This window comes from Electrona antarctica, assembly GCF_951216825.1.
Source record: "Electrona antarctica genome assembly, contig: scaffold_85, whole genome shotgun sequence".
Classification (NCBI taxonomy): Eukaryota; Metazoa; Chordata; class Actinopteri; order Myctophiformes; family Myctophidae; genus Electrona; species Electrona antarctica.
The window spans coordinates 398,075-470,163 of record NW_027637432.1 but is presented as its reverse complement, the minus strand read 5'-3'; the positions used below and the strand labels follow the sequence as shown (position 1 = coordinate 470,163).

The following is a 72,089-nucleotide window of genomic DNA, read 5'->3' as shown; positions in this document are numbered from 1 at the left end:
GACTTACCTCATGGCTCCTTCTATGCATGAGGAGTCCAAGCTGCTTCTTTCCACCTGACAGGGGAGAGTTTCCCTGGCCGGACGTAGCACATGGAAGCAACACGTTATTCCGACCAGTTCCTATCCCCTCCATCAGGCGCCCCGGCTGGCCAGGGGGAGCTAGTTTAGAGACCAGGATTACTGCATGTTTTTGTGAGGGTACCTATACCCTAGGGGGCATGGGGAGAACTTGTGAGGGTACCTACTAGAGACCAGCGGGTGGCGGATTTAGCCGCGGTTGCCGCGGGTGAACCGCAGTTTAGGGTGGATTAGGGTCAATTCAATATATTATAAATTAATATCGGATAAACCGTGGGTGAAATAATGCTGGAAATAAATGAATGGCATCTATCTATAGGCTTTATAACTTTTAAAACGGAAATAAATTAATGATATCTATCTATAGTCTTATAATATAGTTTTTAAAAGGCACAAAATCTCAGCATGCGTGCGTTAGTAGTATTTAAATATTTTCCATCAGGCACAAATTAGACGCCTATATTGGCTAAGAAGGACCACAACAACGAGTGGGCTGCTAGCTGCTAGGCTAACAGGCAGCTGAGAGTATGAAAGAAACTTACAACTAACTGAAACAGAAGGGAAGAATATAAGTTTGGCGTGGGACTCGGTGCCAAGGGACTGCATGCGAGGGCTGGATATATGACTCATGAAAAGACGTTCGTTGCGATGTGCGAACGTGACTGACTGAACGGACGGCAGCCTTGTTGCCATGGAAATGGGAATATACAACCGTAACTTTGGTGAACTGTCGGCAGTGGTGAGTGACACAATTTATAAATAGCCGATCTACAAGCTCACAACGCGTCGCAGCGAGCCAGCGACGCGTTGTGAGCTTGTAGATTGGCTATCCCTGCAGCGGATTTCGGGTGGTTGCGGATAGAGTTAGGAAGGACAAAAAGCTGTATGTGTCCATGTGGTTACACCTCCCTGTCTGCAAAGCGGGTTGCATGCTGTTCGATGAGAAGGTCCTTGTCTGGCTTTTCAACTGGTGCAATATTGCGAGGCAGGCCTGGAGTTTGGACTTTGGATGCTGCAGCCTCTTCATATGTCATGCTGTGTTCCACACGCCGCTTGATGGCTTGCCTGACGAGTTCTTCCCTGAACTTGTAGGTTTTCTTCACTAAGATCCTCTTCACCACCCACTTCTTCGCATGTTTGGAGAAAACTGTGTTGCTCCTTTGTGCTCCTGAACATTATAACATAACACAACATAACACAGATGACTTCATACAGTAGGCCTATAGATGTTTATGAAATAACAAAGTGCAGCTTGTCATTCCAGTACAATCACAGCATACATATAGAAAACACTTCCTTGTACTACATTCAGTCCATATCTGTTGACTACTTTAACCCATTTAGACCCGAGGACGATTCTACAAATGTCTTCTAAATCCTGATGTTTCTATGTCACTGGTTCTCAAACGTTTTCATGTCAAGGGCCCCAAAAAATATATTTAATTGGCCGCCGACCCCCATATGAAAATATGTTGTTCCAGGGACCCCGCAGAAGCACATATTTGAGTTAAAAATGTTCGCTCTGAAAGAATATATATTCAAAGATTTGCGCCACATTTTCACGATTTAAAAAAAAAATAGCTAAAGTGTAACATAATGTTAAAACACCAAAAGGGGTTCCCGCCAAATAATGGGTTAAAATGTACTGTCATTAAAACCAGGATGAGACAAATTCAGTGTTACTTACGTTCCTAAGACTATCAAATTTATAGCTGCATTTACTGGTAGGCTACAGTATGTTATATTTTCTGTTTGATGGAGATGTGATGAGAGCACACATCCGAATGCTGTATAATGCAGTGATGCAAATAGCCTGCATCCTTTAGACTCACTAAATTGAGAAAGGACGCAACGTTCTGGGGTTCCTGGGATGCAATACTGTACGACTCGTAAAATGTTCCTGGGACCCATCTAAAAGACCACCCAGGACCCATTACATTGAAAGGTTATAGAGCGTCACAGTCCCGCCCCCTACCAGGGCCCAGGAAATGATTCCCCGTTCATTTTCCTCAGACATTTCAAAAAGTATTTATTTAAAGACCTTTTTAAGCCTCGTACAAAGCAAACTCGAGTTATGACAAATCATGACAACAAACACAATTCATTCACTTCTGGGTCTCACGTCGTCATGAAAGGGGACGGGACTGCGACGCTCTATTTACATCACTGAATGCATGCTGCTCTGAAGCATTGACTATGTAGCCTGGTTAATAAACCAGACCGAATCAGCCGTTGGCAAAAAAAAGTTGCCTACCAGCGGATTACGGTCTGGCGAGGCTCAGTAGCACGCCTCTTTCCTACAGCAGAGAACAGGTCGGACCAATCGGGACACGGTATGCAATATAGGCGGGCTTTGGTACAGTGACGTTCAATGCTTGAGACCTTTGACTGACAGTAGCTCTGACCAATTGCGTCGAAGAGAAAATGTTCCCCGGGAAATGAAATCCAAGTGGAGCCAGCCCAGACTGATATACCGCGACAGTGTTGTGTGATATTAGTCTGGCTTATTACATGGCTTGGTTGAATGCTTGATTCTGATTGGTCAATCGCTTAATTCAGCGGTGAGTTATCTCATGATAATGACCGCTCGGCTGTATAATGACCGCTGCCTAATCAAACCCTCTGAGCACCACCAGCTGCGCGGCTGCGCCCGCTTGATTTACTGCCGTTTCCAACATAACAGCCATGTAAACACACACACTACTCACACACAATGTAATTTACAGCTAAACATTGCTCTTAAAAATGTTTTTGAAAACATTTGAGCGAGAAATAGACGAAGCAGCTGGACCCGAAAATGGATTCTATTTGATCAACTCACTTCCTTGTTTTCCGACAGTGCTTCAGCCCTGCAGCTGGGCAGACGCAGCCAGCGCGAAGTTATGGAATACTTTTTTTGGATCAATGGATTAATTTATGTTAGTTAGCCATGTAATAAGCGGGATAATATCTGGCTAGGTGGTCATTGTCGGGATATAATTCACCTTCAGGGAGTGTAACCACCTCGGCTTCGCCTCGGTGGTTAAACTCCCTGTCGGTGAATTATCTCCCGACAATGACCACCTAGCCAGATATTATCCCTTACTTATTAGCCAGGCTATTGACTATGTACCCCACAGAGTCCAAGTAAACCTAATCATCTACAGGTATACATTTTGACCTCTTCAGAGGATATGAGAAGGGATATTTTGTTCTGTACCTGCAGCTGTTGTGGCTTGTGCACGTCCCACATTTTCGTTGTGATCCAACACTGCAAGCTGGGTTCTGGCCTTCTGTACTGCATTGCAGAAATGGAGTCTCTTGGGAACATATTTGAGCATGGCGCTATGGAAAACTTCCAGCTCTCCTATGAAAGGCACAAAATGTACAATCAAGCAGTGTTGATTTTGGACAGCAACAGCAACTAATCGCCTTTTTATTAGCAATATAAATAATAATACCCGTGTGTTTGAACTTCGCCATTTGAGTTAGGTCCCTCGCCAGGTTCTTGTCGAGCACAATATTAGTGAAGACTTCTGAGTCTTTGGCGAGCCACTTCTTCTTCCTGGCTTCCTCGTCGGTTAGCGGTCCATGAAAGCACCCTCTTCTCACCTGCCCTTCTTTCCATTTGTGGACTCGACGGATGTGATAGAGTATGGACTTCCATCTCCTTTTCAGCTCCTAAAAAATAAAACAATGCCCTGCACGCACGCACACAAGACCTTGTTGAGTTGGGTGCCTCTGGTTAGAAAATAGCTTCTGTCAGGTGGCTCAAAATGATTATATTTGAATTACATAGCAGTTGGTTATGATAGTTTGAGTTTTTGTATTTGATGTCATGCCATTTCAGTTGCAGACAGCATATTACACAGAACTATTTCACCAAGTAACACTAAAAAAGATCAATTCTCATTTTCACAGGCAACTGACTATAGCCAAATTATGTTTTGAGATGCTATAGAAATTATATTTTATTATTATTATATTATTGTTATGTATCTGTACCTCAGAGCATCAATATTATAGTCAATGTGAATGATTATACCTCAGCATCTCCCCCACAAGACGCACAGCAAAACCACAAGTGGTTGGTAATGGACTTGATCCACGGGAGCAGTTCTCTGTTGGCCTTCTTGTTACCCTGAGCCACCAATTTCTTCTTTAGTCCTGTAAAAATAAAACTACATTCACACAGTCCACACTACTACTCTTACTTACAGTAATACTAATACATAATTTAAATAACTCGAAACTGAGTAGAATACCCCCCCCCCCCCCCCACCCCCACACGGAGTTGCACCACTCACTTAATTTTTTGGTCATAATCTAGGAGTACTGTCCAAAAATGTGTTTAGCAAATATTGGCCTCCTGGTGGCGCTATAACAGGCCCATGTAAAATTCGGGGCAGAGGTTGTGAATTGGCATCCAGGGAGTGTGTGTGCACATTTTTGCACCGACAGGGCCAACAGTGCCAGATATTGGCTGTACACAGACGGGGTGCAAAACATAATTCGGAATTCAAAATCAAATATAGCAAAAATAGCATATCTACAACCTCAAATTGTGTCGCACTGCAATACGCTTTGAGCTTGTAGATCTGCTAAATAAGAGGTTTCTGCCTGGCAGTATATGCAATGTGGCCCTCTGGAGTCAGTGTTGAAATATAGTGTCCCTAGTCTACATCATCAAAGTTGCAAACCCCTGGTTTAAGGCCACGCCTTTCGGCCTGGTGGAGACAGAAAACAAATACTAAAACATACCCTTTGAAGTGTGCCATGTGTCAAACTCGTGTGGAATGTCAGGGAATTCCTCTGCCATAGTATTCCTCACCTGAAAAAGAAGGAGCGGACGTACAGCTCGTAAATCACAATGCAAAAAACTTTATTTTAAGATGACTAACGTTTCAGCACAAAATGTGACAATGACAATATGACAGGAATGGTAGAATTGCTCACATTTATAGAGATTGGGACAATGGTGCACTCATCAGGGAGTGTCAATCTGGCCAACACCCAACATGGGTAATTGGTTGGTGGCAAATTTGTGAGTTTATTTATACAGCAATATAGAGAAATATAAAGAAAATAAACATGGTCATCCTCACCGACACTGATCGGTCTGTGACAACACAGTCAACTTGAACACCCTGGTTCAACAATTTTTGAAGCCAAGGACTTCCATAGCAACGGAACTTGATGCTTGGGTCCATAGATATATATAAACACTAGATGGCTCAAGGCGGAGTTTCTGACGTCGTTCACCCGGCAGCCATCTTACTTCGGGGCTACAGTACAGTATGTTCAATGGCAGCTCAAACAGAAACAGTCATAACTCGCTCAAATCTTGACGGATTTACAAACGGGTTGGTTTATTACAAACGTTGTCAACGTGGCTATGATTCAGGACGCTTATCTGCTTAATTTATGTTTTTTATATGAACGTCGTATAAAATCATATACGTATGCGGACGTCTCTGACGTTTATAACAAACCAAACCGTTTGAAAATCGGTTGAAAATTGAGCAAGTTATGGTCATTTAAGAGTACATGCCCCATAGACACAATGTTATGTGTCCCGAGGTAAGATGGCCGCCACGTAACGACGTCGCTCTCCATTGGCCAACAGCGCGGGTGAGCTATCTAGAGTTTATATATATCTATGCTTGGGTCACCTTGGGTAAAATAAATACCGGTACATACATAATGAAGTTAGAAATGGAGGTTGGGAGCTTCAGCAGTGGAATTTTGAGTGCTAAACCCAAACTCCAGTGAACATAATCATAACAATTCATTTAGTTCCACTTATTTGGCTCATATCATGCATTTCAGCAAAACGTCTTCCTCTGTGGAAGACGATGTTGAAACAGGAAAACAACACGTTTGTGGGATGTGTGAGCCAAATAAGTGGAAATGTGAATATTTGTCCTATGGATTTGAAATGTGTGCTGTCAGATGTGCTGGCTTTTTCCACATTTGTTAGATATTATGTCCCAAAAGTGTCCTGACTATATGCAAAACACACTGACTAGTCGACTAGTTGTTAAACCACCTTATGTTAAAAAAAAAAAAAAAAGCTTTTTTTTTTTTTTTTTTTGGAAATAAATATTTGTACATTAAAAAACTGTGTACATTGGTGACTATAACTATAATCTACCTGATATTGAGGCCTACAAAATCGGTAAAAAAAAAAAAAAATGAACGTTTTTTTTTTTTTTTTTCCTTATCAACTAGTCGACTAGTACCAGCAAGGTCGACTAGTGGATTTACTAGTCGACTAGTAAACTAGTCGACTAGTTGCTTAATGCCCTATCATATGAAATAAAGATATTTGTAGGCATACCTGTAGCAGTTCAAAGTGGATTATGACCTTGGTCTTGTCTTCCATGAAGGAGTAACTTGTGTACTTGGCACAGTATCCAGGTGAATCGGACCTCCCATCTCCACATATTTCGATTCCTTGTCCGGCCTCAACATCTAGGAGAATCTTGGCAATGATGTCATTCTTCCTTTTCTCATACTCACTGTCTATTACAGGGACTAAATAAGATGACTGCAATTTGTAGAAAGTTGTTGACTTTTGAATTTGAACGTTCATCAATCTTGCCCAATCATAAATGTCAGTGTATGTTGCACCTGTGAAGAGAATTGCTGAAGCTACTAACAAGTTGTTTTCTGGCATGCCCCTCAGGGATTGACAGGAACTCCACTCTCCCTTGTGCTGCTGGACACACTTCCACGTTACCTTGATCATGCTTCCCGTTGTTGTTCTTTCTTTTTCAACTATTTCTTTTCCACATACAGAACTAAATCAGAGCTCATGTGATCACTTGAACTCGACTGTGTGCTGAGTACATGGAAACTGAAGTCTGATATGTCCATAGGTGCTTCTATCAAGTTGTCACTTGTATCCAGGAAAGAGGCAGCTGAGGTTGACAAAGCTTCAGGCGAGGCAGCCGGTCCAACGTCCATCTTTTCTGGTGACGCTTGTGTGACAGGTGCCAGAAAGGGTTCTTATTATTATTAATCTTAATTTTATTGTATAATACACATTTTACCTGTATATGTTATTTTTATTCAGTAATGTCAATTAATTTGATTGTTTGTTGCTGTTTTATTTTGTATTACAATAATTCAGTTTACCCCCCAAATTACACCTTTTCCCCATCTCTATAATGGACTTGATTTATGGCCGCCGTGTTATTGATCAAATATGGCGCCTAGGTGCCTCCGCCAACCAGACTGAGGTGGTCATGAGGAGCAATGGGTCAGCGCGGCACTGAGAGAGCGGGCTCATTCAAAAGGTGACTGCGGAGCGAGAGGAGGTGTGTATGTTTGCTCTGCAGAGTACCAGAGAGACGGGCCGGCAAGCACACGGAAGGAACCGGGAGCTGGAGTGACAGCCTGGCGTGTTCGCAGCAGGTTACGGTGTAGTCGTGGGTCCAGTGGCAGTACCTGGGAGTCCTTGATCGAGACGGAGAGCCCAGCTTCCAACGGTACTTCGACGCAGATGTTGAGAGAGCCAAACAGACGATCCAGAGAGGCATCAGTGTTGCAAGTTCCATCCAACTTGTAGGTAGGCTCGTCCTGCCTTCTCGAGTAAGTACCAGTCTAAGCAACACTGTCAACTTACCGTGATGAAATGGCCTCATAGTATTCTTCCTGTGATCAGATGAACTGGCTCCGTGATTTCAGATACCATTGATGTTTGACAGGACAGGACAGGACAGGGACAGGACTGGAGAGGAGAGGAGAGGAGAGGAGAGGAGAGGACAGGACAGGACAGGACAGGACAGGACAGGACAGGACAGGACAGGAGATGACAGGACAGGAGAGGACAGGACAGGAGGATAGGAGATGACAGGACAGGACAGGGACAGGACTGGAGAGGACAGGGCAGGATAGGAGATGACAGGACAGGGACAGGACAGGAGGATAGGAGATGAGAGGGACAGGACAGGGACAGGACTGGAGAGGACAGGACAGGATAGGAGATGACAGGACAGGAGAGGACAGGACAGGAGGATATGACAGGACAGGACAGGAGGATAGGAGATGACAGGACAGGGACAGGACTGGAGAGGACAGGACAGGACAGGAGGATAGGAGATGACAGGACATGACAGGAGGATAGGAGATGACAGGACAGGAGGATAGGAGATGACAGGACAGGACAGGAGGATAGGAGATGACAGGACAGGAGGATAGGAGATGACAGGACAGGACAGGAGGATAGGAGATGACAGGACAGGACTGGAGGATAGGAGATGACAGGACAGGACAGGATAGGAGAGGACAGGAGAGGAGAGGAGGATAGGAGATGACAGGACAGGACAGGAGAGGAGAGGAGAGGAGAGGAGAGGGACAGGACAGGACAGGAGAGGAGAGGAGAGGAGAGGAGAGGAGAGGAGAGGAGAGGAGAGGAGAGGAGAGGAGAGGAGAGGAGAGGAGAGGAGAGGAGAGGGACAGGAGAGAAGCAGGACAGGACCGGAGAGGACAGGAGAGGACAGGAGAGTGAAAGGAGAGGACAGGACAGGGAGGAGTGAATGGCCAGGCCCTGTGAATCCAGAAACATCCCCTTCAAATCAGCAATGGTATCTGAATCACAGTAGCTTGGAGCCAATTAATCTGATGACAGTGTTGCTTAGACTGGTACTTACTCGAGAAGGCAGGACGAGCCTACCTACAAGTTGGATGGAACTTGCAACACTGATGCCTCTCTGGATCGTCTGTTTGGCTCTCTCAACGTCGGCGTCGAAGTACCGTTGGAAGCTGGGCTCTCCGTCTTGATCAAGGACTCCCAGGTACTGCCACTGGACCCACGACTCTACACCGTAACCTGCTGCGAACACGCCAGGCTGTCACTCCAGCTCCCGGTTCCTTCCGTGTGCTCGCCGGCCCGTCTCTCTGGTACTCTGCAGAGCAAACATACACAACTCCTCTCGCTCCGCTGTCACCTTTTGAATGAGCCCGCTCTCTCAGTGCCGCACTGACCCCTTGGCTCCCTCACCTCAGTCTGGTTGGCGGAGGCACCTAGGCGCCATATTTGGTCAATAACACTGTAGCCATAAATCAAGTCCATAGAGCACCAAAGTCCTGATGTCACTGTCAGTAGAGGGCGTCAGTCCCCAGGTTCATGTACTTTTTATTTGCATTGTAATCTCCATAGGGGGATTTTAGATCGCCTCATATAAGAACTGTGTTTGAAAAATAAACCGATCACCCCGGCCTTTTCACTCATATGGATATGAAGCATCGACTGAAGGTGGAAATGTACAAATATACCCAAAGAGTAAAAAAATATGCGTTAGAAACGAGCCAAACAACCCAGAGACTACATTTCCGGGTAGGCGGGTGGCTGCATCTGCCATTAACGACGCACAGCCACTCCCCTGACAGAAAGACAGGGGTGGTCGGTTTATTTTTCAAACACAGTTCTTATATGAAGCGACCTAAAATCCCCTTATGGAGATTACAGTGCAAATAAAAAAATCACACCCGTGTGAACTGAGTGGTGTAAGGTTTTATATAGCCTGATCAGCTCTGATCTGACGTAATGAAATCACACCCGGATGTGATTTCACAACTGGCTTTTTTTGTGCAGAGAAAATGACCACGGTTGCTACGGTCATCCAGTTCACCCGGGTGTGATTTAATTACATCAGAAATTATTTTGAACATAGCAACCATGGTCATTTTTTTATGCACACAAAAGCCAGTTGTAGGAGTGGTTTACACCACTCAAAAATACATGAACCTGGGGACTGACGCCCTCTACTGAAAGTGACGTCAGACTTCGGTGCTCTATTACAGGGAAGGTGAAAAAGTGTGTTTGGGGGTAAACATAATTTTGAATTTGCATTACTGAAGAAAAAGAACATACAGGTAAAATATGTATTATACAATAAAATGAAGGAAAAAAACAATTAGACACTTGCAATGTCACACCTGGAAAAGATGCAGCCAACATCAGACGACAGCACTTGGACTCTGGTGTAGAAGCATACTTAGGTGGACTTGAAGGTCCCTCTGCAATGGATTCTTCCAGGCTTTCCTACAAAACGTAAACATGTGTTTCTACTTTTTAGCCAAGCGTAGGGTAACATTTCTGCTTTGAAAAGAGAAACATCAGATTATCATTGGCCCTGAACAAAGCCTAATACGGTATTCAAACAAATACATCAGAGAGGTTTGTAGTCCTTGTTTTAGGAGCACTGTTTCAGTTCACAGTTGACTGCAATGACATAACGAGTCTCTCTCTCTCTCCACACACACACACACACACACACACACACACACACACACACACACACACACACACACACACACACACACACACACACAGCACTCTGAATGTGTGTAGACTCTAATTCATTTTTACTATTTTTTTACTACAAAAATTATTTGTAAATAATAGTAAAAAACAAAACAAAAGGAAAAGTAGTTTAGGGATAAGGGGTTTAGTATGGACGAAAATTGAGCCCTAGTGTCTCTAAAGAGCACTGCACTACAGAAAACTACTAACATGTGTTGATGTGGCAATAACCAAGTAGTGAATGTTGTTCTCACCTTATTTAGCCGTGACTGTTGGTCCACAGCTGGGTTTGTGGCGATATAATAACCTGAACTAGAGGCAGCTCCTTGACTGTCCACAGTTGAGTGGTGACATTTTTGTGGACTGCTCAGTTTCAAAATAACTGTTGACATATGTGTTCGAGCCATTGTCTGTCAAAAGTAGAATAACATGTATATTCAGGATTTGATTATTATTATTTAGGCTACACAGCACTAGGCAGACAAGGTTACAGACTTATTTGGCAAGATAGTAGGCTACAAGCCAGTCATCATCTTGGTATTAAAGTTATAATTTATTTCAACTCCATTATAAGCACGAATACAATTACACAACAAGCTATAGCAGCCTGTCCTAACGCGACGTTCTGTTTTGCAAGGGACACAGTTCAGCGTTATACATACTTGTAGAAACTATGGGGCTTTGCTTTATTAGAGCTATAGTACATAACGTTACACAACAACAACGTCAGTGAATAGTGATAGTGGGTCAAAATCTCTGTCTGTTTATATGCATCACAGAAAGAAGGGATAGCCTATAAGCCCGGTACCTACCTCAAGCGGTTCGACCACCAGCACCGATGGTAACAAACTTGGCACAGCTCCAGGTTTCAGACGCTCACCGCAGTAGTCTGTGACTTGGAAGTGGTCGCTGCATATCTTCAGTTTTTTGTTTAAAACGTCTCGGACAGTGACTTTGTCGATTCCAATGGCATCCAGCCATGTCCGGCACAAAGTATGAACTCGGGGGAAATTGTGAAAGTGTACTTTCACGACAAGTTTAGCGCAGACATTGTCACACGTTGGGACAATGCAACGCATTATTACAATATCTAATATTACATATAGATAGACAAAACAACAATAGGCTACCGGTATTTCCCTCTGCTACACGAGTGGTTGTTGTTGCTGTCAGCTGACTGTTCTTCCAAATCAAAACAGAGCGCGGCTGACTGGGCTGAGAACTAATTACGGAAGTGGAAACGGGTAACCTTTCAGTTGCGCTCTGATTGCGCTACAGAAAATAGTCCTTTCATTATAACGTCAGGAATTGAACATAAAATACGTTATCGAAAAACGACGGCCCTCTCACGCATTATAAGGATTATATCTGTCAAGAGATTCATGGACGTCTTTTAAAAGTAAGTCTAACGTGGAGTTTGAAGATGAATGGGTGTCAATGGGGGAGGGGGCTGGGCCGCGGGGCACTTTATTTCCAAACTAAAATATCAAAATACTAAACGTAGCAACGTGAAAACGGTCTGGAGGGTTCACTTAAGGGCAAGTACACATGGAAATGACCCAAACATGTCTGAAAGTGAAATATTCCTTTAAACCGATTACAGTCAAAAGAAAAGTTACCTAAAACAAAAGCAGTGGCAAACAGAAATATCTTTAGTTGTGTCTCAAAATAAATAGTAAGATAGTAAGAAAATAAACAATCTTATCCTTTGTTTCACTGTAATTTGCTGTATATCCTATTAGATTTAATAGGATGATGAGCTCAGGTTGTTCATGCTTTGTACATTGTATTTGTAGACTTGGAACTTAATCATAAACTAGAAAACATCACATTCATGCCAAAATAAGGAAAATAAAACAATACGATACTGTCCATTATGAGGACATGGAAGTGTTGTTGATTGTACATGTAAATGACAGCACACTTCCAGGTGTGCATGGTAGTGTTTTTGCCTTTGTTTTTAATTCAAAGGGAAGAGTTATTTTTTGTTGTTTATCTGTGGTTTAAATGAATCCTATTTGTTCACAATCATTTCAGGTTTACATAGTGACTTGTTGTCCCTCAATGGTTCTGCTTGCATAGCAAGAGGGAGGTGAGATAGACTAATTCATACATGGGCAACAATAGAGTTGTTGGGTTTTTCAATGTAATGCACAGTAGGTACTGTAAGTTTTTTCTACAGCTAAATGGCTATGCTTTATTTCACATTAATCTGCCTCACTGTCCATTTGTATACCTTTATGTACTTGCCCTAATTTTGCTGTGCTGAGTTTACATTAATTAAATACTTATTTTGTATTATCTTAACTTTGTCATTGTTACCACTTTGGATCCATTGAGCATATATCGGGGGAGGAGGGGGGGGGGGGGTGGAGGACAGTTTGTTAGTCTGTGATTGGTGGAGACATGATTCTATTGTTCTCTTTGGCCAATCATATCGAAGTAGTTAGTGGTTCCACCTCAGACTATCTGGTATAAGAAGACTTGGACTGTGTCATTTCTCCACAACTCCAGGATTTCTGATCACATCAGACTGTGGACTCCAGACTCCAGGTGAAGATGAACTCTCTCGACCCCACCAGGGACATTTCTGCTGAACAGGAGGAACCCAAAGACCTTGGTACGTTACTCAACATCCCTTTCACTCCCACTGTTCTGTTTATATTCCCTCAATATTCTCAATAGCCATTTTATTATTATCTGAATCTTGACGGGTAGCTTTGCTGTAGATCATTTCTGTTCAGCAACAACCAAATATCAACTATATATATATATATATATATATATATATATATATATATATATATATATGCAATGTGTTATGGTTTATATGGTTATTGTTACTTAGCTACATGACATGATTACTACTCTCTACCTATCAACAACCTTTCCTTCATATTTGTTTCCAATCCAGTGTTGCATAATCAGTCTGACTGCCCTGACCTACCAGACATGAATGAACAAAGAAGCTTAGCAAAGAAAAAACACCATTGCTGTGATCAGTGCGGAAAAAACTTCCCTCACATATCCAAACTTAAAATACACCAGAGAATTCACACTGGGGAGAAACCCTATGGGTGTGATCAGTGTGGACAACACTTCTCTATTATGTCAAGCCTTAAAAGCCACCAGCGAATTCACACTGGAGAGAAACCCTATGGATGTGATCAGTGTGGACAACACTTCTCTATTATGTCAAGCCTTAAAAATCACCAGAGAATTCATACGGCAGATACACCATATGGGTGTGATCACTGTGGACAACACTTCTCTCGACTGTCCAGCCTTAAATGCCACCAGAGAATTCACACTGGAGAGAAACCCTACGGGTGTGATCAGTGTGGACAACACTTCTCTCACATGTCTACCCTTAATAAACACCAGAGAATTCACACTGGAGAGAAACCCTACGGGTGTGATCAGTGTGGACAACACTTCTCTCACATGTCTACCCTTAATAAACACCAGATAATTCACACTGGAGAGAAACCCTACGGGTGTGATCAGTGTGGACAACACTTCTCTCACATGTCTACCCTTAATAAACACCAGAGAATTCACACTGGAGAGAAACCCTACGGGTGTGATCAGTGTGGACAACACTTCTCTCATATGTCTGACCTTAAAACACACCAGCGAATTCATACTGGGGAGAAACCATATGGGTGTGATCAGTGTGGACAACACTTCTCTCAATCGTCCAACCTCAAAAGCCACCAGAGAATTCACACTGGAGAGAAACCACATGCGTGTGATCAGTGTGGACAACACTTCTCTCTCATGTCTACCCTTAAACAACACCAGAGAATTCACACTGGAGAGAAACCCTACGGGTGTGATCAGTGTGGACAACAATTCTCTATTATGTCAAGCCTTAAAAAACACCAGAGAATTCATACGGGAGATACACCATATGGGTGTGATCACTGTGGACAACACTTCTCTCAACTGTCCAGCCTTAAATGCCACCAGAGAATTCACACTGGAGAGAAACCCTATGGGTGTGATCAGTGTGGACAACACTTCTCTGACATGTCTAACCTTAATAAACACCAGAGAATTCACACTGGAGAGAAACCATACGGGTGTGATCAGTGTGGACAACACTTCTCTCATATGTTTGACCTTAAAACACACCAGCGAATTCATACTGGGGAGAAACCATATGGGTGTGATCAGTGTGGACAACACTTCTCTCGGTTGTCAAACCTTAAAAGCCACCAGAGAATTCACACCGGAGAGAAACCCTATGGATGTGATCAGTGTGGACAACACTTCTCTCGAATGTCCCACCTAAAAAGCCACCAGAAAGTTCGAACTGGAGAGAAACCCTATGGGTGTGATCAGTGTGGACAACACTTCTCTGAAATGTCCAGCCTTAAAAGGCACAAGATAATTCACACTGGAGAGAAACCCTATGGGTGTGATCAGTGTGTACAACACTTCTCTCGAATGACCAGCCTTAAAGAGCACAAGAGAATTCACACTGGAGAGAAACCCTATGAGTGTGATCAGTGTGGACAACACTTCTCTCAAATGTCCGGTCTTAAAAAGCACCAGAGAATTCATACTGAAGAGAAGCCCTATGGATGTGATCAGTGTGGACAACACTTCTCTCATATGTCTGACCTTAAAACACACCAGCGAATTCATACTGGGGAGAAACCATATGGGTGTGATCAGTGTGGACAACACTTCTCTCGGTTGTCAAACCTTAAAAGCCACCAGAGAATTCACACTGGAGAGAAACCCTAGTGTTTAGTGTGAACATTATAACAAGAGCTTAATTACAGAGACAGAGAAACATTGTCACATCCATGTAAAGTGTTTTTAATGGACGCTAGTCCCTATGTCCAGCTTTGAGGGTATGTGTTAGGGCTGTCCCCGACTAAGGATTTGTATAGTCGAAATTAATATGAATAAATTTGCTGTTAGTCGACTGATAGTCGACTGAAAACCCCCCTGCACCCCCCCCCCCAAAAAAAAACACATTTGCATTAAGGTTGGGCGATAAGCTCTCAAGGCGCCGCGTCCTGCCTGTTTTTGCAGCGCCGTTCGCTACGCGTTGAGAGCTTGTAGATCCGTCTATTTTTGCAGCGCAGCTGCGCAGCTGCAAGCCAAGCTAACATCACAACCACTGGCTGGTGACAGTGTTGTTAGCCGCAGCAACATGTAGCCTGCCCTGGTAACTTCTCCTCCTCCCCGGAGAACTCTTGCCTCCCCGCACCGTCGGGGAGGCTGATCCACAAGCTCTCAAGGCATCGCGTCCTGCCTGTTTTTGCAGCGCCGTTCGCTACGCGTTGAGAGCTTGTAGATCTGTCTATTTTTGCAGCGCTGGTGTCGGGGTTCGTTCACGTTGTCAATAAAAAAATAACCTAGATTACAGGCGGAGATGAAGTTCAATCAGTGGGTTGAATCAGTAGCTACGCGCTAAGCTAACGATCCCCGACCCTACACTAACACTAGCAGCCTGTTTTTTATTTTCCCCCCGACTTCACGGGTGGCGCATTGGGATTGTGATGAGACACGAGACAGCAGTGTGCATTCTGTTGTGACTGTATATTATTAAACTGCATGGGTCTGGACTCCGGAGCATAAACAACATGTAGGCTACAGTACAGTAGCCTCCCTCGGCTCGGTCCCTCCCAGCCTTTACTCTGGCTGCCAGAGTGTTCCCCCGATGCTGCGGTGCGGGGACTGGGAGCATACCATTATGGAGGAGGGGTTTTCCACCCGGCCCAAAAGAAAAAAATCGTCCCGACTGTTTTTTTTTGTTTTTTTTTGGTGAACATCGACTGAGAGGTTGTCAGTCGACTGAGACCCGTTCCGATCGATTAGTCGACTATTTGACTAATCGAGGTCAGCCCTAGTATGTGTAAACACAAACATTGAATATATGTTGATTAGTTGCATGTAAACAGCATACTGTTTAAACGACTGTTATATATAGTTTTCAGATAAATTATTAGAACAGAGAAATATGGTGTTGACGTATTGGAGTCTGTTAGAGCCATTTTGATTTAGTTTTTCTCATTGATATATAGTGTTTTTGCCTTTTGTTTTTAAAGGGAGTTTTTGTGTGCGTGTTTATCTGTGGTTTAAATGAATCCTTTTATAAATGTCAGGTTTCTATAGTGACTTGTTGTCCAATATATCTCAATGGTTCTGCTTGAATAGCAAGAGGGAGGTGAGAGACTCATTCATACATGGACAACAATAGAGTTGTTGGTGTTTTCAATGTAATGCAAATGTAACTCACAACAGGACATGCAGAATAGTTCACACTTTTGCCACACTGCAAGACTATCTTTACTCAAGATAAAACAAGTCTTTTTTTGCCACCATGTTTGTAGGAAAAGCTCACTGTGCCTTCATTGATTTTGTTGCAAAAAGTAATGTTAGAGGTACAGTATAGTACTGTAAGTGTTTTCTACAGCTAAATGGATATACCTTATTTCACATTAATCTGCCTCACTGTCTATTTATATACCTTTATGTACTTGCCCTAATGTTGCTATGCTGAAGTTTCCTGAAAGGCTTCCTCTAAGGCTGTGGTCAAAGGCGATGGTGCAACATTAACATTGGCGTCCTCCAGCGTTTCACCGTCGTGCTGCCACCCTTGCGCGTGTACAAACACACACACACACACACACACACACACACACACACACACACACACACACACACACACACACACACACACACACGTATTTTGAATGGACGCTAGTCCCTATGTCCTATGTCCAGCTTTGAGGGTATGTGTAAACACAAACATTGTGTAAACACAAAGATTGAATATATTAGTTGCATGTAAACATAGCATACTGTTTAAACGACTGTTATATATAGTTTTCAGATAAATTATTAGAACAGAGAAATATGGTGTTGACGTATTGGAGTCTGTTAGAGCCATTTTGATTTAGTTTTTCGCATTGAATCACTACATCTGCAGTATTTCTTTCTTCTTCATTAAATCTGACGCTACATGTTTTATTATTATGTTATACTACATGTTACACCAACATTAAGCTGCAGAAATAAACAAGTCTCAATGTTACATTGCATTGTCAGTCTTATTCTTTGTTTCACTGTAATGTAACTTGCAGGTTTGCGGTATAGCCCATTAGATTTAGATGAGCTTTCTCTCTCCGAATTCTGTGCTCAACAGGAAAGCATTTAACTATTTTCCACCTGCGCATACGCACACGCACACACACACACACACACACACGTTGTCTTATTTGCATTTTAAATGCAGATGGCCCACTCAGTGCAGAACAGATAATCTACAAACTTTAACTGTCGTTGTCTCCAAGGATCCCCCAATGTACACATTCTAGTGTCTCGACTGGGTCGTTGATCTACAGTATCCGGAAGTCCCTCAATTAGATTTACGTGGTCACACCATGTGCTGGCGAGGGAGGGCAGAATCCAAAAGACCCGGCCGGCCAGCCCATAAAAAAAATGTTTTTGACAATTGACAATGAAGGGAAAATGTACGTTATAATGTGCCTCATTATGTCACATTGTCTCATATTGTCTCTTTATCGTTAATGGAGTTTAATGTTTGTGTTCTGTTTTACATCACCATTACATCACCTAATCAACATGAGTTAGACTTTAATATATTAGCGCCCCTCACTTCACATGGGTGTGATTCTTGTCACTCAAAATCCCCATACATGGGGAAAGCCCCCATTGTGCCCAGGTCTCGTGACATCACTATGACATCATCATCCCCATACCCATACCTTTACATTTCAACTCTGGGCCTGCCCCAAAGTTATCTGTGGCAAAACTAGAATTCTCAACAGGCCTGAAAATTAAGGCCCGGCCCTACCTGGGCCCTCATCAAACCCTGCACATTCAAGACACTGCCCCCGCTGCCACCCTTAGATCTCCATATATGGACATTCCATATGTTTATATGACCTGATGAGATCTTCCGTTGTGTATAAATAATAAGATAATAATAAAATAAACAATCATATTCTTTGTTTCACTGTAGGACTGTGGTATTGCCTCACACACACACACACACACACACACACACGTTGTCTTATTTGCATTTTAAATGCAGATGGCCCACTCAGTGCAGAACAGATAATCTACACACTTTAACTGTCGTTGTCTCCAAGGATCCCCCAATTTACACATTCTAGTATCTAGACTGGGTCGTTGATCTACACCAGTCCGAAAGACCCTCAATTAGATTTACATTAGGCCACACAGTTCAATTGTACGCAGGCTTGTATTTTGCAGGTGATATAACTGAGACTCATTCTCAAGACAGATATGGTTCAGGCAGCAAAAACAATGAAAGATACATCAGACACCCATATCTGAACAGACTGAGGTGACAGCAAGCCCTGAGTGAGTAGGCTTCTTGTATGAGACATACATGGTTAGAAAGGCATGGCAGATTTATTTGTATAATATAACACAAGGCAATTCAATGTGCTTTACAGAATATCAAGCAACAGTCAAAATAAAAGATAAAAATTACCTAAAACAAAAGCAGTAGCAAACAGAAATATCTTTAGTTGTGCCTCAAAATAAATATTAAGATGGTAATAAAATAAATAAACAATCTTATTCTTTGTTTCACTGTAATTTAACCTGCAGGTTTGCTGTATAGCCTATTCGATTTAGATGAGCTCAGGTTGTTCATGCTTTGTACATTGTATTTGTAGACTTGAAGTTAATAATAAACTAGAAAACATAGCATTCGTGCCAAAATAAGGAAAATAAAACAATAAGATATTGTCCATTATGAGGACATGGACAGTGTTGTGGATTGTACATGTAAATGACAGAACAGGTGTGCATGGTAGTGTTTTTGCCTTTGTTTTTAATTCAAAGGGAAGAGTGGGCCCACTCGAATTAAAAACAAAAGACCCACCCTCGGTGCGCTGATAGATCACAGATACATACCAAACCTCCTCCTCCAGCAGTGTGAAATGATGCCGGCGCCACACCCTAATCAGCAATCAGCGGCAGCCGGATCCCCCAGGAGGGTTGATATAAAAGACACCGTCATTCCGCGTCTGACAGTGGCTGGTTCACCACGGGCACAACGGAGGCGCGCCTCACTAACGACGTCGAGTGGTAAGTCAGATCCACACTGCCTCGCACCCCCCACATATACATGTGCCAAATACTGTCCACTTACCTCTCTCTCTCCCCCACCGTAGGGACCTGGAAATGTGACGGACGGAGACGGGATCTACTGAAGGAAGGCAACCTATCTCTGGGCTCTGCAGCGGCGCAGCGCAAACGTCAAATCCAGAAGCCCGCACTGAACTCAGGTCGGAAAGAAACCTTTAATACTAAAGCACTGTTACGAAGCTCAGTAGCTAAATATACAAATCCCCATTGGAATAGACTGTCACTTAACGGGCACCTACCTGGCTGCGGGTTATAGAGCGAAGAGTAACTAGCTACGGATAAATACCTCACCTGTTGTCATACTTCACCTGTAGACGGGGGGGTCCCGTCTACACACTATTCTAAAGCCCTACGCTAAAACCTAGGCTGAGTTGAAACCCATGCTGGCGCACCTTTTGATCATAAGGCACATAATCTCTTGATAGGGATGTTCCACAGTAGAACACACAGTCACTTCAAAGACAGAGTGTTGGCCTCCCTTACTGGACAGGGTTGCTGCAGAGTTGTAGTTGCTACCACAGCGCTCGGGATGGGTTTGAATTCCTGAATGTCTCTCATGTTGTAATGTATGGTTTGCCAGCGGATGTTGAAAACATTGTTCAACAGGTTTGACGGGCTGGCAGAAATGGGTTGCAGTCACATTCAATTTTGTATGCCAGAAAACAATTTAGAAAATGAGCCATGTAGAGCCAGGGCATGATTGTTGCAGTTGTTGCCACTCTGTATGTTCATGTTCACCTGAAGATTGTGCAGAGCCTATCCCCAAATATGAGTTGGAACCAAAAGTTAGCAAACCAGAGAAATGTAGAGTGGTATCTCAGGAGGACACATCTCTAATCATGGAGATGTTGCTGGAGTATATGAGAAGTTTAGAAAAAGACACAGCACATGTCTACACTAGCAAGTCAATATGTACTGGTTTCAGTTCTGAGCTCATAGATGCAGTAGTAGAACTGTGCACATACATATTTGACTTGTCTTACATTATTGGCAACCTTCCATGCTTCAGAGTAAAACATGCAAAATAAATTCTGCTAATTATCAGTCTTTGATGACATTGAGGATGTACCTACTTCACAAGAGGATGATAGCTTCACTGAGCCAGACATCAATTACACAGGGTATTTTGATGAAGCCGATGAGGAATTTTGGATGGGAACACAGGACAGCAGCTCAGACTCTGACTAGTGAGAACACTAAGCAGCAGGCCACTAGAGTCTTAAGACTCAGGAGATCGGCTGTCAACTCATGCTGTGGGATGCTTAGTTGACTGATGCTCATGATAACAATGGTTTTGTACAGTGTTGGAAAGCGAACTAAGCCCAAAATACATTTTTGTCAATTTGAAAACGGCAGATCTACAAGCTCACAATGCGTCGTTATTTAAAAAAAGTTTTGTATACATTAGAAAACTGCAGAATATGTACTTAAACAAAAAACTTGTGATTTCTATATTGAAGCTTGTACAAATGTTAATCCAGAGCGATTTACATTAAGGAAGAACAAAAAAGCATGGGAATACATCACATAAAAAAGCATTTATCATGAAACATGCGTACCGTAACCTAAGAACGTAACAGTGGAATATCTATATAATGAAACTATACATATAAACTATACTATACTATGCTATACATGTACTATGATGTGCTATGACTACATACAATGCAATTATAGTGCTGTCTACATAACATGCTATAAGTCTGTATCAAATTATATCTAAGTCTACATAAATGATATCTAAGTCTACATAAATGCTATCTAAGGGTAAGTGCTATGGGCCATGATGGAGTCTGAAAAGGTGGGTTTTCAGACTACGGCGGAAGATTGGGAGTGAGGCTGCAGTTCTGACTGCAACGGGAAGTGTATTCCACAGTTTTGGAGCCAGAAGGGAGAAGAGTTTGGGACGTGTGGAGCGTTGTCCCGGTGTTTTTAGTGAGGGTACTTCCAGCTTCCCTGCGTTGGCTGATCTGAGTGCGCGGGAGGGTTTGTAGGGTTCAATCATACTTGCAAGATATGGGGGAGCCATACCTTTGGTTGCTTTGAATGCCAGCATCAGAGTATTGTATTCTGTGCGGGCAGCGACCGGGAGCTAGTGGAGGGAGCGGAGCAGGGGGGAGACATGTGAGAATTTTGGCTGGTTGAAGACCAGGCGAGCTGCGGCATTTTGGATCAGTTGGAGAGGCTTAAGTGCACATGCCGGTTATATCATTGTATTACATCGGTCCTGGTACTGTGTCATACATGGGCAAATGGTCGCCCCCCAACCTACAGTTAATGTGGCCCCCTGGATTAATATCTGAATACTGATGTTGATTTCTGATAGCTGTTACAATTCTAAACATGCAACCATGACCCACTTTAATTAAGTTAATATATTAAAATGTCGGTCCTTTTTATGAACAATGTATTGCCATATTTATTAAGTTCATAAAGTTAACAGTATAGCTAAATGCATTTGAAATTAAATTACTTTTCATGATTCATATTCAAATAGCAAAGTATTTCAGGATTCAATTTTTAAATTGCGATCACGCACTGCTCCGCCTTTTGAGCTCGTAGATCGGCTATTTCTTGACACTTGACAGAATGATGCAGTAGGGCATTCATTAGGAACATTAAAATAAGGATATAAGGTTTTTGCATGATTATGCAATGTGGCATGGAAATATAGTGGCCCTCTAAATCATCCAAATTGACCTCCCCTCTGTCACCTTCAGTATGCTCTTCATCCCTGCTTTTCCCCATGTTCAAATACATCAATTCAAATCATTAGGCTAGAAGCATAGATCAGAATAAGAATCATCTGTATTATCACATTTTTACAAGTACAAAAGTGGGTGAAAGTAGTTTTTGTGCAGAGTTCCCATTGTTTCATATTTGCAAGAAAGTTCACTCCTTGGGTTTCTCCTAGCTTATTTGACAACAGAACACCTTTTGGGTCTCTTATCGTAATTGAAACACAAGGTGTTTGCAGACATTTAGAGGTAGTTTCACAAACGGTGCATCCGCAGGGACCTAGATTGTGTTCAGCTGTACAACTAAGGCGTCTCTTTTTTCCCCCTGAGGAAAACAATTCAAATAGTACCTGAGTATTTTATAAAGTGCGTGAGCATAGCAGCCGCTGAGTACTGTGCATTATATATACACACATAGGCTACAATAGGTGCAAGACATTATTCAAGGTGCAAAACGTTATTTAAGGTTTCTTCATTACCCAGCATTGTTCAAGGTGCGTACACTCCAACAGGTGGTTCAAGAAGAGCAAACTTTTCCATTTTACTTAAACAATTACATTATGGGATCAAACTATGATAGGCCTACTGTACAAACATGTTATGATGACATCCACTGGATTTAAGACAAAACTGAATAAAATAAAAAAGTAATTACATAATAATTACTGTTAAAGGCTCCCACTCTTATGTACTTTTAAGTCTCTGAGTCTGTGTATCTTATATGCAGTTCAAATTGTGATACCCTTCCACTCCTGCAACCTCAACCTAATCCATCCCCACAACTCGGCGTGCTTCAACTGTCTGCCTGGTATATGTTTGAACAGCTCTGCCTCTCTGACAACCTCAACCAGTTAGTGGCAGCGGTGGCCGAACGGATAGCGGCGCGGTCTAGATACCGGAAGGTTCCCAGTTCGAATCAGCCGTCCGACACGTTAAAATTACCACCGCTGAAATGCCCTTGAACAAGGCATCAACCACTACGATGAAATGTGTTCTATGAGCAGGGCCTGGCTGGAAACAAGTTCTTGAGCTTAGCCCAGATACCCTGGGTAAATATAGATTTCATTTCATTTCATTTCATTTCAACCAGTGCTAAACTGTCAGTAGTCTGATTACGTGCATGATGGATGCTGCTGGACTTTGGTACGTTCAACTCAGTGTCTGTGATGTGCATCATGTCCTTCAGAACCCCAATGGATTTGCTGATCCTGTCTGCTGCTCGCTCAGTCATGTTTGGGCCTGTGCGCTTCAAGTACGATTTAAAAAGAATATTTAGATGTTCTAAGTGCAAATCGAGGGAAATAGTCTTGCCCATCCCTCCCATTCCAGAACCGGTTCCAGGTCACACTGTGTGCTAGGCGAGGGGAGAAAGTGGCGTTGACCTGTACGGTCAGCAGGAGTGTACTGTAGACATATTGGTTATTGCCATAGTTCTTGTAGAACATCAATGCTACGGTGTACAATCTCAGCAGCCTCTCTCCATCTCCCTCCTTCACTGCATCCTGGAAGTTGGCCAGGAGGAAGCCAAAGCTGAGTCTTGCCTCTCTGTGTTGTTGTTTGTGGTCCACGGAAATAGGCCTGACTGGATCTGGAGGAGATCTGGAGGAGGAGTTGCAGTTAAGCCGTGTAGTTTTTGTTCGTGGTTCTCCCTCGCCTTGCTGTACTTGTAGGTTTTGGGACATCCTGGCATGCGGCATTGGAGTATCGGCCCTTGTGGAGGACGATCACTGGCACTTTCCATGATACCGGTCACAACGTCAGACAAGTCATTAAACAAGACAAACTGGTCAACAATTTCAGACACAGCCGCATGCAGCCAGTTCCTCTTCTCTTCGTCTGTTGACCCAGAACGGATGTGCCTTGGGTTCAAGTCCTCTGGGACATCTATTGAGACATATTTAAAAAATCACACCCGTGTGAACTGAGTGGTGTAAGGTTTTATATAGCATGATCAGCTGTGGTCTGACGTAATAAGGTATTATATAGCCTGATCAGCTCTGATCTGACGTAATGAAATCACACCCGGATGTGATTTCACAACTGGCTTTTTTTTGTGCAGAGAAAATGAGCACGGTTGCTACGGTCATCCAGTTCACCCGGGTGTGATTTAATTACGTCAGAAATTATTTTGAACATAGCAACCATGCTCATTTTTTCTGCACACAAAAGCCAGTTGTAGGAGTGGTTTACACCACTCAAAAATATATATAATTACAATAACGTAGTTGTGGAAGCAATAGACAAAACAAAAGAGCCATGATATTTAAACTTCATACTTGCATCAGCCAAATGCTGGTGAAATGGTAATGTTGTAGATATCAAACACACAAATATATATAAGCTACTACTGTGTGGCTGGCGAATTAGATTGTATGTGTGCTCACATACAAATCATAGTAGAAGATTTTCAAATTCACGATTAATTAATAACGGGGGTTATTGTGCAGTTCTGCCTATGTGTTGGTATCAACAATCATTTTTGTTTAAGCCTGGCTGAGCTTGATGCCACCATTTCACCATGACACATGGAGCTATATCTACCGGTATGTACATTTGTAACACTCCTTGCTCCTTTATGACCCAGGCAAGAGAACGGTCATAGCAAATGAGACCAAAGAGGTAGTGAAGACCTTCTATGAGGATACCAGTGCTGGATCTCCACTCATAATCGAGGCTTCCACCAAGACCGGCTTACATACAGATGTTGTAACGGTTCGTTTTTTCTGGCTGTTAAGGGGGACAGAGTGGCATTCTGACTACGTGGCTTCCGTGTGCGGTCAGAATAACGGGCTTCGGAATGCCTGTGTGTAACCGTTATTAAGTTAACAATTAGAAAATTGTGATAGGTTGGGGTTAATTGCAACTGAAACTCTAATGAAGGAATATAGGGAATTGGTATTGTTAAAGTTATTAGTGTGGTTGCCCAAAGGGCAACCAGACTATAGTACTTGTAACACTTTATTATTTTACTGGAGTAGTCTTTTTTTGAATGTGCTACTCCTCCCACAGTTTTGACTGTACGCACTTGAGCCATATCTCAAATTGACCGGCTTCATCGGGAAGGATGTGCTTGTATTTTTTTAAGAGAAATGTTGTATAGTTGAATTGATATGAATTTATTAGTGAATAGAATTTCCCCATTGACATTCAAGTATTTTTTCCTCAGAGACTGTAAGCACTATAGTTATAAAACTTGGAGGGTAGGTTCATAATAATTACTAAAATTAATGAACTTAAAATGTTATTGGTCGGCCTCATTGTGGCGCTATAACAGCCCACTTTACGTTTTGGCTTATAAATATTTTTCTCCCTGGTTTCCTTGGGTCATGACGCATCTCCCCATATAGGCCACGCCCATTTGCGTCATGATAGATTTTCCGCCATTTTGAATTTTATCCGAAACACACTTTTTGCTTCTCCTCCTACAGATTTTGTCCAAATCTCACAAAAATTGGTAAACATGATCTCTGGACCTTTCCGATTAAAACACCATCGGCAGAATTTTGGCAGTGCGTATCGTTCGGCCGTAATCGTCGTCCGAAGTTAGTAGGAGGGGCCTATATCACAAAAAATGCCATAAATCACGAACGGAATGTCCAATCCATCCCAAATTTGAATCACATGTCCGGGGTGGTTTAATCAACCAAAATCCAAAAGCAATTCCATTTTCATCTATAGGGGGCGCCGCAAATGCGAAAACTTTAACCATTTCTCGCAAAAACATGATTTTTTTGGGGGGCATAAATCCCCTCTACTTACACATGATCACAGGTGTGACTTTAAATTGTAATTGGCTGGCAATATTAGTGGGAGGGGCATATGTAAGCCACTGCGGCAACCACACTTTGCAATTTTTTAAAATTGCGACCTTTCTAGTTATGCCTGTTCTTATCTTCCCTTTGTTTATGTCACTAATTTTGTCTCTTTCAGAATTGGATTTCAAACTACCGGCGTTACTGTCAACCAACCCAGTCTACCACCAATCAACCCAAAAAAGAGCCATCTAGTCCAAGAGATTGGACTGGATAACGTCTACTGCCAGGATCAGTTGACACGTGAGCATGGTAAGTAATATTGTGAATGGAAAGCTTTTAGACTAAATGCTTTAGCCTGAGGGAAGAGGAGAGTGGATGATTATTTACATGCATGTGCTCCTGTACCTCGGCTTGTACTAGTCTAGATTGGCATTTTAGATACTCGAGTGTCAAGTATAGGTGCACATGCGGCACAAATGTCAGATCTACAAGCTCACAACACTGTCTGGTTGCAAAGCATTGTGAGCTTGTAGGTTGACTTTGTTAGGTGAAGAGATTTTGCATGTAGAGAATGATGTGTACAACATAACATTATTTCTTAAACAAATTAGGCCAAGTAAAATGCATATTATAATATGAATTCATACATTCATATGAATCTTCCTGTATAAATGTGTTTTCATAAAACTTCTTGATTGTATAGTTTTAGTAAGTGTAGCTTTAAGAACCAACAGTTCCCGAGCCTATTTAGTTTGAGGCAACTTCATGTACACTTACACCCCCAGTACATGACGCTAATATGTTGCAAGCACTTGCCGCCAATCCTACCTGTGGTGCTTGAGTACGAAGCCAGAGGCATTGGTTTCCATTTTTGGTATGACCTAGCTAGGGATTGAGCCCCGACCTCCCAATATCAGGGCGGAGACTCTAACCACAGCTGGTTACATTTTAGCCCCTCTCGGGACCCCCCGGTTGAGCTCATTTCATCGTTCACCCGTAGGGTCCCTTGCCATCGGTCCCAAGCTATATGAGAACTCGTGATGTGTTTCAAAAGAAGCATATAGGAGCTATAGGAGACAACGGAAACCTCAACGAATTTTCCTTCGGCGCAGAAGCCGTTAAGTATTTTTAATCTTTGCTTGACCGTTTTGGCAGCTCTGAAATTCTCTCTTCCTTCCTTCCTTGACTTCCTTATTGACATCCCATTGTACCGCCTCCAGCGCCAGGTTCGCTAGCTGCGCGTCCCTACGTTCCTGCCTCTGATCTGCTCTGTCGCAGCTAGCCAGTTCCGGCGCTCAGAGCTGCCAAAATGGTCAAGCAAAGATTATAAATACTTAACGTGCAACGTTATGCAATGCCCTATGTATTGTTTCCAGGCCAAATGACCGACATGAGTGGCTGGTCACGACTCGGTGAAGAGGAGAGGGATCAGTACACCGGCAAGGCAGCAGTCATGAAAGAGTCCGGGAGACCTAAAATACTCACTCTTGAGATGAGGAAGCAGAGGATTGCCATGCACATCCAACGTATTAAGAAGGAGGTTTGTCAGCGCTACTGTATTTCTTCCCAGTGCCCAACTGCCCATGCAGTTACATTAAGGCAGGTTCTGCTTTAGGGACTACATTTGAGTGTTAATGAATGGTCAAATGGGCTGTGAGGTTATGGTACTCAAAATTCAATTGTTGAGAATTCCAATTTCTCAAATATTTTGATTTTGTTCAATATTTTGCAAAGGTTGCCAGTTTGGAGGAGCTGAACGTGGAAGTGGCAACATTGTGGTCCGACTGCCTGAGCCCAGAAATGCGGTGCAACTGCTTGTCCACAAAAAGGGCAAGGGCCTTTTTAGATGGAAGCACTGCAAACCGTTTTGCACATCTTTTGGGTGGTAATATCATCTTGAAAATGTATATTTACATGTCATTTTGTAATGTTTGTTAAAACAGGTTTTTGAATTAAAGGAGCATTCAGTGATTTGAGTGATTTGGAAAACCACCCAGTCCGCCCCGGTAACAAAATGTGCACATGCACGCTCTACAGTGGGGGGAAGTGCAACAGGCCAACAGCATGTGCACCAAGGCCCGCCCCCACTCGATCATGATTGGAGGCATCCTGATTGGATGAAGGCTTTGCCACCCGCCACCAAAACTGAAACTAGGGTTTTTTGACCCCAGGGGCTCACTGGGGACAGGGAGGAACTCCTTATATGGTCAGCACACTCTATAGTAGGGAGGATTATCCAGAAAAAGAGAAAACATAAGTGATATTTAGATTAAGTCAAATCACTGAATATACCTTTAACGTGTTCTGTCAATTCATTTTAGACATTTCACCAGCAGCTACTGGATCTACGACCAACAGTCGCGAGGTGTATCAGGACACAATTAAGAAAGTTCAAGCTGTCTTCAACCAAAAATACAGTAAGCTTTTTTTTCTGCAGTAGATACAATTCTAATTTCCGAGGTCACACATTTAGTTTTAGAATACACTTCAATATGTATTGCAAAGAGCATAAAATTACTTTCTGTTTACATCACCTCCATATTGGACATGGCAGAAATTAAACACTGCAGATTGTTATGATCCAGGTGCTCAGTCTATAGCAACAGTCTAGGTTAGTCTGTTCTTAGCAACTCAAGAACTTCACTTGAAGTGGATAGTGTTGTAATCTAAATACTGGACCCTCGTCTGGTTCTGACAGACAGGTAGTGTGTGCAGGCTGGGTGGTGTGTGACAATCCTGTTGAAGTATTCCTTTGGTACGGCGACTGCGGCGGCGGCCGGCGGGTACCCGGGAGAACAAATTAACGAGACACGAGACAGTATCACGCTAAGGTTCACAAAGTTTATTACACAAACAGGAAACATATATAGTGCTGGATCATAATGACGTGACAATAAGATATGAGACAGAAGAACGTGCCTACTGCAGCAAGGCTGACCTTGCTGCCGCCTAGATGTCTCTCGTAGCCTATCTATAAAGTATGCTACAGTACCGGCAGTACACAATACATATCAAGTACACTGTATCTCAAGTTCAAGTGCATAGACTAAGATGTACTGTGCATGGGCTAATATCACAACAGATAGCACACCAGAACTTATGCAATAATTAAATTAACAGCCACATCCCATTATGATGTTCAGGGGTTAAAATGTGATTTCTGTTACTGTCTCACCCACTCTTTCTCCCTCATCTTTCTGTGTCCTGTTATCTTTACTTAAAAAGAGGAGGCTGGCGGTTCAGGGAAATTCCCATACAAGGCTTTCAAACAGAAGAAGCTTCAGATCGATGCTGCAAGTCTGCCCGACGGAGAAACGCTAAAAAAGCCGGCTGATTACGGAAGAGATCAACTCGAAAGGATGCTGAAGAGTGCAGACCAAAATTCATTTAAAATAAGTACGTAGTTTTGATTTGTTGTTGTGATGTAAATACATTGTTGTGGCTTTTGCATAAGCTAAATACTAATGGGTATAATCCATATAATCTTTCTTAAATATTGTTTCTCTTTAACCAGGCACACCGGTAGATCCAGAAGGCCAGTCAGCCCAGTCCCTTCCACAAGGTATGGCTCAAATAACAATATGACGACCAACAATTATGGTGTAACTAAACAAAATAATTATGCTGCCTGATCCACTCCTACTCCACTATTATGCAAGAGATATTCAAAGCTATTATTGAGAAATAAAGCCTGACAGGGTGATTAGACCCCCGACACACAAACATTCATGACGGCAATGTTTGTTTCCATAGCTGCTATGGATACTGCACAAAATGTGCAGCCAAAAAAGAAAAGAAAAAGTAAGAAAGGGACAGGGGTTAATGCAGTGGACGCAACCCCGTCTATACCATAGAGTATATAAAGGATAGAGACCGAACTGGAGCACTAGCCCCACCCCCAAGCTATTCATTTCGATGAAGTTGCTCAGTGGCGTTTTGAAGCACCCGGAAGACTGCCGGAAGTACCTCCTCCGGACCTCAAATTTGAGGTCCGGGGTGACGTAGGGAGTGATGGTCCTACGTGTCCGTGCACGGGTCCGCCTGCAGTCCTTCCTCTTACCACTAGGGCCCAGAGCTTCAACGTTGGAGCGCCTCACTTGCCCCTTGGTCTATACCCCAAGGTAAGACATTGATAATACTCAAAATGCATAACATTTCCAATCAAGTGTTTTTGTTCATCTATTGTGTTCTATGTTTTGGGTGATTAGACCCCCGACGCACAAACATTCATGACAACAATGTATAGCTGTAAATTATAGCTGTTTGTTTCCATAGCTGCTATGGATACCGCAGAAAATGTGCAGCCAAAAAAGAAGAAAATAAAAATGAAGAAAGGGACACAAGTTAATGAAGTGGACACAAACCTGTCTATACCCCAAGGTAAGACCTTAATAATACCGGTAGTCAAACCTGTCTATACCCCAAGGTAAGATTTTAATAATACCGGTAGTCAAACCTGTCTATACCCCAAGGTAAGACCTTAATAATACCGGTAGTCAAACCTGTCTATACCCCAAGGTAAGACCTTAATAATACCGGTAGTCAAACCTGTCTATACCCCAAGGTAAGACCTTAATAATACCGGTAGTCAAACCTGTCTATACCCCAAGGTAAGACCTTAATAATACCGGTAGTCAAACCTGTCTATACCCCAAGGTAAGACCTTAATAATACCGGTAGTCAAACCTGTCTATACCCCAAGGTAAGACCTTAATAATACCGGTAGTCAAAATGCATAACATTTTCAATCAAGTGTTTTTGTTTATCTGTTTTCTTACTTTTCTATGTTTTGTCTTTGTAGATGAGAACGCAGATGATGGGACACAAACGGCAAGAGACATGCTATTGGCCATTTGTGGCATTGGTAAGTCAAATAAGATGAACAAGCAAATAGTGTCGTCCAGTGGTAACCAACCAGTTGAATGCAAACAACAGCCCTGATCCCTCGGAAGCATTATATTGGCATGAGAAAACATACGTTTACATTGCCAAAGCAAGTGTTGAAAATGGCGAAAGTATATACAGCTTTGTGTTACAGCTATGTCTCATTGCATCGTTGTATAGATTTTGAAACGAGTAGCAGCATTTTTTTTATTTTTTTGCAGTCACTTTGGGACAAATAGCAGCATTTTTCTTCTCACGACTATTTAAATATTATACAAAAAAGAGACGCGACCAGGGGTGGAGAGGGTTGGCAGCCCGAACCACTTCTCCCATGAGGAGTAACCCTCGGTGCAGCTCGATAAACTGTAGCTTGAGTTGTAATGAAGCTGAGATGTGTGCTGTTCAGCAGCAACAATGACACACAGAATGTCCGCAACTTCTGGTTAGACTAAGGAGGAGCCAGGCCCCTGAGGAAACCCACAGAGCCAGGAGCCTCTTAGTGTCGCCAACATCTCAATAGCCATCTTCCCCATTGACCGTCTCTTAGTCTTGCAGGAGACAGTGAGGGCTGTAGCATGCCACTTGGACACAGGACAGAGACAGTGGGGGCTGTAGTGTAGCATGCCACTTGGACACAGGACAGAGACAGTGGGGGCTGTAGTGTAGCATGCCACTTGGACACAGGACAGAGACAGTGGGGGCTGTAGTGTAGCATGCCACTTGGACACAGGACACAGACAGTGGGGGCTGTAGTGTAGCATGCCACTAGGATTGGGGTCTGATCAGCCTTGGTCGGATCGGCCTGACCGGAGGAGGGTGTCTGTTGTAAGACCCAGAAACACCCAACGATTCCAGGTTTACAACACTGATGTGACCATGTTCATACATCAGAAGTTTAGTTAACATGTGCAGTATAGGTCTAGCGGTCTACTTGTTACAGATAGTAGTCTTTAGGGAGGTTGTATTCAATTGGCTAACCTTCTTTTGTCGCAACAGTTCACAAATCTTGCTGCTGTATTTGCACATTGCTTTATTTCTCCCAATATGTATGGGAGTTTTTTGGCGTTGGTCATAGTTTCAAACTCACTTTGGGTGTGAAGTTTTAGGAAGTATGTGGCTCTGATGTCTTGGTATAGCGGGCAGGTGGTTAAAAAGCTCTGTTTCCACCACATTTTGGGTGCATAGTCCAATGTATAGCCAATGTAGGGGAGAACGGGGTAAGATGAGCCAGCGTTTAAGTTGAACCACCCCCTTTATCTAGAAAACTAGAAACCTGTGTTGCCATGTGACCTTAAATCTAGCAAGCATCCATAATTTACACCTGGCTGTGAAGTTGGGAAGCACATGGGGAAAGTAGAAAACATTATTTTACATAAAAAACAGTTTTTTGTCGGTAAAGTCTTTGCTACTCAAATTATACTGAATGACCTTTAATTTGCATGTACATACTCATTTAAGAGAAGTTTGCAATATTGTATTAACAAAGTATTCCATAAGTGTCGCACTGGCCAGTGTCAGCCCAGCTGCAGCACTGTCGGAAAAAAGTTTGAGTGTTTAGAATGTAAATTACAAAACTAATATTCATATATTGTTTGGAAACCTTAGGTTATATGCAAAACTATTACTTTTCATGAAATGGAAAGCAGAATGTGTGTTCCTATGCAACTTGTGTAGATCGGCTATGATTGCTACTCATGAGTACTCTTCATATATTATGTTATTACTTATTATATAATTTATAGCAGCAAAGCTATGAATATGTTATGTACCATTAACCATGACTCATCACAGATGTAGGCAGTGTTTCAACTCAAAAATAAAACTGGTCAACAAAAGAAGTCTACAGCAAAATACCATTTTAAACGGCTGTACAAAATGTAACTATCGTTTTAATTGTACTGTGTTCAGTTTATTTCAGTAATGGATTTTTTATTTTTCCAGTGAACGAAAACGTGCCATGCCTGGTCTGTTGGTACTGGTAAATGGACAAGAAGAAGAACATGTTCAAGAAATGGCTGAAGTGGGGCCATTGCTCTGTGTGCAACAGATGGTCACACGAAAGTTGTGGGTTTAGATATGGGCCGATGAGGTGTGTTCAATGTAACGTTTAGTGAATGTTGATTGTAGAGATGCTCCGATCAGGTTTTTTGGGACCGCTCACCGATTGTTTTTCTCATGATCGGCCGATACCGATAGGACCGATACTGATCTTGTGAAATGTTGCAAATTTTAATATTTCCAAAATGATTATATGTCAAAACTGTTCCCGTGTGTGTGTGTGTGTGTGTGTGTGTGGGGAGAATATTTAGGCCTGTCACAAAAATGCAAAATGATGATGTACATCATATTTGACAGTTATACCACTTAGATGGTGTAAAGATCAGTTTCTACCGATCAGAGTGAATATTGGCCGATCACCGATCGCTGGAGCATCTCTAGAATTGCAGTGGTGTAAAGTAGCCTACATTTACTTAACTACTGTACTGTAAGTACAATTTTGAGGTATGTGTACTTTTAGAGTTTTCCCAATAGTTTTTCTTCTACTCCACTACATCTCAGAGACAAATACTGTGAAGCTATAGTGAATGATGCAAGATATCTTGCCTAGCCTTCATTGTGACACTGAGATAATTTTATTAGGAGAGAGTGTTTAGTGCTAGGTAGCATTCCATTTTGCTTTGGTTTAGTGTAGTAACTTCACAGGACTAGGTTTGTATTCCTCTGTCGCTCTATGACTCAAACCTGCATGGAACTCCACTGCCCTCCTGTGGGCGGGCAGGGTAAACATCTGGTTCACTTCACATTATTACATTTAGGGTTGTCTGTTTCCAGTATGTCCTACACCAGGGATGTCAAGCTCAGTTTGGTTCTGGGGCCAGATCCAGACCATCTGATCTCAAGTGGGCCGGACCAGTAAAATAATGGCAAAAAAACCTATGTCAACTCCAAATGTTTAACTTTGTGTTTCAGTACTATATGCTTTATCATTCAGCCTACATTTGTAGCCTACATATTATAATCACAGATCACGAGGGATCTATTCTAAGCACAACGTTTTTATTCACAATGGAATTGAAATAAAATGATTTCAATATTTTTATACAGTTGAGTGAATACAGTTTTACATCTGACCACCTGAACCAACTCACCACACTAAACAAACTCAAGTGGGAGCTATGAAGAAATTATTTTACCTTAATTGTCAGTCATACTGCTTTGAAAATGCACATTTATGAAAAATAAATTAAACAAACACAAGTCATTGTCTTTTATGAAACCAGATTATTATTTATTGATCTCAATGATTTTCAATGATCTGTATTCATGAGTGCAAACAAACAGAGCATCACACTTTTTTTTCTCTCTCTCTATCTCACTGCACTCCTGCAGTCTATTTGCTGCTGCTGGCTCCTGAAACCTGGCTTCTTTTTGCCTTCACAAGTGCATCGATATTAGGTGTCAAATCCTGAATAGCAGCACATTTCACAATGTCATTCAAGTGTTCGTTTGTTAACCTTGAGCGCTGCTTTGTTTTATTATTGTTCATTAGGGAGAACACCTGTTCACAAAGATAACTAGTCCCAAACATGGATAAGAGCTTTGCAGCCATGGCTGTTAATTTGGGCTACCCTGGCACGAGATATTGGTCAAACGTGTTCAATCCAACGGACACAAATGTATCCTTCATAGCGGTATCACACCGCATTGTGGACCCTATTGGAAACAAGTGTAATGCTTAATTGGGTCGTCCACTCACAGTTAACAGCCTTTGTATTGAGTTTGTGCTTGAAATGTACTGTAATTCTGCAAACTGTTAATACATTTTTCAATCAATCAATCAAAAACACTGCAAGTCAATTAGCTCGAGTTGAATGTCGGCTGGCATATCACAAGGCTTGACTGTAAATGGCGAGCGAAAAAAGGCAAATTCTTTCTCAAGTTCCCTGAAGATCTGAAACCTCCGCTCAAACTCTCGCAGCAAAACTGTTATGTTGTCTTTATATTTAGCCATATCGATATCACCATCGATACGCTCCCCTGGCTTCGGACGCACAGCTGTTAGACATGAGAAATGTTCGGTGTCACCTTTAGATAGCTGCGCCTCCCACAGTGACAGTTTTATTTTGAACGAGCGTATGCTTTCGTCATACTGAGTCACAACTTTGTTGCGGCCCTGCAATGTAGTGTTGTGTATTCAAGTGCTGTGTAATATCAACCATAAAGGCAAGATCCTGCACCCATTCCTTGGATTTAAGTTCCTCCACTGGGCGGCCCTTTTTATCCATGAACTGTCCAACTTCCCCTCGTAGCTCAAAGAAACGCTTGAGTACTGCACCTCTGCTTAACCACCGCACGTCAGTGTGGTACGGCAGGCCAGCCTGAATGTCATTATCTCTGAGAAAGGTGTCAAATTGATGGTGATTTAGACCGCGCACTCTGATAAAATTGACAGTTTTCACAACCACACTCATAATGTCATCCATTTGCAGTGTTTTGCAACATAATGCTTCCTGGTGCAAAATACAGTGGAATGTCCAAAAATCTTGTCCTCCATTTGCGGTCTGTACTTTTTCACGGAATTTTGTGACAATGCCTGCCTTTCTTCCGACCATTGATGGTGCGCCGTCGGTAGCCATGCTGACGGCACGGGACCAGTCCACTCCCACCTTGTCCAGCGCTTCAACGAGAGAGCTGAATATGTCATTTGCTGTTGTGGTGTCCTTCATAGGCACCAATCCAACCAACTCCTCTGTGATGGCCAAAGTCTCATCAACACCCCTAATAAATATGGCCAGTTGAGCAATATCTGTAACATCGGTGCTCTCGTCAATTGCAACCGAAAATGCGACAAATTACTTGATTTTGTCTTTCATTTGGCTGCTCAAGTCTCGTGAAAGTTCTGTCACCCTATCTGCCACAGTGTTCCTCGATAGACTAATGTTGGCAAAGGCCTGTCGCTTTTCAGGGCACACGACTTCTGCAGCCTTCAGCATGCATGTTTTCACTAATTCACCATCAGAAAATGGCTTGGATGCATGCACCAACTCGTTGGCAATAAGGTAGCTGGCTCTCACTGCTCCATCCGCGATATCGCGGCTGCGAGAAAAAGTAGACTGCTGTTTCTTCAGATCAGCTAACAATTTGTTTATCTCGTCTTTTCTTAGTTGTCCTTTCAAATGGCCATGTTTTTCTAAATGAAGAGTCTCATAGTGACGCCGAATATTATATTCTTTGAGCACTGAAACTGGCTGATTACATACCAAGCACACTGGTTTTGTATTCACTTCTGTGAATAAATAATCGTCAGTCCATTTTTCCTGGAAAACTCTGTGCTCCGTGTCCACTTTTCTCTTCTTTTTTGACAAAGCCATTTTGGGAATTGGGGTGTCACCGACAACAACTTCTTAGTAGTGTGACTGGTGAAGCAAGATTGCCGGTTATTTTTTTTACCTGAACACGTTGTGTTGTTTATTTCCTGTCTCATGTCAGTGCCGTCTGCTGGACGTGAGATTTTTTTTTGACATTTGCTGCTGTAGTTTCCGGTCTGAATTCAGCGATGCATTCGAGGACAAAAGCACAGACGCCCGATGGAAGTAGCTTCAAAGATCAACTCCGTATTTATTTTCGTCAAGTACAGAGTCAAAAGCCGTTACAAACTGCACAAGAGAAATCCTTATGCCTGAGTCTGGACATTCAAACACACAGCGTTCCGTTCTCCAATTTTGATCGCCGGATCCAGCAGCTCATTCTGAGATGAGCTCCTGCTTAAATATCACAAGCCAACGCTTAGTCCCGCCCCCTCTCAAGACGTACTGCCAGTTGCCTCTACCAACAGAAAGCGACCAAACAGGACATCCTGTCTCGCGAGGGCGGGACCTAATCTAAACTGCGTCTATGAAAATGCTGTTCTCTCGTTACAACTTAAATCTACCTTTGAATGCACAAATCCATAATAATGATTTTAAAGATACAATGAAGATATAAACATAACGGAAATATATGAACAGAAATATATGAAACTAAACAGAATTATATGAAACTGAAACAGAAGTAACGGAAATATATGAACAGAAATATATGAAACTAAACAGAATTATATGAAACTGAAACAGAAGTATATAAAACAGAAGTATTATGAAACTTGTTTTAACCCATAAAAGAAACCTCTAGCCATGAGAAAATAGAATGCACTCATTCTAGTAGCCTTTCTTATTAATCTATAATGACAAATAGATATTAGGACCTATTTTATTTAAGAAAGTTCAACATATGATATTTAAGTTAACCAGATAAACCATACTTCAAACGAATGCCTTTAGGTCTTACTTTGCCATTTGGGCAAGATTTTAAACTACTGATAAAACCTTTTACCACCAGCTGGTTCCTGCCTTAGACAGTTCCCCCAAGCTTCAAAGACCCTTAGACAAAATAACTTTGCCTGTGAGGTGTCGGCCAGAACGGAATGTCTATTACCTTCCTGCCCGTCTAAAAAACAACCTCCCTTTTGACGAGAACATTTCAGATTCAGACCAGCTGTTAACTCCGTACTGACCCAGTTGAAAATAGCACATATTTGGTTAATTTATAGAAATTACACGACACTGCCCTCTAGCGGCTGGAGGGAGCATTTTGGGTATTTCTTTAAAAAAAGCATATCTTTTGATAGAAATGAGCTAGAGACTCGCTTTTTTTTGGACATATTCAGAAATGTATGCCGGGCCGGATGAAATCATCATGTATCTTTGACATGCCTGTCCTACACCCTCTGCGTTAAACCAATCCTGATGAATGGGTTGATGCTAAAAGGAAAAAACAAACATCCTGAGAACAGATTCTACAAATGTCTTCTAAATCCTGACAGTTTTCTGAAAACCCCATGTTTCTATGCCAGTGGTTCTCAACCTTTTTCATGTCAAGGACCAAAAATATCTGTATTTGGGACCCCCCCAGAAGCAAAGATTTTAGTTAAAAACGAGTGTTTCACTTCCAACAGTCGTGGTGATATTCTGATCTGTTTTTTTCTCTCAACCCCCTTCATTTCAGATTAATTCTTTGGCACTGATTGGAAGGAACAACACTGAGGGATAACGTCAAGAGATAGTACCTTCAAGTAAATGCAACTTACTTAAAGGTCAGACAGAGTTGATGACATGGTAATCTCCAGCAAATAAGTGGTTACATACTTGGGCTGTATCCTGGCAGAATTTACTCTTGTCAACACAAGTGCTCTCAGGACTGTAGCTGGACCCCTCATTCAGCTCTCCTTGACTAAACGAGCACCTCTTGGTTCTCCAACATCTCAATGTCACTATAGGCTAAGCTCCAAACGTCTCAAAATAAACTAATTGGGCAACTTCTCGGCCTGGAGACCATTCTGTTTACATTTTGTGATATTGAATTTTGTTGTTTCCTGTCATGTTTATGAATTGACCGCAAGGACTTTCTGCGGTGCTATTCTTTTTAGACTAATTGTTTGACGGGGGGTGCATACTTAGTTTAGACTAGTCATTGGTTAGACATGGGTTAAGGTTAGGTTTAGGTGTTCTGCCCCGTGGGAGGTTAGGGTGAGGGTTTGAGATAGGTTGTAGTTGTAGGACTAATGACTGGTCTAACCAAATGACTAGTCTAAACTAAGTACTGTCTAAACTAAGTACTGCACCCGTTTGACGGTACTCTGTTACTGTTAACATTTCTGTCTATTCAATCAGTTTTTAACTTTAGAAATGGAGTGATATAATTTGTGTTGGCAGTCTGGGTGTTAACTTCTACTGCATGTACCCTCAAAAGGTACTCTTCTAGGGGGGGCCTCTACTAGTCTACAAGTTAATGGAATTGCATCACTTTTAAATACCTTTTGTATCCACAGGTTGATGTCAAATGACCTCATGGCGAAATTCAACATGAAGGGAAAGCTGGGAAGCAAAGACAGAAAACTGTCTTTCATCAAGCTCTACCTGTACTCTGTGGTCATAGGTAAACGGCATATATCCAGTACCCATGTTTTGACACAGTGGCCACTTGTGAATAACCAGGCAACTACCCACAATGTTTTCAAGTGTATACATTCTGGATGGTTGTCTTGTGTTCTTTGACACCTTTAAAACTGATATCTCTTCTGGCTTTCATTTTGTAATGATGTAGCCAGTGTCCAAACTTGAAATCCCTTTAACTTTGAGCATTAGATTAAATGTTTGACCCCTTAGAATTTCTGCTGCTTAATGGTTTTACTGCTTACTGTAGCCCATCTTGTCTGTCTTGCAGAGAGTGTCCAGAGGAGCACCAAAGAAACGGAGGCTAACATCTCTGAGCAAATTGCTTACTGCTTGAAATATGCTCCAGACAGGCTGGGTGGAGGTGGCAGGACCAAGACGGACTAGGCTGGAGACAACAGTATTTTATTTTATTTTGCACAAGGAAGCTGTTTTGCACAAGGAAGCCGTTTTATTTTGCACAAATGGCCGAGTATGGGACTAATGGGTCGTCAGACAGTATGATTGTCATCAGCTGTGTGTCTGGGGTACTCCTGTTGGCCATGAACGTGGAGGCCTGATCAACCTCCCCGATCGGCCGACGGTCACGTGAGGAAGCTAACGGCCGTAGCTCTCACACTACTAAGCTCATTCACCCCCAGACAGTCACTGGGGCTGTGAATTTTTGTTTTTCCCAGGAGGCTGTGAATTTTTTTGAATTTTTGTTTAAATGGTGCCTGCAAATCAAAGAGCATATTTGCTATTTTTGAGAACCATTAAGTGGTTTAATAAATCACTGTCTTGATTTATATTGTGAATTGTCTTAACTTTATTCTTTTCTCATGGCTGTCTAATGTTGGAAGTTGATGTAAGGCTAGCTTTGGGTTTTGACGGCCATCTGATGTTTTACAACCAACATGCAACATCTGTCCAAATTTGGGCATTGATGTCAACCTAATTTGGGTTTTGACAGCAATACAATTCTTACAACTTGTATCCAACGTATATATAACATCAGATGTTGACGTCAAACCAATGTTGGTTTATGACGTCAATCAAATTCATTTTCAACTAAAATACAACTAATATCCAACGTTAAGAGTCGGACCTATAATCAACGTCTACATAACCTCAGAGATTGACGTCAAACCAACGTTAGTTTATTATGTCAGACCAACGTTGGGTTATGACGTCAATCAAACTTTCATTTACAACCAAAATACAACTAATATCCAACGTTGGGAGCCGAACCTATAATCAACGTCTACATAACATCACGGATTGACATCAAACCAACGTTAGTTTATGATGTCAAACCAACGTTAGTTTATTATGTCAAACCAACGTTAGTTTATTATGCCAGACCAATGTTAGGTTATGATGTCAGACCAACGTTAAGTTATGATGGGACAGGGTGACCCCCTGGGACAGGGTGACCCCCTGGGACAGGGTGACCTCGCAGAAACACCTTCCCTCCGCTGTCACCCCTGCTGCTCAGGAAGTGAGACACCAAGCCATACAGGAGGGGCCTGCAAAAAGAACCCTGTATCAGCTGACATGCATGAGGAAAAGAGCGCAATGTATTTCATTGAAGTAGTAACAATAATATTGACTTCAAGTCCTGATGAACTTACACATATTTGGAGCCTGCATCCTCCACTACTTTCAGTTCATTCGCCAAGAACTGTCTGTCCAGAGTAAGTTCAGGCTGGCCGGATTCTGCAAGAACAAACCCGGGTCGAGTTAAAAACCCATTTAGACCTGAGGACGATTCTACAAAATATCTTCTAAATCCTGACAGTTTTCTAAAGAAACCTATGTTTCTATGTCAGTCGTGCTCAACAATTTCATGTCAAGGACCCCCATAATTATCTGTATTTGGCTGCGGACCCCCCATATGAAAATATGTATTTCCAGGGACCCTCCCCAGAAGCAAAGATTTGAGTTAATAATGTTCAATGTAGGAGCCAAAACGTACTGTTAGCCTGTATGATGCACTTGGTTGGTGATGGGTGTGGGCACCACATTGGCGCTTCACTATTGGTGGGAGCGTCTCTGTGGGTGGCCACCAGATAGGTGACAAATACAGGTATCTACCAGCTCACTCTAAGGATGCTTGGACTTGGAGGCAGGGTGAGCTGGGAGTGATACATTTTGTTGACCGCACATGGACTTTATTGATAGTTTGATTCACACGTTTTATTTGCTCACTGTTTGATTGTTTGGATTCTTTGCACATATTTATTACGTATATATATATTTATTGAAATTGTATTGTGATATTTGGTGCACTGAATAATTATAAACATTTTAAACTTATGAGCTCGTTTGGTTATGAATCATTTTATCATTGTTTGATGGCGCGTCATTACAGATTGTTTTTAACTCCCATGTTTAGCCTGCCGGCATGAGTAATTCAAAAGGAATTATTATCAGCCACAACAGCTCTGAAAGAATATATATTCATTATTGCACCACATTTTCACGATTTTTCAAAAATAGCAGACCTATACAAGCTCGTAGCGCGGCACTCCCGCTATGAGCTTGTAGATCTGCTATTTTTCAATAGCTAAAGTATAACATAATGCTTACAACACCAACAGGGGTTCCCGCCCAGAATGGGTTAAAGTCTGCCGTTCAACAAGTGGCTCAACAACATCATGTGTTTTAGGACTGGGGGGGGGGGCGACAACAGCACAATTATTTTAAACTTTTCATCGATTCATTTATGATCAATGAAAATATATATTTTGATAATAGCTGATCTACAAGCTCGCAACTTAACACTACTTTTGCCGGGGATTTTTTTCAGAATAAAGGCGCTTGAGTGCCAACTGCCAAGCTTCTACGGAGGCTGTGTAGCGGTCATTTAGTTCTACTATAGACTCACCCGCTGTGAGTACGGACTACGGCTGTGTAGCGGTAAATGGTAAATCGTGCATTTATATAGCACCTTTATCCAAGGCGCTTTACATAGATTGTGCATTACATGCATTACATTCACCCATTCACACACACATTCATACACCGATTGCGGCGGAAGCCATGCAAGGTACCAACCAGCACATCGGGAGCAATGTAGGGTTCAGTGTCTTGCCCAAGGACACTTCGACATGTGGACAGGAGGAGGAGCCGGGATTCAAACCGTCGACCCATGGATCATTGGATGACCTGCTCTACCTCCTGAGCCACAGTCGCTCGTAGCGGTACTTGTTGTGGTCATTCAGTTCTACTAACAAGACTATACATGGGCAACTGGCGGGCGGCCTTGGGGGCCACATGTGGCCCCCACCACCACTTAATGTGGCCCCCAGGTTATTATCAGAATACTGATTTTCCAAACATGCAAAATATGACCTGCTTTAATTACTTCAGTAGTTAATTATATGTAGTTTAATGACTAGGATTAAAATGGCATTGTGGAAATATAGTGGCCCTCTGAGTGAGTGTGGAAATATATAGTGGCCCTCTGGAGTGAGTGTGGAAATATATAGTGGCCCTCTGGAGTGAGTGTGGAACTATAGTGGCCCTCTGGAGTGAGAGTGGAAATATATAGTGGCCCTCTGGAGTGAGTGTGGAACTATAGTGGCCCTCTGGAGTGAGTGTGAAAATATATAGTGGCCCTCTGGAGTGAGTGTGGAACTATAGTGGCCCTCTGGAGTGAGTGTGGAACTATAGTGGCCCTCTGGAGTGAGTGTGGAACTATAGTGGCCCTCTGGAGTGAGTGTGGAAATATAGTGGCCCTCTGGAGTGAGTGTGGAACTATAGTGGCCTTCTGGAGTGAGTGTGGAAATATAGTGGCCCTCTGGAGTGAGTGTGGAACTATAGTGGCCCTCTGGAGTGAGTGTGGAACTATAGTGGCCCTCTGGAGTGAGTGTGGAAATATAGTGGCCCTCTGGAGTGAGTGTGGAACTATAGTGGCCTTCTGGAGTGAGTGTGGAAATATAGTGGCCCTCTGGAGAGAGTGTGGAAATATAGTGGCCCTCTGGAGAGAGTGTGGAAATATATAGTGGCCCTCTGGAGTGAGTGTGGAACTATAGTGGCCCTCTGGAGTGAGTGTGAAAATATATAGTGGCCCTCTGGAGTGAGTGTGGAACTATAGTGGCCCTCTGGAGTGAGTGTGGAACTATAGTGGCCCTCTGGAGTGAGTGTGGAAATATAGTGGCCCTCTGGAGTGAGTGTGGAAATATAGTGGCCCTCTGGAGAGAGTGTGGAAATATAGTGGCCCTCTGGAGAGAGTGTGGAACTATAGTGGCCCTCTGGAGTGAGTGTGGAACTATATAGTGGCCCTCTGGAGTAGTGATCGACCGATATGGTTTTTGGCCGATATTTCCGATCACCGATTAGTGGACAATCAAAAAGCCGATAGCCGATATTATGAACCGATTAATTTAAGTTAAAAAAAAAATTGTTTTACAGTAACATAAATTCCAACACAAGAATTCCTTTAAATGCATTGGAGAATATTTATCGCTTATAAAAAAGGAAGTGCAAGAAGCACCAACATCGTTTCAGTAACACTTCCCCCCTCCATCAAATGCAGCTTTTTTTTTAAATTCAAGTGCAAACATGTACTGTATCAGCATATATATATTTTTTCCAATATCTATCTATCTATCTATCTATCTATGAATGCACCAAGTGTGTGTGTGTGTGTGTGTGTGTGTGTGTGTGTGTGTGTGTGTGTGTGTGTGTGTGTGTGTGTGTGTGTGTGTAATTGTCCAGAACCGACCCAAAAAAGGCCTCTGCCCGGGCTCTGGACCGGGCCCATGCGGCGCCCAGCGTCCATATTTGGAGCTGGCCTGTTCTGACCTCACAGCACTCCATATTTGGGCATGCCTGACACAGAAGACAGAACTCCACAAGCTGGCTGCATACTCCCTATTTGGGCATGCCTTTAATACAAAGAACTCCATATATGGGCATAAAAGGGAGACAGACATAATATCTGGGTGGGGCATTCATTTCCAACTTGCATCGTTCCAAGTAGGTCAGTGCCCAATGGGCTGTAGAGGCCCTACGGGCACCGTTCTAGTTTATCAAAATTGGTGATCTACAAGCCCACAGCACATTGCAGCATGACATGTTGAGACCTTGTAGATCTGCTGCCCAAACTCTCCAAAGCCATGTGACCTTGTTGTTTTTACTCCACCACTGACATTTGCCACTTTCAAGATAGTGATCTTTTTTAATGCATGTAGAATTTGTTTTTACCATTCATTTATAGCAATAAAAGACAATATGTCTCAAAACACTGGCCAACAGTAAAATTATTGGCAACTAAATTAATATGAATTAGAAATTAAGACTGACAATGCTAATGATTGGTCCATTCTTCATTGGCTTGCAGTTAGTTGTGGCATATAGCCAAAATGCAATAATCATATTAGGCTGGTCAGGATGGGGGGGAAAAGTTGTCCTTCAGTTGGCTGACACACACACACACACACGACAGGCAATCAATAGACAACGTGTTACAGCTGTTGTTTGCAGCGTTAGCAGCAGGCAGCAGCTAGCTTGGCTAACGTAGTTCTACCACTGCTCTCTGTGACTCTGTCCCTCTCACGTGTGGATTTTATTTTGGTTAATTGAAGATGAAAACAGCAAAGCTTTTTATGGTTACAAGGTCAGTAGCCTATAATCCTTTCTCCTTCCTGCAGTCAGTGCAGTGGCCCTTTCTCTGACTCCGTGTGTGTGTGTGTGTGTGTGTGTGAGAGGAGACGTCAGTGCAGAGTGTGTGTCTGACTGTCTGTAGAGCGGAGCCGTGTCTGTCTACTCCTCCGGGGGTGGAGGCGGAGCACTGGGAGAGTCAGACACGCAGCTATACATCTCCTTACAACCGTACTCTACCGGATTTTCAATGAAAGTGGTTGTTTCACCATGTTTGCGCATTTATGAGAAATATAATAATCGGCCGTTTTTTTTCCGATTATTTGTTTTTAGCACCGATACCGATATTAATTAAAATCATGAATATCGAAGCCGATCACTACTCTGGAGTGAGTGTGGAAATATATAGTGGCCCTCTGGAGTGAGTGTGGAAATATATAGTGGCCTTCTGGAGTGAGTGTGGAACTATAGTGGCCCTCTGGAGTGAGTGTGGAACTATAGTGGCCCTCTGGAGTGAGTGTGGAAAAATAGTGTCCCTCTGGAGTGAGTGTGGAACTATAGTGGCCCTCTGGAGAGAGTGTGGAAATATATAGTGGCCCTCTGGAGTGAGTGTGGAACTATAGTGGCCCTCTGGAGTGAGTGTGAAAATATATAGTGGCCCTCTGGAGTGACTGTGGAACTATAGTGGCCTTCTGGAGTGAGTGTGGAAATATAGTGGCCCTCTGGAGAGAGTGTGGAAATATAGTGGCCCTCTGGAGAGAGTGTGGAACTATAGTGGCCCTCTGGAGTGAGTGTGGAACTATATAGTGGCCCTCTGGAGTGAGTGTGGAAATATATAGTGGCCTTCTGGAGTGAGTGTGGAACTATAGTGGCCCTCTGGAGTGAGTGTGGAACTATAGTGGCCCTCTGGTGTGAGTGGGAATATAGTGCCCCTCTGGAGTGAGTGTGGAACTATAGTGCCCCTCTGGAGTGAGTGTGGAACTATAGTGGCTCTCTGGAGTGAGTGTGGAACTATAGTGGCCCTCTGGGGTGAGTGTGGAACTATAGTGGCCCCTCTGGAGTGAGTGTGGAACTATAGTGGCCCTCTGGAGTGAGTGTGGAACTATATTGTTCCTCTGGAGTGAGTGTGGAACTATAGTGGCCCTCTGGAGTGAGTGTGGAACTAGAGTGGCCCTCTGGAGTGAGTGTGGAACTAGAGTGGCCCTCTGGTGTGAGTGTGGAACTATAGTGGCCCTCTGGAGTGAGTGTGGAACTATAGTGGCCCTCTGGAGTAAGTGTGGAACTATAATGGCCCTCTGGAGTGAGTGTGGAACTATAGTGGCCCTCTGGAGTGAGTGTGGAACTATAGTGGCCCTCTGGAGTGAGTGTGGAACTATAGTGGCCCTCTGGAGTGAGTGTGGAAAAATAGTGTCCCTCTGGAGTGAGTGTGGAACTATAGTGGCCCTCTGGAGTGAGTGTGGAAAAATAGTGGCCCTCTGGAGTGAGTGTGGAACTATAGTGGCCCTCTGGAGTGAGTGTGGAAATATAGTGCCCCTCTGGAGTGAGTGTGGAACTATAGTGGCCCCTCTGGAGTGAGTGTGGAACTATAGTGGCCCTCTGGAGTGAGTGTGGAACTTAAGTGGCCCTCTGGAGTGAGTGTGGAAATATAGTGCCCCTCTGGAGTGAGTGTGGAACTATAGTGGCCCCTCTGGAGTGAGTGTGGAACTATAGTGTCCCTCTGGAGTGAGTGTGGAAATATAGTAGCCCTCTGGAGTGAGTGTGGAACTATAGTGGCCCTCTGGAGTGAGTGTGGAACTATAGTGGCCCTCTGGAGTGTGGAAAAATAGTGTCCCTCTGGAGTGAGTGTGGAACTATAGTGGCCCTCTGGAGAGAGTGTGGAAATATATAGTGGCCCTCTGGAGTGAGTGTGGAACTATAGTGGCCCTCTGGAGTGAGTGTGAAAATATATAGTGGCCCTCTGGAGTGACTGTGGAACTATAGTGGCCTTCTGGAGTGAGTGTGGAAATATAGTGGCCCTCTGGAGAGAGTGTGGAAATATAGTGGCCCTCTGGAGAGAGTGTGGAACTATAGTGGCCCTCTGGAGTGAGTGTGGAACTATATAGTGGCCCTCTGGAGTGAGTGTGGAAATATATAGTGGCCTTCTGGAGTGAGTGTGGAACTATAGTGGCCCTCTGGAGTGAGTGTGGAACTATAGTGGCCCTCTGGTGTGAGTGTGGGAATATAGTGCCCCTCTGGAGTGAGTGTGGAACTATAGTGCCCCTCTGGAGTGAGTTTGGAACTATAGTGGCTCTCTGGAGTGAGTGTGGAACTATAGTGGCCCTCTGGGGTGAGTGTGGAACTATAGTGGCCCCTCTGGAGTGAGTGTGGAACTATAGTGGCCCTCTGGAGTGAGTGTGGAACTATATTGTTCCTCTGGAGTGAGTGTGGAACTATAGTGGCCCTCTGGAGTGAGTGTGGAACTAGAGTGGCCCTCTGGAGTGAGTGTGGAACTAGAGTGGCCCTCTGGTGTGAGTGTGGAACTATAGTGGCCCTCTGGAGTGAGTGTGGAACTATAGTGGCCCTCTGGAGTAAGTGTGGAACTATAGTGGCCCTCTGGAGTGAGTGTGGAACTATAGTGGCCCTCTGGAGTGAGTGTGGAACTATAGTGGCCCTCTGGAGTGAGTGTGGAACTATAGTGGCCCTCTGGAGTGAGTGTGGAAAAATAGTGTCCCTCTGGAGTGAGTGTGGAACTATAGTGGCCCTCTGGAGTGAGTGTGGAAAAATAGTGGCCCTCTGGAGTGAGTGTGGAACTATAGTGGCCCTCTGGAGTGAGTGTGGAAATATAGTGCCCCTCTGGAGTGAGTGTGGAACTATAGTGGCCCCTCTGGAGTGAGTGTGGAACTATAGTGGCCCTCTGGAGTGAGTGTGGAACTTAAGTGGCCCTCTGGAGTGAGTGTGGAAATATAGTGCCCCTCTGGAGTGAGTGTGGAACTATAGTGGCCCCTCTGGAGTGAGTGTGGAACTATAGTGTCCCTCTGGAGTGAGTGTGGAAATATAGTAGCCCTCTGGAGTGAGTGTGGAACTATAGTGGCCCTCTGGAGTGAGTGTGGAAATACAGTGGCCCTCTGGAGTGAGTGTGGAAATACAGTGGCCCTCTGGAGTGAGTGTGGAAATACAGTGGCCCTCTGGAGTGAGTGTGGAAATATAGTGGCCCTCTGGAGTGAGTGTGGAAATATAGTGGCCCTCTGGTGTGAGTGTGGAACTATATAGTGGCCCTCTGGAGTGAGTGTGGAACTATATAGTGGCCCTCTCTGTCGTCAGAGTTGTCCACCCCTGATCTAGACTCACCCGCTGTGAGCACGGAGGCCGTGTAGCGGTACTTGTTGAACTCCAGGTACTCGCGGATGAGCTCGTTGACGAGCAGGTTCTCGTGGGACAGCGCGGGGCGAGTCTCGCTCTGGTCGTCCAGCACGCTGATGCGGGCCTTCAGCTGGCTCAGAACACCGCGGGATTCCAGCGTTTCTCTCACGGCTGGAAGAAAAACAACAAACAGTTTGCATTGGTCAACGTACAGTCATGAATCAGTGGTTACATTAACTAAAGTACCCCCTGAGATTAAGCACATTTACTCAAGAAGAACAGGCTACTTGTATTGGACGAACTGAATACTGGAAAGCTTGCCTCAAGACACAGTAACTCTGGGCGTACAGCCGATGAAACTGCTCAGCCTGGTATTCCTAAGCGTAACCTCAGTAAACTATGCCTAAACAGTTAAACCTAACCTTATTCCTAACCCTAACCTCAGTAAACTATGTCTAAACAGTTAAACCTAACCTTATTCCTAACCCTAACCTCAGTAAACTATGTCTAAACAGTTAAACCTGACCTTATTCCTAAGCGTAACCTCAGTAAACTATGCCTAAATAGTTAAACCTGACCTTATTCCTAACCCTAACCTCAGTAAACTATGTCTAAACAGTTAAACCTAACCTTATTCCTAAACGTAACCTCAGTAAACTATGCCTAAACAGTTAAACCTAACCTTATTCCTAAGCGTAACCTCAGTAAACTATGCCTAAACAGTTAAACCTAACCTTATTCCTAAACGTAACCTCAGTAAACTATGCCTAAACGGTTAAACGTTTAGGCATAGTTAAGATAAGCCCCTTTGGGTTTTTTTGGCACTTCCAGGCAGCACATCATGTATGTAACTAATGTTGTTTCTTATTGAAATATTTGCTTTCTGTATTTCTTTTATTTTACCATATTGTTGTCATTATGTACATATGTGCAAATAAATCTAACTAAACCTAACCTTATTCCTAACCTTAACCTCAGTAAACTATGCCTAAATGGTTAAACCTGACCTTATTCCTAACCTTAACCTCAGTAAACTATACCTGAACAGTTAATCCTAAAGCCAAAGGTAAAAGACCCAAGAGTACTTTAGTTAAGTGTCGTTTTAGATCAGTGGTTCTTAACCAGTGGTCCTAGGACCACCAGTGGTCCTTGAGAGAGGGTTCCAGGGGGTCCCCATGCAGCTAAATGATAATTAGGAACCACATGGACCCTTGTGAGTCTGTAACTCAGAGAATAACGGGTCCGTTTGTACACTCTCAGAGTTAAATTAACATTGATTTTACAATATAAATTGGGGGGTCCCAGACCCAGAGATAGAAATGCCATTAAATGGGGGTCCGTAGACTAATGCATGTCAAACTGGGGGTGAAAATGGTTGAGAATCACTGCTAGAGCCATAGAAATCTTCTCTTATGGGGGTCTACTCTATGGCAGTGGTTCCCAAACTTTTTCATGTCAAGGACCCCCAAATTGATGATAATTAGCCCCGCGGACCCCCATTTTAAAAGATATGACAGGGACCCCGATAACGGATGATTTTTACAGCTCTAGCAGTGATTCTCAACCTGTTTTATTTCAAGGACCCCCAGTTTGACATGCATTAGTCTACGGACCCCCATTTAATGGCATTTTTATCTCTGGGGCCCCCAATTTATATTGTAAAATCAATGCTATTGTAACTCTGAGAGTGTACAAATGGAACCAAATGGACCCGTTAGGATCCATTTGGTTCCATCTGTACACTCAGGCCCCTTTTCCACCGGTTGGTTCCCAATGGGAACCGGTTCAGTTCTTTTAGTTTTTTAGTCCATGAGCCAGATCTCCAAAATTGAAACGTTAATTATGAATTGAGTGTGAAAAACCATACCTATATTAGATTGTTATCACCATTAAACTTCCCCAATTGAGTACTTACTCGAAGACAATGATTTATTGTAATACAAATTTTACATTTTTAAATATGCAAATGAGGCATTATGTAGGTAAATATGCAAAATAATCGAAAATATGAAAAAGCTACTACTGTGGAAGGGTTATCATGTATTAATTTACTTCTATTGATCCTATAAACAATTTAATATAGGGTATAGTTTGCCCACCAATTTTGGAGCTCTGGCTCATGGACTAAAAGCCAAAAAGAACTGAACCGGACTTGGTGGCCATAGCAGAACAGCAGCAAGCAGCAGCTCAATCTGATTATCTGACAAAATCTTGATAATCCCATACATTTTCTTACATTCAAGGTTCATGACGTATTTGTAAGTGGTTTTCTCACCATATGAGGTGAAATTAGAAAACTGTAAGATCAATTTATGACGGAAACCAGTTCAAGCCCAAGCTCAGGTTCTTCTGCCTGGCCTAGGCTGCAGTAGCAGCCCTGCAAACACCAGGCCAGGCTGCAAAGAGCCAGCTACCAGGCCTAGGAGCAGCTAGCCACCACGTGGGTAGCAGCCGGCCTTCACCAGGTAGCAGAAGCACCTGGTCACCAGACCAGGCCCTGAAGCAGCCAGCCACCACCGGGCAACACCGAGGAGCTACAACCAGCTAGCCAGCAGACCGGGCCTAGGAGCAGCCATCCACCATCAGGCAGTAGCCAGCTTTCACCAGGGAGCAGCAAGCAGCCAGGGAAGATGGCTGGAGGAGCAAGAAAGAAGCTGGGCAAGAACAACAAGGGTGATAGGCCTTTCCACACCTAAGTGCAAAACGGCCGACAGCCGCGCACGTCTTAAGCTGTGCGCAGCTTATTTTCCGAGTTTTTAGACAGCTGGTGGATGGAAATTAAGCTCCTCCTCCGCGGACGACTTGCACGGAGGAGAGCGTTTCCGGGGATCTGGCCGTCGCGCAAGTCTTCCGCGGAGGTGGAGCTTCTTTTCTATCCACCAGCTGTCTAAAAACTCTGAAAATAAGCTGCGCACAGCTTAAGACGTGGGCGGCTCTTTAGATAGTGTGGCAGCACCGGATGAACAAGCCAGTGACTACGAGGGAGAGGCCGGCCTCCACTCCTGCTGAAGAGGAGACTGAGCTTGTCACCATGGCCTCTGTCAGAAAGCTGATCAACCAAATGCTATGTCAGCAGAAAGCCCACTACGTGGAGATACTGGACAGACAAACTGACACCTTTAATAAGTTTGTCCGGGTGATTCTGGACTCCACCAACGAGCGTCTGGACTTCTGGACTTCTGGTTCTAAAGCTGTGTCGGTACCTGTGGGCTTTAGTGACCACAATATTGTCGCTTTAACTGTGAAAACAAAGGTCCCTAATGCAGGGCCTAGAGTAATTCATAAGAGAACATATAAAACCGTTTTAGAAAATAAAATTATTTCTGATAATATTGAGTGGGATACTGTGCTTGAGAAGATGCAAGTAAATGCTGCACTAGACTCTTTTATGGATTTATTTTCTGCATTGTGTGATAAGCATGCTCCAATTAAGAAGCTCACTGTTAGATTACTTAGAGCACCTTGGCTAGATGACGAATTGAGAAACAGGATGAGAGAAAGAGATTTACTGAAAAAGTCTGCTATCATGTCAGGTAATGTAGCAGATTGGCAAGCCTACCGCTCACTAAGAAATAAAATAACTAAATTAAATAGACAAAAGAAAAAAAATACTATCATTCTAAATTTGAGGAGTGTCATGGAGACAGTAAAAAACGTTGGAGAGTACTTAATGATCCTATGGGTAGAAGTAAAATGGCCAAAACACCCTCATTTATTGAACTGAATGGAGAATTCATTACTAAACCTTCTGATATAGCAAACTACTTCAAACATTACTTCCTCAGTAAAGTGAACATTAACACACTAAGAAATCAAATGTTGCCTGTGAGTGGTGGGCTGTCCAAAGCTATAATACCAAATCATATTATGTGTGAGAAGGATTGTGTGTTTGAATTCAAGCCTATCAGTGTTGATTGTATGGTAAAGCTACTTCACGATATTAAGTGTGATAAACCTTGTGGGTTTGACAACATCGATGGCAGATTGCTTCAGTTATCAGCTAAATCAATTGCTAAGCCTGTAGGCCATATTTTCAAAAAATTGCAAAGGTTACTCCTCTGTCAAAAAACAGTAGGGAGCCCTTTACATGTCCAAACAGTAGGCCTATCAGCATTCTGCCTGTTTTGAGTAAGCTTCTGGAGGGAGTTATGTTTAAGCAGATCCAGCAATATTTTGCAGATATCAACAATATCAACTCAGATTTACAGCATGCATACAAAGCAGGTTACTCTACAAGTACTGCACTGACATGTCTTACTGATGAGTGGTTCAAACAGATTGACATGAAGTCAGTCGTTGGGGTGGTGCTCTTGGATTTCAGTGCAGCCTTTGGGCATATGGATTCAAAGATTCTGCAATTGATATATTGAAGGGATATTTAGTGGACAGGAAACAATGTGTTATGTTCAATGGTTCCCTTTCAAAGATTGAGACACTTAAGTGTGGAATTCCACAGGGAAGCTGTCTTGGCCCCCTTCTTTACTCTATTTTTGTAAATGATATGCCACATGTATTAAAATATGTAGGTATGGGGATTTATGCGGATGACACGATGTATGCATCGTCAGAGAGTATTGAACACGTCAATGAGGTGCTTCAACTAGAGTTAAACCTGGTTTCTGAATGGATTATGGAAAATAAGCTGAAGTTGAATGTCTTAAAAACTAAATGTATTGTAATTGGTTCTAAATATGCTCTCAGGACAGATCAGAAATGAAGCCTCTCTTTGCAGGGTGCTGCGATTGAACAGGTTAAAGAAGTTAAACTGTTAGGTGTCACTATTGACCAAACACTGTCATGGTCCACTCAGATCAATCATACAGTGGTGAGAATGAGTAATGGCATCTATGCCATTAGAAGGAGTGCTCATCTGCTAACTAATACAACAATCAGACTAGTCATACAATCTCTAGTTCTGTCAAATCTGGACTACTGTCTGTTTATCTGGTCTAGTGCATCAAAGCAAGAACTTAGTAAACGTCAGCTTGCTCAGAACAGGGCAGCAAGACTAGCACTTCATTGCTCTGTCAGGACTAGTGTGGATGCTATGGGTTAGGGTTAGACTAGCACTGCATTGCTCTGTCAGGACTAGTGTGGATGCTATGCATGTGTGGCGGGGTGGTATTGATTAAGGTAGCCAACTACGCCACCTGGGGAATTGCACCCCAGGAATATTATACTAATACTGAACACCCGGAGCACGTAATGACTCCCCAACACAGATTCAGTAACAATAAAGGCAAGGCAGAAACGTGTGTAACCAATATACAAAACACTTTATTTAAATAATTGGTTGGCAATATATATAATTAATTAAAACATGGCATAGCAAGAAGACATTTCATTTATCAATAAGACGGTGCAAATATAGCAAGATCCAACAGGGTTAAAGTGCAAGTGACTATAAAGTGCCTAGAGCTAGGGATATCACACCACTACAAGCCAGTACTGGGGGGAGGAGGGGAGCTGGGCAGGCTCACCGGTCCAGGGTGGTGGCAATACACAAACAAAACAACACAGCAACTCAAAATAAACCACAAAGGAAAAGTAAACTAAGGGAAAAGGGGCATTACCACCACCACTGGACGGCCGTCAGCTGCTCCAGCGTAGCTTATCCCCAGCACCGGACCTATAAGGAGGATACATATATATATCAGCACTTCAAAGTGGGAGGTATTCTACAATGACAATATTCTCTTCAGCCGGTCGTATCTAAATCACAATGGTATATATATATATATATAGTATAAGATATAAATACAAGTGCATATATATATATATGATATAATACACAATATACTTATATATACCTATATACGCCCAGACACTGCATGAATACAATATAATAGAGGAATAGAATTAAACGAGAAGGGTTACAATGAACCAGGCCCAGACTCAGGCGAGCAGCAATCCAAACACTGGGACCATTCGTGGCTGTGTGATTGTTCTCAGACTCGGTGGCTCATGAGAATGGGTGGAATGGTAATATCAGCAAAGCAGCAGGTGTGGTGCTGGCCCTGAAATGCAAACGGCCGTATTAAGATACTACTTAACTACTATAGTTCGCTGAGGCAAGAACAGAGAGGCGCACAATGGGACTCACCAGCTGTAATGAGGCCAAGGCGTACTGCCGTTGTGCTTCACCGCAGCGGTAGCCAGGTAGATAAAGAGGAGCTGTATACAACAAAAGCCTGTTTATATTTCTCTGGCATCAACGACACCAAATGAATATATATAGAGAAGGAGAACCACCAATAACGTACCGGGGGTGGCGTTGTGCCAGTTCACCACACAGAACTCCAGAAGGAGATGTTCACTGTGTAGCCCCGAGGCTAGAAACAAAACAAGTGGTCACAGTCACGTTCAACTTCTAAGGCAGGCGCTAGAATACACAGCAATGTGGAGAAACGTACCTTCACAGATGTGTCAACTAAGCGCGCTGTTCCCCGACAGAACAGCCGCTTCAGAATGACCGCCTCAACTGAAGAGGAATGTCTCCCGATCGTAGAGAGCGTTCCAAACAGAGCGGAGGAGAGACAGACAGCTAATGCACACGGAAGACGTGCCGTCTTATAAATGCCACAAATCAATCCATTAAGCAGTGGGCGGAGGACGGGCCGTGACAGCGTGGGAACGCCCACGCCCATCCTGCCACACATGCCAGTCTGTCATGGATGAGGGTGAATGAAAGACTGGCATACAGCCTGTTACAAATCATAAGTCTAGGGGTAAATGAGTGAGTAACATATGAAGGGGGAGCAGACACCAGGATCAAAATACGAGGATTTATTATAGAAGTATATATAATAAATCATAGTCAACGTATATTTACAATAATGGCTCAAACCAAAAAAAGAAACAATAAAGAAAACAACGCCTTTCCGAAGGGCGTTCGGAACATAACAACAAGAATAAACAATAAGGTGGATTTCAGTTCACAGGTTAGCAGTGAGACACATAGGTAGTAGCGGATCGGGAGAAGGTCCTAGCGACATTCCCCCCGAGCTGTCAGACACCGAATGACTAAGTAGAGCACGGCGCATTCCTGGCCAAGGAGTGCGCGCGACCGGCAGCCAATCAGGGAGTCAGGCGTTGATCAGACGCCTGGCTAGAGCCGGCCCCTCGTTGGTGTACTACAAGGCAAAACACAGCCAATCCAACCTGGAGTGGAAATAGAACACATATATAATAGAAAGCGCTTTCAATTCCCCATTTATGGTTCAAAACAAGTCTACTGGATGTATAGCTATATATATATATATACATAATAAGAGATATCAAAGATAGGTCTAAACATATATATACAATATAACTATAACAATACCACCAGTTACCTCATATATATATATACATAATAATAACCAATAAATATATATATCTATACTACATCATAACAAAACTAATCATAACAAATCATAACACACACGTGACCGCAGTCCACGTGACACAGCCTTATTCTGTTTTTAAAGAATGTACATTCCTCACAGAAACCCTTCCGTTTGTTTCTACAGTTATTACCTGCAAATGAAAGACATGATTACAATACTAGACATGCACTAAATGGTCACTTTACTTTTCCTCTGCCCAAAACCAATTAATGCACTTAAGAAAACAGTCATGTACAGAGCCATTGCATACTGGCGTACGCTCCCCCCACATTTGACTCTAACAAGAAATAGACCTACATTTTATTTCAAAAGGAAAAAAAAGGAAAAGGAAAGCAATAATCAGAAAGGAAATTATATTAAATTAGGTTCTTATTATATTTTCGGACTGACAAATCTGTTTTTCTTTTTTTCTTTTAATTTTACCGATATAAATGTAGTTTTTTGGGTTTGTGTGTTTGTTCAGAAACATGGATCATGCTGTACTGCATTTTATGATTTGTATTGTGATGTCATGTTTGCCTGGACCCCAGGAAGAATAGTCTCCACTAACGGTGTAGACTAATGGGGTAAGAGAAACGGAGAAACGGAGCTAACTACTTTATTTGTAATTGTTTGCTGTGGTTATGACCAGAGCCATTGAGGAGTTTGCCACCTGTGTTCATTCCATTTCATTTCACGGCAATAGCAGATCATATAAAACTGGTTATCGTATAATGTGCATTTGCTGTAAAGCACACTAATCCAAAGTGAACACTAATCTAAAAGTATGCATGTATGGCTTGGTTAATGCTTATGTGCAATTTATATTATAGCTAATGTTGAACATGTCACTGCTGTGTGGCTCTACACAGCAGTCCATTGAACACACGTTCTCAGTCCATTGAATGGGCCCGTTCTCAGTGTTATCAATCCATAAATATTGTCCAGTAGGCCCCTACTGGCCTCCCAGGAGACTATGGTAGGCCGTTATTAACCACTCTTATGGGTGATGCAATGTTAAGGTATGTGTTGTCACGTGACCTGCCCAAAGATGGCGGACGTCAATTATTTTATTATATTATACTTTTATTAAATGGCTTCCAACGCAAAAACTATACATTTAATCAACTCAGTTAATTTTTTCCCTTAAAGCAGACAAGTCCAGCTTTCTCTGAAGGTCTTTTGTTGTCGCACTGTAACAACAGAGAATTTTCAATAAATCATTCAAAAACGGACATTAATTATTGCATTATATTGTACTTTTATTAAATGGCTTCCAACGCAAAAACTATACATTTAATCAACTCAGTTATTTTTTCCCCTTAAAGCAGACAAGTCCAGCTTTCTCTGAAGGTATTTCGTCGTCTCACTGTAACAACAGAGAATTTTCAATAAATCATTCAAAAACGGGATTGTGCCATAGAGAAGTCTACCAAATGTTACTTTGGCAACCTCAGTAACAATCTCCGCCTACTACGGCCGTTTCCGTTTCCGTATCCATTCTAGACCGGATATCTGTTTCCTTTCTAGACCTAGTCTCGCGTTGCCAGACAACTATTTCACTATGATAACAGTCTGGCCACGCGAGACTATCCCAGACCGGATATCAGCCTCTATGTTGCAAAAGCAGGTGTTGTTAACGCAAGGTAAGTCTCGTTCTAATAAGTTCTATGCATGCATTTATAAGAAATAAATCGTTAAATATACACCACAACATGGTAGAACATGTTACTATGTAGCCAGTTTGTCGATATATGTAGCCTTAGATCAATGCTATCGTAGATTAGTATCGAGTGTTAGTTTTACCGTCGTATCTACGAGAGTCTTAGCGACCCCCCGTTTGTCCTGGAACTTTACCAGTAAAGCCCGTATTTCTCCAAACGTGTACAAATATAAAATATAAGGTGCTTGCCCCAAATGTTACCTAGGTGTCTGGGGTATTTGTGTAATGTATTAGTCCATATTTTTCCAATAAATAAGTGTTTTAATCCCGTCTGTGGCCGATTCTGTCGGAAGTTCCTAGTGGGTGTTAGTGACGGGGCGCATCTGGTGAACGCCGGAATTACACTAAATGTAAACGGGAATTAAACGCGGGGGGGAAATGGCGTTCGGCCACAGATGGGATTAAAACACTTCTTTATTGACAAATATGGACTAATACATTGCATAAATACTCCGGACACCTAGTTAATATTTGGGGCAAGCGGGTAAGCACCTAATACTTTGCATTTTGTACGTGTTTTACTGGTGACATTCATCAAAATCGATAAAATATATCTACGATATCTGCCTTGTGTAATGTTTGTTACAGAGCCCTAAAACATGGTTCTTGTGCATTTGTCAGACCACGGACCCCTTAACAGAGACAATTAACAACCTCAACAGGCCAATTGAGGGCAAAAGGTCTGCCTTTTTTCAACACCAAACCTCCTCTCCTAAAATAGCAGATCTACAAGCTCACAACATTTGAAAAATGTCAGTGAGACCCCTGAGAGAGAAATGAAGCAGGGACCCCCACACATGTTGTATTGTAGATTACACTTTTTCATAGATTTTTGTTTCTCCAGACATTACCCACGTAGACCATCAATACTTAGTTGGAAACATGACATTTGACCTGTTGTGAGCTTGTAGGTCTGCTATTTTTGGCAAATGTTCCTACCAGAATAGGGATGCTAGGGTTCAAGTGGTTAATGTATAATAATAATAATAATTGCCCCCTGTAGTAAGCTTGTTAATCTGTTATTTTTGGCATAGTACAAAATAATTCAGTAGGCTTAATAAATAATTCAGTAGGCTTAAATTTCTTACCGTGATAATGTCATGATCATTTGGTCTGTAACTTTACTGTGCATAGTGAAAGTCAAACTTGTCTCATGTTTCCAATGTGCCAGTAGAATAAACAATGTCAATGTGTTATTGGATAGTCAACACAGTCCGTACCCTTATTATTATTTCAATATTATTTAAGAATTCTATACATATTGGCATTATTCAGAGTTTGTACTCTGAATAATGCATTAGTTTGTAGTAATAAGTAATGTGATTTGTTTTTTTTCTTGTTTAAATAGGTCGACATGGGCAAATTTAAAACATTCAGACCGTACATCAAAGTCCAACAGATTCCACTTAGAGGAGGAAGGACAAGGACGTACAAGAGCTACCTGCAGAGAGAACAAGAGGGGACCAGACCCGTGTCCAAGAAGCTACCAGCCGGTTTCTTGTCACCAGAAGCACATGAGAATGTCCAAGCCTCGGCTAGCACCAGTCGGCAAGAGAGCAATGCCACGGTGGAGGCATGGCAACGAGTACGCCAAATACTTCTCAGTGTCAGTTCTGAGCTCCTTTGCCCTCCAGAAGAGACAGCCTGCACAGTTTGCAGGGTTTCCCTCACTGATGGAAGTGATATGTGGCAATGCAGTGACTGTGGCAGTGAGGCTTTCTTCTGTTTGGCATGTGTCAAGAAAGTCCATCAGAGCACTGCTGTGGTGCATGTGCTAGAAAAATGGGAGGTTTGTATCACTCAGAAATGAGAATCAACTTTATTGTCACATCACAGGTTTTCAGGTGTAAAGAAGTGGGCGAAATTATCTTTTGTGCAAGCTCCATCGTTTTAGTCGTTTCGTTTCAGAAAGAAGGAGGGCCAGGAGAGCAATATCAAAATGTTGCCCACCATATGAATAGTGGGCAACTGAATGAGCTAAACATAACTCTGTGTAAATGTAGGGCCTAAGTGTTCTGTCCATGCCTATACATATTACTTCTATATAGCAGAAGTCATGTAGACTCTTATTATTCTTACATGTTGTAATTTACTGTGCTTAAAGAAGTTTATTGTGATTTTCTTTTTTATCGTTAAGGCAGGCGAATTTCAACAGAGGATTCCTGATGGCTTCAGCTAGAATTGGTCGAGGAAGGATGGCCACCAATGCCAAATGTCATATGACCGTGTTCTGAAAGTTTTCGACTATCAAGGTACATCTTTAGATGTCACGAAGCAGTCATATCCTTCCTGTATAAGGAGGAAAATTATTATATTATATTATATTATGTTATTATTATAACACCACTTCACACCTGTTCTGTGTGTCATAAATTCTAGGAAGGTCTCATGATGTTTGCCTGCAGTTCTGTCAGTGCGAAACGGAAGTCGCAACACTCCTTCGGTATAGCCTTTGGCCGGCTACCGCAAAGAGACCCCAAAGCGCTGTGTCGATGAAACTCATGGACATGATCTGCAGGTTGCAACTTGAGTGTGGTGCATCACTGAAGGCCATCTGTGCAGCCATCCAGCATTCATCAGTGTCTTCCAAGGTTTGCTGAATAGTAGCTGTTATCCATATGATTCCTCTTTTACCATCACCAGCTTGTTATGCATTTTAGTGACATCCCCTGTTGAGAATATGACTGTTTGCATTACAGTGCCAAGACCTCTACCGCCTTCTGGTCAAAGAGGCATATGAAGAATACAGGCATCTGAGATACCAGTTGACTACACTGCGCCATCTTGGGCCTGATGTAACTGATGGGACACGGTGTCCTGTTTGTCCACAAGTATGCTATGTTAAATTAAGGATGTTTATTTTATGCTGTGTTAAATTAAGGATGTTTATTAATGCAGCTTTATTAATGGGCTACAGAACCCTTGAACTAAGCTTTAATTCTCTCTGTGAACATAACACATGAAACAAAATAACAATGCAACTATACAAAATACAGATAAATGGGTCTGGATTGTTTCATGAAACAGCATTGACCATTAACCCAAAAAAAAGGATTACTTGGAATACTGAATGTTGTGTTTTTTAAATCAAATAACTCAAATCAGGATCAAGTTATACAATTATAGTTTTATCACAACATCCCAAGTAATATTTAATTTGAAAGTGATCACTAACACATATCTATTGTTATACAATTGTATCCTTATTTATTGTAGGAAGATGGAGTTCTGGTTCTGGCTGCAGATGGACTGTTTGGTCTACCACGGAAGAAGTCATCTGGAAGAAGTTTTGAAGGACCCAACCACTTCAACCACTTATTTTCTCCCCAGGATGATGTTGATGCCTTTGTAAAGAAGCAGCAACATACACCTGAGGAGGTAAGAGTTTGACTATATTTCATCATTTGCTGCCTCTTTACTGTGATTTAAAAATCCAAGAATTGTTGTTATTACAGTGGATTTATTCTAAATTAAGTCTGTACGTGCTATATTGTGAGAGAGTAATTGTACTTTCCAACGTTTACAGGGTTGTGCCAACTTTCAAGCAGGTAGTGCCCTCAGGTCAAAAGTAAAAAATGCCAAATTGGATGAAACCGGAGTTTTTGGCATAGCTTGTAAACATGAGCATCCACGGCGCTTTCTTAGCCTTAAGAGAGGAGAGAGGTACAGCAAATCTCCTTGACACATCCAATTCACAGTGCGTTAAAATATCCAGATTCAGCTCACATTTTGATCTTTTCTCTAGCCTTTCGAATGCTGTCTACCTCATCAAAGAGCTCCAAGAAGACGTGGGGAAAAACAAAAAACTTGTGTTCATGTATGACATAGCATGCAAGTTAAAGCCTCATTTGGAGGTAATCTGTTCTGCATTTTGGCTTGATCCTTGCTTTGTAATAGCTAAGCATAATAACAGAAACACAGTTAGTACAAATGTATGTGGACTCAAAACCTCTACCATACATTTAGTGTATGGCTTCAGTAATGCAGTATTCTCATTTCTCTTTTTTCTTCTTTCAGAAGTATTACCCAGATCTCCTGACAAAATCAACGTATGCTGTTCCTGCATTCCACGCATATGGGCACGGTGTTGTTTGTCAGTTTATTTTGTTTATTTTGTTATCAAAGTCTATTGTCAATTTGTCACAGACGGTAAACTAACTTGGATATTTACTTCTGGATTTGGTTAAATGTTTTCTAGATTTCTCAGGGTTGTCGGAATGCTGAAGGTGCAGGCCTTTGTGACGGGGAGCAGTTGGAACGACTGTGGTCATTCCTTCGCCGCTTTGGAAAAGTCACAAAATAAATGACCCCCTCACACAGAGTTGACCTGCTGACTGATGCCCTGCTGCACTACAGTGCAAAGATAAGAAAAAGCCAAGGTGATGAAGGGTTGTGATTGTGTTTCACTCTCTCTCTCTCTCTCTCTCTCTCTCTCTCTCTCTCTCTCTCTCTCTCTCTCTCTGGTCTTAGATGCAGTATGCACATAATTTACTAAAATTGTTGTAAATTAAAAATGTTGGCATCATGTTCGAAAGGATTCTGTGGAACATGTTTAACCAGTCTGAATTAAATTGCATTGAATTAACAGATTGGCTCCAACAGCCTAATTCAGCCTAATTTCTGTACTCAACATGAGAATAATCAGAAACCTGGATCAGCCAACTCCTTACCAGATTGTAACTGTTGCACATGTATTACACCTGTGACAATTGTGCAGTGTTTGGCTAATGAGTTTGATACATCTATATAACAGAAACCTGTGTTTGAAAACCTAAAGGTGAATTATTTTAGACTATTAACAAAACTCTCTGAAGAATGTGTTATTTATGATTCTATATTATTCTAAGATGTTTTAGCAATGTATCAAACACCCTTTTCAGTGGTTGGTCCTAACTAAACCTCCTATCCGCAGGGCCACTGTGTACTTGTCATGCATAATGTTCATTATAATATTTGCTTCCTCCCCTTAGTGTGTTGAGTTGTTGTGAAAATAAATGGGTAATAATATGTCCTCCTTTTTCTCATTTTAAAGCAAAAGCCCTGTGTCTGAAAGCTGAAAAAATCAATTCAGTTGAAGAGGAAGCAAAGCGAGAAATGGCTGAAATCATGGAACAGACAGGTACAATGTTGTTTTCTTCCAAAATTTGGATTACTACGGGTATGGGATTTGGGACTGGTCCCAAATGGTATGCCTTTGAGAAACCCTGCTATAGTGTTTGTTCTGTAACAGGGGTCTTAATAGGGGGTCGTAATAAACAGAAAATACATGTTCAGGTGGGTTGCCAATTTCAGCCAATCAGGAGAGTACCCATTTATCAGCTTAAATTTGATAGTGTTCCCGTTCCAATTTTGTCTGCTCATTTCGTTATCACTTCCAATTTCACTTGTTTAACCTGTGTCAGCTCTCTCTCCTGATTGGATAAAATTGGTATCCTGACCTGAAAATGCATTTTCTGTTTAATAAAGAGCTGACATGGACACTCCTGTCACTGAACACACTCTATCAATGAGTGCTATCAGAATATAGGGCTATTTAACCCCTTTTAAATATATATTGTATTTTAATTTTTCATATTTTTGTTGCAAGGCCTCACAGAGCTAGACGTACAGCAGTGGGCAGAGCAGTACAAAACAGAGGCCAAGAAGTCTATTGATTGGACCTGGGAGGAGGATTACGTCCAAAAATTGGTGGAGCACCAGGAACTGTGAGTGTGTGCTGCAAAACATGTTTCTGTTTCTCATTGTGATATAAATGTCATGTTGCATATTGAACAAGTCCTTCCTTCAGGATGGCTCTAACTGTTCTGTTGTGGTCATAGCTGCAACACTATTGCAAGCATATCTCTGTAGTTCAGTACCATGGAATTGAATCAGCTGATGTAAAGCTGAACAGGTTGTTGAGACATTTTTTGCATTCTTATTTTTCCAGAGAAGGCTTGAACCGCGTGACCAGCTCTAATCCTGACCTCACTACACGTTTGGAAAAGTAAGTATACATACAAACAAGCATCCAAAAACAGCTGTAGCACAACAAGTTTGGAAATGTGTGCTTATTTCTCTATAGTAACAATGCTTCTTGGTAATACATTTTACACCATGGGAAAGCCTGTTTATTTATGTGTGTTGCGGCCATTAAAAATGCAACCCAAAAATGTCTGCCAATGCCAAACCGCTTATTCTGCTGTTGCTGTTGTTTTGAGCTTCCCAAGCAGTGTACATGAGGTCCGTACGCTTTTACGACCGGGCATTAGTCCGAGATTCATCCGCATGTCGGACTAGCGTCTGCTCCCGTGCTTCCGGTTATGTTAAGGGAGATGAAGAGGGTATTTTATCGGACCAATGACTTGTCTAAACTACGTACTGCACCCGAGCTCCCTAGTTAGTTACCCCATGTACCCCCAGGTACCATGGGTATATTTAAAAGTACACCTAGCTTGTTCGTCCTCTTAACTTTAAATGTGGACTGTTCTTTTTCTACTACCTGGGGGATTACAGCCTGGGCACTGATGAGCATGTCACTGTGTTTACATACCACTTTCAGGTTGGAGAAGAAGCTACAGACGATTGAGAGGAAACAATGTCTTCGTGAAAGATGGACGTCTGAACGATGTGTACAGTTCCAAACTGTAATAGAAGACAAAAAGCGACACCACGCACTGCAGGCCATCTACAGACTGGTCTTGGAGCGCAGGTTCTTATGCGGCCTTGTGAGGAAATATGACGGTAAGTAAATATAGCAATTAATTGTTCGTTGTTTAAAAACAGAGAAATTAAATCATAAATGTATGTAAATGTATGAATCCTTTATATTGCAGATGGACAGAAGATTGCCATCAGGCTGTCAAAAAAGATAACCATGATTGGTCAGAAGATCAAACGATCGGTGAAAGACTTCAACACCTCCACAACAGCAGCTGACAAGCCCCTGGAGTACCATGAAGTGCTGGAAGTTGACAACCCCATCTGGTCAACAATGGTCAACTCCACCAATGATGTGGAAATGTCCCTTAAACAGAGACTATTTGTTTTGTTGAACACTGCAAAAAGGGCATCAGAAGAGAAGTCGTACCTGGTAGAGGACTGCCGGTCAGGAAAGCTTTTCTACGAGAAGCAAATTCAAGAGCTGGACAAATGCCTGGGATTAAACTGGGAACCTCGCGGTTCCCATCTGGCCGCTCTACCGGCCACTCTACCCCTAAGCCACTGCCGCTCCTCAAGACCTCAAGAGTTAGTTGCTGTTAGTAGCTACAGTGGAGTCAGTACTGCTATATGGAGCTGAGACATGTGCCCTCACGGTGGAGTCAGTACTGCTATATGGAGCTGAGACATGTACCCTCACGGTGGAGTCAGTACTGCTATATGGAGCTGAGACCTGGATGGTCTACACAAAAATTCTACGAATGGCACTAGGTGTCATAGGCAAGACGCGCACCACCTACGTAGATGCTAAGGTTGGATGATATGCCGAATATAGTATTGGCAATCGGCGATTGGATGAGTCCAATGACATAGCCTCATTAAGTGTGAAGCACAATATGAAGTGCACGCAACATCGTTATCGATTTGCCGTTTGCCTTTCATAGTTGTCCCTTTATCAGCTTTATCAGTTTGAGATCAAAGCCATGTTCATATTTTCAAAGAAAATGAAACCTACATCTCTAGTTTCTACAAATCCTCACTGCGCATTGCAATCTTGACGACGCAAGAGCACATGTCCCATGGTTTCATAAGATCCTGCACTTAATTCGGGGAGTCCGGCCCGGACTGGTAATGACCCTAGCCTGGATCCAGCCCAAAGACCCCGCCCACTCTCTGAGTGGACTGCATCTCTTGGTCTGGTGTTGCGCTGTGAACCTATAATTTCTTCGGTACAAAAATGTATTATCCAATGAGAATCGGTGGTGGGGGGGTGGGTCTAACGAACAACCAATCAGCGCCGAGTCCCGTTTTCAGCGTCATCACGCAGCGCAACACACAGAGGGTTGAGGGAAATTCTAATCCCCTCCCCCTTGAAATCGCTCAGACAGGAGACAATGTCAGACTGAAGCTTCAAGAAAGCTACAGTCTGATAATCAGGCTATAATGACCCCACAGTGGCAGGATTTACTTTGTCTGTCTTATAAAAAAACGGTCTGTAAAAAATGATGCATTGTGAGCTTGTAGATCTGATATTTCTTACCTATGACCCACTGTAAGTATAGAGCTTAACGGACTGGGGAGCTGTTCTCACATTCATTTCTTTTTCCAGCGTGAATATATTGGGATATATTCAAAGGAATATTTTGGCATATCGCCCAACCTTAGTAGATGCACTGCCATGCGACAGCGGAGCTAACAACACTGTAGAGCTCAAGACCCTGATGCTAAACAGGAGGGGGTGGAGGGCAGGGATTCAGGAGTCCAGAGTTGGTGTTGGCTAGAGCACTCTCACATCGCATGGGTGACCCATTGAAGTAAAGGGTTATAGCAATATAGTGCAAAAATGGTAAAAGTGTACCTCCATTACTGGTCTCAGTCATGTCAACATCATCACATGGGGGCTGTCGACACCTGGAGCCTGCACCTAAAAAATTATAATAAAAAGAAAAGCCAGATACGTTTGTAATATTTTTGTAGAAGATTGCTATGAATACTATATTTAACTAGACATTTTTCTATACAGAAATGTTGTGTAGTAGTTATCAGCGTTATCACTAGACTAGAGGAAAACGTCAACTCTGTTCCACACACCGTCATGCATTGAATAGCAAACCTACAATGAATGGTAAGCATACAGAAGACACCACAGTTAAATGTAGAATTTGAGTCACTAGTAGGCTAAGTAGTCTGAGAATTAACACAGATAGCTGTGTAATTAATGTCAAAATATTAGGGAAAATATCCATTAAAATGCCTTGTTTTTTATAAAACTAATTCAAGAAGATTTACTTCCGAGGAAGTTTCTATGTGCGTACACCCACACACACATGCCTGTGCGTATGTGGGGGGCTGCACAGACAGACCATTCACACTGGCTCTCTGCTCCCTACAGCACTACAAGACAAGATTTACGCCAAATAAACTTAATTTGCCAATAGAGTCTCCTATTGACCGATGACCCGTTCATCAAATAATTGGCTATGGAATCAGACAAAACATAATTCTCCATGAATTCAAGGCTTGTAAACAATAGAAAATAAGTACTTTTTGGGGTGAACTACTCCTTTAATGCCAAGGAAAATGAAGAGGTATTATTACACCAAACATCCAAATGTAACTATTTGCTTGTTATTTGACACTTACCAGATCCACTCATGGCCTCAAGGATTTCTGTAGGGGTCTTTCCATTACAGTCATCTGTGTCCTCATCGATCCTGTCTTCATTTACAAAGACAACATAGAAAACAAAGAATGAATAAAAAACAAACTGTTCTGCATATTGACTAGATTATTTACTTGAAAGAAAAGACAACTGGTATAACACAGCTGTGGCCAATAAGATCAAATTGTTTATTTCTACAGAAAATAAACAATTAATGCTCTAGTCTAGTGTATTCTCGCTTGGATTACGGCAATGCCCTGTACTCTGGTCTAAGTGGTCTTAGTCAAAGCTTGATAGATCACCTGCAATTGTTTCAAAATGTGGCAGCTAGGCTCATCACTGGTACCCAGATTTTCGAGCATATAACACCTGTTTTAGCTGCACTTCACCGGATGCCAGTCTCCTTTAAAAATGTTACGACTAACCTTTAAAACTCTTCATGGTCTGGCACCTAGCTATCCATTTGATTTGATAAAACCCTATGCGCCAGTGTGTACCCTGAGGTCATCTAGTTTGGGTCTACTGGTTGTTCCTAAATCTAGATTGGTGACCAAAGGTGATTAGGCATTTGCCATCAAGGACCCAAGACTCTGGAATAGCCTACCAGAGGACCTCAGGTTAACCAGCTCACTAAAAGATTTTAAATAATTTAAAAAAAAAAGAACATTTGTACAAAAAGGCATTTTAATCCCCCTAAAACAAGCAAATGCTTCAGATTATATTTAATCTGTGGCACTAGCTTGATTTATGGCATTCCAAGGCAAGGACATTATTGTCTTGTTGCTCTGTTCTGATGTAATTAACTATTGCTATTCCATTATTGTTTTTAAATGTACAAGCACTTTGTAACACTGCAAGAAAAGTGCTATCCAAATAATGTTTATTATTATTATTATTACCTTGTGGTGTACATGGGGCTGTGTCCACTGCAGGAACCTCTGGTTTCTTGCTCCCACTTTTTCTCGCCACTTTTCTTTTTTTCTCCACTGTTGATGAAAGAATAAAACTCAAATACAATGGTACTCAATTACATATTATCATGGTATAATAGATTCAGGGTGGATCCGGAGCAGAAATATTTGATATAGTTACACCATAATTCACCATAATTGTCAGTGGTTGTCACTACTAATATGTCACTAATAATGTAATTTGTGCCATACCTTGTGGAAGGGATTGGGGGCCCTCTGGAGCTACTCGCACCTGCGGAAGAGATGGAGATGACTGGCCTTCTAGATTCTCTGTTCCTGGTTAAAGAGAAAACAACATTTAAGACATTTAATTCATTACACATTTTGTATTTGTCTATACTATAGACAAATACAAAATGTGTAATGAATTAAATGTCTGTGGCTGACTCTATACAACAGCCACAGACATTATGTCATGCGTTTACATCACAATTCATATAGAAACTACCTACTTATTTGAAAATAAATCTGGTGTGCATTCTCCAGGATGGCCTTCAGCTGATCTTTCCCATAAAAGTTCGGCTTTCGGAATGCCGGACATTTTTGGGGAAGACCTGTAACATCCAGATTCATTTTCTTATAGGGAAGTTTTCCACTGCCACCCGCATCGTCTTTAAAGTACAGATAAGTAAGGACAGAGAGAGGGAGGGAGAAAGACCGGGTGAGAGAGAACAGTAAGCGAATTGCACCCTTGACCATCATATAGGATATCATATAACACTATCTTGGTGGTGTAACTGAACTTGGTGGTGTAACTGGCGCCCGTGTTGCAGTAATGCAGTACATATTAACATGTAATTTGAATTACATCTACTGTACCTCATGCCAAAAAAAGAGCTTACTGTATTTCTGGTTGAAGAGATCTTGTACCTTCTTCATCAACATTTGTTTTTCATCAGCTGTTGTAGTGACTGCAGTGGCTGAAGATGAATCGTCTAAACATATAATTATTAATTACATTAATAATGAATTACATTAATTAATTCAAAAAACGATTTGAAAACAAACTAGATTTCCAATGAGCAAATGAGCTTACATAATCCTTATATTTATCATGCATGTATGAAGATTAATTGTTCGCAACTACAACTACTTGCACAGCAGCAACACTAGGTTATGACAGCACTCCAATTTATACCAGCTGCAATTGTTGTAGTTCCTTGCCAATGACATTCACAAAACATTTTAAGAAAAAAAAGACAAATATTAAAAAGTATTTCAAAATCATTAGAAGTTTGGACAAGCCAAGTAGTTTAGTTTGTACATAAAGGCTGTCACTGCGGTATACATGTGATGCTTTACAGCTGGTTAAAATCCCTTTAAATTGTGTTAAAAAAAAAAAGGTGTTAAAATCACTTTAAAAGCAATTTGGTCTAGTTGACAACTCTAAAGACACCCAATATTTAAGCATTGCACAGTAACCCAATGAAAAGCTGAAATGAAAAGCTGGAATTAACACTGTACAACTGTGTTGTACAGTGTTACTGTAAAGACATGAAAAATGTCAGTACACTACTTGCAGTACGCCTTGACAGATTGATTGTATAACAGCTGTGGACAAGCACATGTCACTAATTCAGCCAATATGTATAACTGATGCTCAGCGAAATTACATGTAAATACAGTGATACATTATTTTCAAGATATTACCAGCAAGAAGAAGGCCAAATTTGGTAAGAGAGGCATCATTTAAAAATGGTGCCGCTTTTGTGCTGGCATAATATTGGACTTTCATGTTTGGATCCGGGCTGAAGCGGTTAAACGCCAGTGTTATAACTTCGACGCCTAGTGTCTCCAACATGGTAATCTGTGAAAAAAATGGAACATAACAAAAACAAAATATATTACTGAGGCAATGTGACATTTTGATTTTAATAATTATATAATCTCAGAAGGAATGTTGCATGGAAAAATTGAAAAGAAATCAAAGTGCCGAAGAAGTTCAGTTAAAACTAAACACTCATCAATTTAAAATAAGACTTACCAAGCTCTCTATGAGGTGCAATGAAAACATTACACCTTTTTTATTCTCAGCGATTGAATTTTGAATAACAGTCACACAGCTTGTTTTACTTTTAAACTTCATTAACACTCAAATGTAGTCCCTAAAGCAAAACTTTCCTTAATACAACCCCATGGGCACTTTGAAGAAATACAGTAGCTCTGACAAACCTCTCTCTTGATTTGTTTAAAATGCCTGAAGATTTTTTGGTTCCTCATCTCAGGGCTGAGGCCTTCCGCGTTTCTTGCGGCCTTTAGAGCAGCTGCCTCGTCATCGTACCTCTTCCTCTCTTCCACAGTCAAGCGGGACCAGGCACCCATGTCTTTCATTTCACCTGGAAAACATTGAGGGCATTTAATAACATTGTAGTGACACTTCACCAGCTCACTGACCTTGTGGTTGAGTGTCTGCCCTGAGATTGAGACGTCAGGGGCTCAATCCCCACCCAGGTCATACCAAAGACTATAAACCCAATGCCTCCCTGCTTGGCACTCAGCATCATCATCAAGGGTTGGATTGGGGCCAAGTCCCTGTGACATACTAGTGTCATGTCTATGGGGTGTACATCAAGCTGCTTCAGGCTACTGAAACAAGATATAGGCTCTAATGACAGCAACTCTTCTCCACTTGCAAATATATTTTATGTCTTTATCAACTTGGACCCTACTCCCTTTTCCCCTCTACACCAAATATCTTCCCCAAATAGTCAATCTACAAGTCACAATGCTTTGCAACCTGTCATGTTGTGAGTTTGTAGATCTGCTATTTTTGCCAAATGTACGTGTCTATTCTTTAAACATAAAAAACTCATATCTATAGTCACTAATACAAGCTGAGGTTCAAGGTTCAAGGTTTCTTTATTTTGTCTCCCAAGGGAGAAATTTGTCTTGGACCCCAAGGACCCGTCCTGCAGCATACAGATACAAAACAATACAGTACAATACAAAACAATACACAATACAAGACAACAAAGGCACACGGTGACCCGTACAACATTAAAAAGAAAAGAAAACACACACCAACATACCTAGTGCAAAAGAAGAAGAACATCACCTCATAACCTTTGACCCCTACCCTGTCTGCTCTCTGCAAGGACTCTGTTAAGGAGTGTGATTGACAGAGGGACAAAGGAATGCTTGTACCTATTATATTTGCACGCATGGACCTCGTACCTCCTACCTGATGGCATTAGCCGATATTCAGGGTATAGTACATGGGAGGGGTCAGACACAATTTTCTTAACCTGTCCAATGGTGGCCTGCTCAAAAATGACCTGGGGGGTGATCGGAGGTGTAGACATACCCATGATCTTCCCTGCCATTTTGGCTAATCTAAGGATCTCAGATTTGTATTTCACAGTTAGGTTTCCAAACCAACTGGTGATACCATACCTTAGAATAGACTCTATACTAGCACTGTAGAAAATCAGCATTATGTTTCTACTTACACCAAAAAGTCTGAGCCGACGGAGAAAGTGAAGGCGTTGGTGTACCTTTGCACACATACTTGTCACATGGGAGTGCCAGCTTATATCACAATCCATGTGCACTCCTAGATATTTATAGGAGGTGACCTGTTTGATGTCATGACCATGTATGGTGATCGTGGTGTGGTCACCTATAGACCTGGGATCCACTACAATCTCCTCAGTTTTCCTTACATTAACTTGTAAGTGATGTTCATCACACCAGGTTACAAACCTGTCCACTCCAGTTGTATGGCTACTGGTGTTACCTTCACTTGTGAGTAAACTAAGTATAACAGTGTCGTCAGAGAACTTGACTACACACTGATTGGACTGTGAGGTGCAGGTGCATTTGGGTTTAAAGATGCAAGCAACCATAGAGCCTAAATGCTTTCAATTCACAATATCACTTACCCTTGTCCCTTTTCAAAACACTCTGGCAGAAGAGAGTGTATCCAGACCAATCTCTAAGCAGCAGCTTTTGTTTTGGTGGATTGGTGGTGGACTGGTTGTGTTGGAGAGTCCTTCTGTAATAAGCCTATCTCACAGAATTTCCCCGCCCCCCTAAATACGCCCCCTTTCGGGGTTAGTGGTGATAGCGTGACGTCACTCCATAGACGCTACATGTTAAAAGAGGTTATTTAAGAAGTCTACAACTTTTGTTTTCTCAAGGTAAGGTTTGTTCTATCTGCTCGACCTGATTTACCATCTTGTTTGCTTCATAATAATATTGGTCTGTCACATTTTTACATTAGAAAATGTACTTAGATTCTCCAGAGAAAAAAACGTGTAAATGCCCATGTTAAAGTCACCACTATTTACCGGAAGTGGGCGTGAAAAACGGGCTGTGAGATAGGCCTATTTCCAATCCAATGCAGAAAGAGACCAAATTAAAGGTGTAGTGAAATGAAAAATACGTTTTTCACACTTTTAGACCATATCCGTGGTCATCATATGGGCATAACTAACAATGGATGCCAAAAAAACGAGAAAATTCTCATTTTTGTGTGTTTTTATATCAAACGTCCATAAAAATATATTTTTTATTACTTCCTGAAAACAAAAACGTGCTGCGTGATGACGTGTCGAGGCCCACATCGATAAAAGCCAATAAAAATGAAGCTCACCAGTTTAATTCCCCATATCTCCGCATCCGTCCAGCACAGGCTGCACAGCTGCTACTGATTACAAACATCTTCCGTTTTTATTCCCATTCAAGATAACATCCAGGGAGTGTATTACTCGGTTTCAACTTAATCATCACGCTAAAAAATGTATCTGAAAACATTATAGGGTAGAAATGAGCCACATAAGAGTAAACTGGTAAAGCAGGACGACTATCTGATTTGTAAACAAACATCCACACGCTGTCCTGCGTAGCATAGCAGCAGCATAGCTACGGCCCCTAGCTACCGTCCCATCCCCTG

At 42.2% G+C, this 72,089-nt stretch overlaps 1 protein-coding gene across 1 annotated transcript; it reads right to left on the bottom strand.

Annotated features, from left to right (window-relative positions):
• Positions 1–20,354: 20,354 nt before the first annotated feature.
• Positions 20,355–50,082, bottom strand: LOC306918937 (centrosomal protein 20-like; the record flags this gene model as incomplete). Its single annotated transcript, XM_079531773.1, has 7 exons — positions 20,355–20,388; positions 23,737–23,874; positions 24,060–24,159; positions 40,340–40,413; positions 40,519–40,603; positions 47,822–48,004; positions 50,070–50,082. The coding sequence occupies 7 exons, from the start codon at positions 50,080–50,082 to the stop codon at positions 20,355–20,357; spliced, it is 627 nt and encodes a 208-aa protein (XP_079387899.1).
• Positions 50,083–72,089: the final 22,007 nt, after the last annotated feature.